Source organism: Mercurialis annua, linkage group LG6 (assembly GCF_937616625.2).
Source record: "Mercurialis annua linkage group LG6, ddMerAnnu1.2, whole genome shotgun sequence".
NCBI classification, from domain to species: Eukaryota; Viridiplantae; Streptophyta; class Magnoliopsida; order Malpighiales; family Euphorbiaceae; genus Mercurialis; species Mercurialis annua.
In genome coordinates, this window is record NC_065575.1 from 40,813,331 (window position 1) to 40,876,768 (window position 63,438).

At 31.6% G+C, this 63,438-nt stretch overlaps 6 protein-coding genes across 7 annotated transcripts; 4 read left to right on the top strand and 2 right to left on the bottom strand.

Moving 5' to 3' along the window:
• Positions 1 to 2,738: 2,738 nt before the first annotated feature.
• Positions 2,739 to 3,449, top strand: LOC126686268 (glutaredoxin-C11). Its single transcript, XM_050380309.2, has one exon. It carries the CDS (start codon positions 2,914 to 2,916, stop codon positions 3,220 to 3,222), a length of 309 nt encoding a protein of 102 aa, XP_050236266.1. The 5' UTR covers positions 2,739 to 2,913; the 3' UTR covers positions 3,223 to 3,449.
• A 2,611-nt stretch (positions 3,450 to 6,060) lies between these two features.
• Positions 6,061 to 6,725, top strand: LOC126685990 (glutaredoxin-C13-like). Its single transcript, XM_050379995.2, has one exon. It carries the CDS (start codon positions 6,206 to 6,208, stop codon positions 6,518 to 6,520), a length of 315 nt encoding a protein of 104 aa, XP_050235952.1. The 5' UTR covers positions 6,061 to 6,205; the 3' UTR covers positions 6,521 to 6,725.
• A 16,661-nt stretch (positions 6,726 to 23,386) lies between these two features.
• LOC126686264 (E3 ubiquitin-protein ligase MIEL1-like) lies at positions 23,387 to 29,101 on the top strand. The gene is made up of 12 exons (XM_050380308.2): positions 23,387 to 23,498; positions 23,574 to 23,661; positions 23,768 to 23,824; positions 23,944 to 23,976; positions 24,473 to 24,550; positions 24,673 to 24,716; positions 24,823 to 24,863; positions 25,745 to 25,827; positions 25,906 to 25,997; positions 26,091 to 26,160; positions 27,446 to 27,484; positions 28,776 to 29,101. Exons 1-12 carry the CDS (start codon positions 23,446 to 23,448, stop codon positions 28,899 to 28,901), a joined length of 804 nt encoding a protein of 267 aa, XP_050236265.1. The 5' UTR covers positions 23,387 to 23,445; the 3' UTR covers positions 28,902 to 29,101.
• A 736-nt stretch (positions 29,102 to 29,837) lies between these two features.
• Positions 29,838 to 33,867, top strand: LOC126686263 (zinc finger protein CONSTANS-LIKE 13). Of its 2 annotated transcripts, none has more exons than XM_050380307.2 (5): positions 29,838 to 30,559; positions 31,010 to 31,219; positions 32,227 to 32,513; positions 33,170 to 33,267; positions 33,475 to 33,867. In XM_050380307.2, the coding sequence occupies exons 1-4, from the start codon at positions 30,008 to 30,010 to the stop codon at positions 33,258 to 33,260; spliced, it is 1,140 nt and encodes a 379-aa protein (XP_050236264.1). In that variant the 5' UTR covers positions 29,838 to 30,007; the 3' UTR covers positions 33,261 to 33,267; positions 33,475 to 33,867. The 2 variants fall into 2 exon arrangements, with proteins under 2 accessions (XP_050236264.1, XP_050236263.1); XM_050380306.2 differs by having other exon boundaries at positions 29,839 to 30,559; positions 33,453 to 33,867.
• A 1,740-nt stretch (positions 33,868 to 35,607) lies between these two features.
• On the bottom strand, positions 35,608 to 39,781 carry LOC126688076 (cytochrome P450 81Q32-like). Its single transcript, XM_050382650.2, has 2 exons — positions 38,738 to 39,781; positions 35,608 to 36,664 (listed from the first exon to the last, which is right to left on the bottom strand). The coding sequence occupies exons 1-2, from the start codon at positions 39,617 to 39,619 to the stop codon at positions 36,044 to 36,046; spliced, it is 1,503 nt and encodes a 500-aa protein (XP_050238607.1). The 5' UTR covers positions 39,620 to 39,781; the 3' UTR covers positions 35,608 to 36,043.
• Positions 39,782 to 46,090: 6,309 nt separating this feature from the next.
• On the bottom strand, positions 46,091 to 47,507 carry LOC126688020 (CASP-like protein 1E1). Its single transcript, XM_050382580.2, has 2 exons — positions 47,194 to 47,507; positions 46,091 to 46,577 (listed from the first exon to the last, which is right to left on the bottom strand). Exons 1-2 carry the CDS (start codon positions 47,385 to 47,387, stop codon positions 46,235 to 46,237), a joined length of 537 nt encoding a protein of 178 aa, XP_050238537.1. The 5' UTR covers positions 47,388 to 47,507; the 3' UTR covers positions 46,091 to 46,234.
• Positions 47,508 to 63,438: the final 15,931 nt, after the last annotated feature.

Here is a 63,438-nt window from a genome sequence, read left to right on the forward strand (position 1 = left end):
AAATTACACAATTTATATATATAATTCGGTTATTTCGGTCTGTTTGGTTAATTCAAAAATTCCATAGAACCGAACCGAATAGAATTAACCAAACTGTTTAAAAATGAAAACCGAAACCGAACCGAATTAACCAAAAACCGAACTAAATTAAAATTTCGGTTTGGTTCGGTCGGTTAATTCGGTTTTAACCAAATACTGCACACCCCTAGTTGGAACTGAGTTGTTGGCCATTATAATCCTAATTCTCCAAGTATGTGGGCTTGCGAGCGCGCCATATTCCGGAGTTTGATAGTCATTATGGACTTGTGTTCAGGGGAGTGAATTCTTGTCAAACAATAACCATCATGACCTAAAAATTCTAATAACTTATATTGCTTCACAAGTATGGGCAAGTGAAACATATTGGAAAATGATTGCATAAGATGAATTGTAGACTCGAGTCTACTACATACAGATACCCATAATAACTACTAACTGCTGTACCCCGAAGCCACATCATGGCATTTTCGAATCTCTTTTATCTTTTTCCTAATTACTAATAGCTAACTAATAGCTAGATCTATTGATACCATGTACATCAATCGCTCATACAAGTTGAAGGAACATGATTTCCATGTACATCAATCGCATTATTAGTAGCTCTAATGGTGAAATATAAAAATTCAATTTCTAATGGACGGTTATATGATATGATTGCATATATTACCATGCATAAAATTAAAGAAAGTAGAATTTGTACGTGTCATCGTTATCTCTATTAAAATTGGCCGACATGTGCATGCAGAACAAAAGAATAACTTCTTTTAAAACTTTGATGCATATACAGAAAGATTCTTCAAACAGTTTTTCTTTTGGATGAGGCAGAACAAAGTAATTAGGGTTTGCATGAGAGCAGAAGATGCAGTAGCCTTCTCTTAGGGGCCATATGCTGCTTTTTTGCTTCTCCAATTCTCTCTATTGTCCTTTGCCATCTTCCTAAGGCCATGAATACTTTTTATTATCTTTACAGAAAAAAGTTAATTAGTAGAAGAAATTAATTGGTGACAAATTAATCGCAGAATATAATCTAAGATTTTCTCTGTTGATGATTTAATGTAACAGAGAAAGCACTTAATAAATTCGATTGCTATATTTTTTTAATCATAGCTTACACATGTCACTAAATTCAAATAATGACAAAATTAACTACTAGAAAACGAATGTTCCTCCTCAGATATATATATTGGTATTAAATCATGCTGAGAATAATTATTTAGTAAACTTTATATATAAAGTTTTGAGCTTTGAGTCTTTTTTAATTTCTTTGGAAAAAATAGGATTAAAACCAATCGTTTAATTTATTATATTTTGATAATTCAACATTTATTTTAGAGATCATCAATTCATGCAAGCTTTTATTTATATGGCAGATAGATTGTCAATATGTCACTTGACAGACAGAGTACCATAAAAGCAAAATGTAGCATGAATTAGTCGAATAAACTTTCGTTGTTTGAAAAATAACAATTAAATTATCAAAATATAGTAAATTGAAAGTCGGTATCCATTTAACTATTCTGTAAAAATAATAAAGTTGAATAACCGTTAAATTTCTTTTCTAATACTCATTCAACTCGACTCTAAGTTATCCCATTGAAAATTTCATCAACTTCCATTGATCATTTACAAAAAATAAAAACCGTAAATTCAGATAAAATATTTGAAGATATTGGTGGTTGTGAAAAAAGATGCAAAGATGTTGTATGGGATGAATACGTGATCAAGAGGGGACCAATAACCAATTTACAGGAAAGTTGGAATGGATTGGATAAACTCTATCCTTCTCCACATCAGCTAACAGATGCTATACAATGACAGTTGACTTATAAACGACATGTAAACCCAGAAATGGAGTTTTCAACTATACGTCATATCTATGTAATATCATAAATATCTAAATTATTAGGCCCTTCATTAATCAACCACGATCATACATTCCATATGTTGTTAATATTATTATCATGTTTTGAAAATTTCTTGCCGTTACTGAACTCAGTTAATTCATACGAATTACTATCATTTATGTGGCTGACGAAAATTACATGTCATTCAATCTGTTCACTGTTGCATACGTAATTATTCGCCGGAATTACAATAGTAACTTCCCTGTTTTGAAAAAAAAAATGAAAGTTAGGTTACTAAAAATTAAGAAATGAAAATAATTACGACAAGTTTCGACACAATTATTTTTTATCTAAATCTTATTCTAAATTATAAGTTTTAGAACCAAGAGAATAGAATAGTGGAGAAGCTAGCCTATTCTCCATGCATTTGACATTCCATTTACGTATAAAGAAAATATATAGCTAGTCTTTATCAGAAAGCACTCCTAAAATTCTTGCTGCTGGAAAGATTAAATTGTTTATTATATTTTGATATCAATAATACAGTGTCAGTTATTCTCGTTCATCATGCATTTAGATATAATCATACTTATTAATCTACTTTAAAATCTGTTATTGATGCCATTAACCGAAAGTTAATGAAAGATTTAAAGTATTAACAGCAAATCTATAGCTATAAATGGTAATACAACTTGTTGATAGCACAAAGAGTCACCGTCAAACAAATCATAAGTGGCAATTTTCTTATCCAAACAAATATCTACACAACTTTTTCAATTTTTATATGAAAAAAATATTAATCCTTATAATTTTATCATCCTTAAACAATGCAATCCTCCACTTATAAATAAGCCCCGATGAATCTCAAAGTCTACTCAGCACCAACACAACAACCTTCCTTATTACTTGCATATCAAGTTTTCTTTTCATTTTCCCTCTGCACAAATCCTTAGAAGCTATTAAATTTGTTTCTAATTTCTTCTTCCTTACAGAAAAACAACTGTTTCATTAATTTGATCGAATTTACGAAATGGAGAGAGTGAGAGACTTAGCATCAACAAGGGCAGCTGTGATCTTTACAAAGAGTTCATGCTGCATGTGCCACAGCATCAAGTCACTATTTTACGAACTCGGTGCGAGTCCTGCGATTCATGAGCTCGATCGAGACGCAAATGGGAGAGAAATGGAGTGGGCTTTAAGAGCATTAGGATGTAATCCGATAGTTCCAGCTGTGTTCATAGGTGGAAAATATGTTGGCTCAGCTAAAGATGTGTTATCTCTGCATTTGGATGGTTCTTTGAAGCAACTACTGATAGAAGCTAGGGCAATTTGGTTTTAGCACAGAAACCATAAATAATTATTATACATTACACTATATGTATGTACTTACTATATATGTTTCTGTTCTGTTTCTGTTTCTGTTGTTGTAGTTATTTGAATATGTACGTTTTCTAGCTCTGATACTGCGTTGAGAACAATGTTGTATCGATAGCTTTGCTTTTGTTAAGGTTAATTTCTTGACTTCATCAATTGTAAGTACAAAAAAGAAATAACTTTGCCCTATCATATCGAGTTTCTCTATATTTTCTGTTTGATATCTAAAAGATATCTAATTAATGATAAGTAATTGTTTGTAAATCTTTTAGTTAATCTTGTTATTGAAGTCTGTTTGATGTAGGGATTAGGCAGAACCCTGCAGAATTGCAGCTTATCAAGAACATAAAGCTGAAATGGTTAGTTGGTTACTAGTTTACTTGTGTGCCAAGTAATCCGAAATATTCCAACAGAAGTTTATCCACAATATTTGATAAAGTGAATGATACCTTATATCCTAAATACTGAAAATTTCAACAGTTAGCTGATAAAGCTTGGTGCCTTTTCTTTTTATTTTTTGCATTTTTCAAATAATTAATCAGTATTTAAATCATTAACTATTTTATTGAACAACACAAATTCTTATGGTTGGTTTTGTATATCTTTCGGCTCAGTTTGGTTTTACAAACCCTAAACCTTTTTAAGCTATTTTTGTGCTAATAAAGTTAAGCCTCCTGCTCATTTCCTCATTTAGAGGAATTAAGGATAAAAAATAAAGGCGATTCTTGAGCTTTATGTGTGTCTTCCACGTATTCTTCCATATCCAAAATTCCAAAAACTTTTCTGATCACATGATGATAGCTTTTTTGTTATTCATATAAGCTAAGAACATGATGCTCATGCATGTGTCACATATATGATATGCCAACATCAACATACCAACAAACCATGTTCACAAGCACAATAATATTCTATCTAGCTTGCTAGGTTACACCAAGTAAAAACTCCGAAATACGAAAATGAAAAACCGCGAAATAATATATTATAAAAATTTATAGGTCATGCAAATTAATTTATAGAAACCCAAGAAAAGGATACATACCGGACCCCTGGTTCAGTTAGGCAATGATCCTGAAACTGTGCGGCCTGGAGTTGCACCTGTTCAAGAAAAGCACAGACTAACTGGGGTCGAGTTGAGTCCACATTTCGATTTAGCACGTGTGCATATATACACATGTGCAAGGGAATTAATTAGCAGTGTGGTTCGATATGTAAAGCTATATAAGAATAAACCTGCCTCAATTTGCTTGTAGCAGAGAATAATCCGAGCAAGTTGGTGGGCGCAACACACTGAGAATATCGAAGCTATAGCCACCGAAAGCCATCTCATCGTTCTCAATTCATCTTTGATCACAAAGATTCAAAGAAATGTGAGTGATTTTGGGAATCTAGTAAAATTTAATTGACCTGCATGTACCCTTTTTCACAAAATATTTTATTTTTCTTGCTTTTAATTTTTTGTTCTATGCCTTTCGTAAAAAAAAATCTGCAGAGATCGAAACCAACGGTCAAGAAGATGTACACGTTAGCGATTATGACTGTTTGCACTAGGACCATGCACCCACCATTCTTGGAATGAAAAAGAAAGAATAGTAGTTATATATAGGGTTAATTCCTAAATAAATCACGAACTTTATACGAAGTTTCATTTTAATCATGACCTTTAAAAGTTGCCATTTAAAGGCACGAACTTTCATTTTGTTTCAAATCTATCATTTCAGTGTATTTGTGTTGACTAAATTCTTCAATAAACTATTAATGAAAGACCCAAATTATAAATCGACATTAAATCTTATTATCTTTTAGTTATAGTATATAGGATTAAGAATTTTTGGTTCGATAAAATACACCGGATTTTACTTTGGCAATAGATTTAAAACAAAATGAAAATTCGTGCCTTTAAATGACAACTTTTAAAGTTCATGATTAAAATGAAACTTCGTGTAAAGTTCGTGATTTTTTTAGAAATTAATCCTTATATATATAAAGGCTTTCATATATATAACTACTATTCTTTAAAATAATGTAAGAGTTTAAAGTAAAAAATGGTATAGAATTAAAAAATTATATTATTTTTACTTTCTAAAAATCGTGTTATGTAAAATAAGAATTCCAATTGATGAAATATTTGCATAAAAAGGGTCCAACACAACCATGTCAACAAAAACACACTCTCCTCACTCAATTTTTATAATTAGAATATAATTAAAAAGAATCTTCAAATCATAAATAAATACACTTAATTTTTGTAATTATTTTTTTTATATATATAACACATACCAATAATACAATAATCTTATATTTATTTAAATATATAAGGGTACTTAATTTCATAAAAATTCACCAACTTTACACGTTTTCTCATTTTAATTACATAGTTTAAATTTTCTCATTTTCATGCACGAACTACCACTTTTTTTCAAATTCATACACGGTGCTGAGTTTTCATTGCTCTATTGGTGTAATTCGCTGAGGTGGAGGCCATTTTACACTAATGAATGGGTGCCACCTCAGCATCATGCGTGAATTTGAGAAAAAGTGATAGTTCGTGCATGAAAATGAGAAATTTTAAACTATGTGATTAAAATGAGAAAACATTTAAAGTTCGTGATTTTTTTTGACACTAACCCATTATATATAATTGTAAGCAACTTGGAAAACATGAGTCTCTATCTTTAAAAGCAAGTTTCATCAACTTGGAGCATATTAAGTAATTATAAAAGTTGCTCCACTTTTGAATGTTCTTTGTTCAAACAAATTAATTGGAGACTCTGTGTCCCTATAAATAGACAACCAAGTCTATACATTCAAACAACCTTCACCTTTAACTTAAATTCCTTCCAATTCTTCATCATAAGGTCGAATTCATCAGAATTCGATCTTATATGGTATTGAACTTCTAAATAATTTCACCGCAAAGAAAATCCAAAGAAGAAATTATTTAGAGAATGGAAAAGGTGATGGGCCTTGCTCTAGAGAAGGGTGTGGTGATTTTCAGCAAGAGTTCATGTTGCATGTGCTACGCAGTTAAAATCCTATTCCAAGGAATTGGGGTGGAGCCTCTGGTGTACGAGCTTGACCACGACCCTGACGGCAGAGAAATGGAACGAGCTCTGATGAGGATGGGCTGTGCTCCACCGGTGCCGGCTGTTTTCATCGGAGGAAAGCTGAGGGGGTCTACTAATGAAATCATGTCACTTCACTTAAGTGGCAGCCTCAATCAAATGATCAAGCCTTATCAGCAGCATCAGAATTTGTCTTAAATTTTCTATATATCACATTAATTGGGTATTGATCTTGTTGATGAACTAATAAAAGGCAAATTTGGGTTCATTTAGTAGTCTAGTATAGTAGTATGGTTTGTGTTAAGTAGTATTGTGTTGTCATATATTTTTCATTAGCTAGCTAATGTGTAATTGGAATAAGTTTCTGTTTTATCAATTAATGAAGTTAATTATGTTTATAATACATCTTTATTGTGTTTTACTCATCAACTGTCAATGCTAATATTCAAGGCAAGAAGCAATAGTGAAAACTAAACCACTATAGATTTCACCGAAACTTGTCGAGGTGCTGAGTTTAGAAATTTCATTTTCGTTTCTGAAAACATTTTCTCTAAGATACGAAACTTTAAATTTATGATTTATTCTTATAAAAAATATCATTGTCGTCATTTTACAATTTAGATACTATATGTAGAGGATGCACAACTTCAATAGTGAAAACTACAGCGCTATGTTGCACCGAAACTTTGATATTTCATTTTTATTTCCGAAAATATTTAGATATTTGGGGTCGGACAATAGAAAAAAAAACATTTTTTTAATGATATTTGGAAAGGCTAGGGAATGAACTTTTTGTGGAAGTTCCCTATTATATACCACCAAATGCTGAAAGTTCTGAAAGCAAGATTCTTGACATTTCTAGTTTGTGGTGCTATGAAATTCGATCGTCAAATTTATCTTAGATAAAGAAAGGTATTATATTCCATTATCTTTTGATCTTTTTATAAATTTGAAGCCAGTTTTATGGCATTTACAGACAACAAAATGACAGAAACTACTTGGCCATAACATCCCTTTCATACATGTTTCTTCCCCCGTAAGTTACCAAATCATATATTATTACACCATCTTTACAAATCCTGTCCAAGAAAATACTCATAAAATGAGTGAATATCATTACTACATAATATGACAATGACTTTATGTCAATACTAGAATGCAGAAAAAATTTGGAGTCCACTTTTTCAAAGAACTTGGAAGATCAAATAAAAGACTTCCCCGGCTTACCACCGGCATGTACAAATATTTTGCCACTCGTTGGAAAAAAACATAGAATTGACAAAAAAGATTAATGGAAGAGAGTCGCCCCCAAGCCTTTCGATAAAAACACAAGGACTCGAATAACGTTCGGGTAAAATTGCTCGAGCGGAATCCCAAAAACAAGACAGACATCTTTAACAAAAGGCTCTAAAAGAAGCCTAAGCCGGTGAATAAAACGTTACGTAAAGAAAACTATCTTACTAGAACTCTTCGGCACCTGATGAGCTCTAAACTAGCAGGGGGGGTTTACTAAGGGCGAAATCCTTTGGAATCCCATTAACGTCAGCAATATCGACGATATCTTCTTGTAGAAGGACATAATCATCCATACGTATCGGCACGGCAGAATCCTAAGAGATTGGCTTGTCTAAGAGCACGCTCAAACGAATTTCGCCCAAAAGACATTGACAAAATTTTTAAGAAGTCGAAAAACTCAAAAAACCTAATTATAAACATATTATCTTGCCAGAGAGATCGAATTCAAAGTCAACTAATACGATAATTACGGAGAGAATATAGAAGATAAGATCTTCTAGATCTATCAAAGATAACCTCTTAAACGGTAGTAAAGACCAAAACGAGAAGACATTCCTATTTAGAACTCCCCTCTAAATAGGAAAAGCACTACTTAAAAACAGTCGATTAGCGACGGATTTTAAATCCGTCGCTAAAATATAATTTACCGATCTAAATCCTAAAAAATCTGAATCCCGCCACTTTTAGCGACAGAATTCCCGTCGCAAAAAGTCCCCGCCAATTTTTTTTCACTTTTAATTGGTCGCTAAAACTAAGACATTTAGAGACAGATATTACATTCGTCGCTAAATGCTTACTTTTAGCAACGGATGTGAAATCCGTCGCTAAATGCTTATTTTTAGCAACGGATGTGAAATCCGTCGCTAAAGTATTTTTTTGTTAAAAAAAATTAATTAAAATTAATTATTAATTAAAATAATAATTATTAATTAAAATAATATTAATTAAAAAATAATTATTTGTTAAAACAATAATTATTTATTAAAAATAATTAGTTATTAAAAAAATAATTATTTATTAAAAATAATTATTTATTAAAAATAATTAGTTATTAAAAAAATAATTATTTATTAAAAATAATTATTTATTAATGAAATAATTATTTACTAAAATATAATTATTTATTAAAGGATTGATGTCAAAAAAAATCACAAACTTTACACGTTTTCTCATTTTAATCACGCAGTTTAAATTTTCTCATTTTCATGCACGAACTACCACTTTTTTCCAAATTGATGCATGGCGCTGAGGTGGCACTCATTCATTGGTGTAAAATTACCTCCACCTCAGCGAATTACACCAATGGAGTTGTGACACCTCAACACCGTGCATGAATTTGAGAAAAAGTGGTTGTTCGTGCATGAAAATGAGAAAGTTTAAACTGCGTGATTAAAATGAGAAAACATGTAAAGTTGGTGAATTTTTATAACATTAATCCTTTATTAAAAAATAAATTTTATTAACAAAAAAATTATATATAAATAATTTAGGCTTAATGGCGTAAAAAATCACAAATTTTAGTATGTTTTGCAAATTTAACATAAACTTTTAATTTTGGCAAATTAATACACAAACTTTTAAATTTTTGCAATTTTAGCACCGATCAATTTTCCTTCAAAAAAATAGAGAAAAATACTGATGTGTACACCGGAATAACCACTGTTCCGGCGTCCACATCAGCATTTTTTCACGGAATATTGATCGGTGTTGAAATTGCAAAAAATTAAAAGTTTGTGTATTAATTTGCCAAAATTGAAAGTTTATGTTAAATTTGCAAAACACGCTAAAGTTTGTGATTTTTTACGCAATTAAGCCAATAATTTATTATATTAGAATGCGGAAGTAACGTGTAAAAGTGATAATTTATTTTTATTTAATTAATTATTAAAACATTATTTATTTAAAAATAATTATTTTATAATACAGGAGTAAATTGCAAGAGTAACTTTTTGTTACTTTGAGTTATATTTAAATATAATATACATAAATATATAACAAGAATCTGGGTTGGTTAAAATGGAACTATGTGCGGGAGAATTACAGGGTTAAAGAGGATTGGGTAGGAGCAATGTGAAGGATGGGTGACCAACTGGGAAGTTGAAAAATTCCCGAAAATTGCAAGTGTTTGACAGTGTTCGGTGTATAGCATGTGGGTGGGTGAAGGTCGGCGACTGATTAAATAATATTTCATTTTACGATTTAAATTAAAAAATTAATTTTTTTAATTTTTTTATTTTTAAAAATTAGTGACGGATTTGAATCCGTTGCAAAATCCGTCGCTAATTTTTTTTAAATTCGTTGCAAATTTTTTTGTTCCGTCGCTGTTTAGTTTTACGAACAGAAATGTTGCGACAGACTTTGTCCGTCTAGCGACAGAATTTAGCCATTTAGCGACGGAAAAAGCCGTCGCTAAATAGTTGTTTTCTAGTAGTGAAGATAGAAGATCATACGATAAAGTAAGAATCTCTTTCTTACTTATATTACTTCCTAAAGTAATCAATTTCCTTTCTATCAAATCAAATCTTACTATTATAAAAGGAGTTGAGATATGCCTATACACACAGATGGAATACACAATTTCTCCTGATTAAAAGTTTATACCGACTTAAGCATTAGAGATCGATCTTATTTTGCAAGTCATGATCGTTGAGTGGAGCTTGCGATCCATCATGTATTGATCGTTGATCTGTTTTCAAATTATATTAGGCCCAAAAGTCGCCTAAGTCGCACAATTCTAATTTGGACATAAATACGAAACTGCTAGTATTTTACTTTTCGATCTATTTTCTCCAGAAAATTTAATTCCACATATACCCCCACATTAAACAAGAAGATCGGAGGCAAAATAATAGTTGAAGAACGATTTGGAGAATTTTGAGAATTAGAGGGCACTGAAATTGGGACAGGATCAGTCCCCTTCCCACTTTATGTGATTCAGAGAAGAGATTTAAATCAAGTTGAATGGCAATATATTTTATTCTTTGGACGATGCTGATTGACGAATTCAAAATGCTGGCAAAGAGATTCTTGTTGGCATAAAGATACGAGAATAAAAGCAACAAAGCTTGATGGCACAAATCATTGAAGTGGAAGTGTTGCATGTCTTACAGAATCGTAAAAATTTATGAATACTTATTAATTAAGACTTTTTGTGAATAGAATTGTACTATTGAGCTTGTTTCGATGTTCCCTTAGTATAAATTATAGTACGTTGCATGGAAATTTTTTAAATTTTAGTTTACTAACTAACCAAAATTTTGAAATTTTATAATTTTAATTATATATCAAAGTTTCTAGTGATTTAACTAATTCGTCGAATCGATTTAATAATTTGTGCTCAATTTTATGTGGCCTCCATAGCTTATACTGTTAAAAAAAATCATATGATGAGGCAAAGGATAAAAAAATTATTTATTGTTTTTCACAATTCTAACTAAAACTTTAAAATGTTTGCAGTTTTAGCAAAATTTGATAGTCCATGAATTCCCTGTTAGCATGGTTCTTTTAGCATAAAAAAAATTAGAATACACATTAAATGGTTTAGAGAAATTTACTAAATTAACTACTGTCTCCGGTTCATAATATATATCGCATTTGAAAAAAAAAAATTGGCTTATAATATATGTTGTTTTAGAGTTTTAAGAAAGCATTTATGGTTATTTTTTCAAATTTATCCTTAGCAATAAATAACTTATTAAGGTTAAAAGGACTAGTCAAACAAAAGAATTATAGTACTCCTTTCTCTCTTGAAATGTACTAGTAATTAATACGGACAATTTAGTAAAATATATATAGATCAAAGCATATTTATTGATCGATGTGAAATGCTTAAATGCGACAAATATTATGATCGGATGGAGTTGCTGTGAACTTTTGAAATTTGACTAAAATTATAAAGTCTTAAAACTTTAATTACAATTGTAAAAAGTTCAAAGCTCTCGATTTTCTAATTCATTAAACCTTAAATTTTATGTTTTACCTCATTTATAGAACATTTAAAGCTTTTGAAATTTATTTTTATAAAAAACATTTTGCTGGTTTTCATTTTTTTTTTTTAGCATTTTTTTTTTCCGTGGAAACGTAGGTGAGAAATATAATTGAGGAATGTAAATCTTTGCGTTTATTCTCATGTTAGCCTGTCTATTACTTTACGAGAATTGAGAAAAGTTTTCTATTCTTGCAAAGGACTTCAATGTTAAGCTCAAAATTCCTCTTTAGCTTAATTCCTTCTTCTTGAATCTATTGAATTTTCATGGTCAAGATGAATATAGTTATAATCAATACACAGTTTCATCAATTTTATTTCTATATCATATAATGGCCAGCCACGTCATGCCTCCGGAGACGATTGATCGCTCTCCTTTCACCGGTCATGTACCCTATATAGTTTAGAAAAAAAGTATTGCACCAAACCATTACGCCATATCAGTCATGCAATAAATCAATAATGCGTTAGCCATTTGAAAAAAATAATAATAATAAATTAAATAATAATTAAAAATATTTCATTATAAATATTTATTAATTTGTTATAAATATAGCGTGACACAATCAATATATGAAGTAAATACTTATAGTGCATGTAGTGGTTAAGCTGCTCCCTATGAAGCAACTTAGTCCCTTCCATTAATAGAGGAGTGTTTATCCCATGCAACTGTTGCGCCACGTCATTTTTACATCAAGCCAATGAGCATTTGTTGTAACAAATTTAGAAATAGGCTTTAATTCAAATTGCTGTAACAAATTTAGAAAGTATTTTACTTTTTCTTTCTTTGAAAATTTTAAGGAGAAAAGATATAGTGAAATTAAGGCTAGATAAAAGTTAAGATGAATTGTCGGAAAATAAAAATAATTAAATGGTCAGATAAAATTTAAGTCGGACTGGAAAAAAGAAATTCTTATTTTGTCACTACCTACAATGATAGAACTTTTTAGGCTTGCCTTATAAAACCCGATCTTTCATCCCCTTTTCAATCCTACACTGACATTGAAAATTTGTTAATTTTGCCCTATTTTGCATTTTTTTCATTTCAATTGTATCCTAAAGCATAAAATGGACCTTTATTTATTTGACAAAAGTTCAAAAGAATTCTTCAAAAATGGTTAATTTAGTATAAAAAGTTAATCTAATGCAAAAATGATCAATTTTAGAGAATTTTTGCTAAATAAAAAAAGGTCAATTTTATACTTTAAGGTACAATTGAAATGAAAAAAATACAAAATAAGGTAAAATTGACTGATTTGCAATGTCATGGTAGGATTGAAAAAGGAATAAAATGTCAGAGTTTTTTAAGACTTTGGACCAACTTTTTATGAAAAAAATGCACTTTTGCTCTTTAATTATTTTTAGAATAAATTGAAGCCTTAAATAAAATTTAGACTATAAAATTCTTGAAATACTAGAGGTCAAATTGAGCAACTGTTAATTTCTTCTAATTAAGCTGGATGATTAGTTTTTTATTTTTTTAAAATTAAATTAAATTATAACGTTTGATCTAAAAAAAGTTATACTCATTTAAAAATAAATAGAAAAATAGTTAAATAAAATATTGGCCTAATGGCAAAAAAAACCCAAACCTTTACGACTTGTTGCAATTATATCCAAACCTTTTAATTTTTGCAATAATATCCAAATTGCATTATTTTGTTGCAATAATATCCAAATTGTATTTTTTGTAGAAATAATAGTTAAATTGATGGCTATACTTGTTGTTTTTAATTAAGATATTAAGCTATTATTATGTTTTGATGTATAATAATATAGTAAAAGTCCCAAAAATGACAAAAAACTCAAAAAAATTCACATAAAAAGTGCAATTTGGATATTATTGCAACAAAATAATGCAATTTGGATATTATTACAAAAATTAAAAGGTTTGGATATAATTGCAACAAGTCGTAAAGGTTTGGGTTTTTTTTGCCATTAATACGGTAAATTAATATTTTATCTCTTCAATAGAATTGGTTTCCGCCATCGCCAGTAGCACTTCCTTTCTCTCTTGAAATGGATTCCAAATTTCTAATCAATCCACTACAAGAGTGGGCACTCAATAAATATGTAAGATTCCTCAGAACTGATATTCTTGCCTTTTCAGAAGGTAAAGAACTTCGTATCTAGTTTCGTGGTTATTAGTTCTAGGCCTAATCACTCCAAATCCTCCACTTTTATCTTCTTTTACAATTACACTTTGATATAAAAAAAATCCTTAATTTTATTCGAATTTGCTCTATTGTATTTCAATTGTATTTTAAATTGAATTATTTGAACAATTTAATTACTTTAAAGATTAAAAAGTTCAAACAACTAAATAGAAGAATAATATTATATTCTTTTTTATTTAAAAAAAAACAAAGGGTCAACGCCCCCTCTGAACTTGTGACACGGAATCATGTAACCCAATTTATACTTTTTTGAGCAACTAACCCATAAATTCTTCATATTTGGATCAAATAACCCAATAATTTATATTTTTATTTCAAAAAATAAATTTAGAATAACTATATCGCAACAATTAGGGAAGTATCTAATTATTGTTTTGCATCTCTCACCTCCAATTTGTATTTTACGCGTTTTAAAACTACAATTATGGGGTTATTTAACCCAAAAATGAAGAGTTTTGGGGTTAATTGCTCAAAAAGTATAAATTGGGCTAGATGAACCTGTGTCACAAGTTTAGGGGGCGCGTTAACCCTTTGTTCTTAAAAAAAGTACAAACAAATCCTTAATCTTTAAAAACGTACGTTCAAATAAATGTTGAATAAATAGTTAATAATTTTTTAAATTTTATTAAAAAAGTAATTAAATAAAAACCGCTTCCGAGCCGTCCCCCACGATACTCCGAATTTTATCCCGATATAGTTTTTTTCAAAATTTTAATTCGCAACGCCGCCTTTTCGCACTCCGACCGTCAATCTGGATTCCACTCCGGCAAAAATTACAGGTATTCGTCTTTTCAAGACGAACAAAGATCTGGGTTTGTCTTCTCCGAGATGGCGGAGGTGTATTTTAAATTAATTTTAAATTTCATTAATTTTATATTAAATTTGGGAAGACGTTCAAAGAGCGGAGGTGGATTTTTTTATAAAATATTAATATTTGTTTGTGTTAAATTAAATATTATTATTATTATTTTTTAAATCAATTTTGATTTGTGTAAAGAATATATTTTTACGGTTTTTAATTTTAAAAAATATTGATAATTAGTATATTTTAAATAAAAAATCATTATTATATGTAGAATTTAGTGAGGAATTTTTTTATATTATTAATAATATTAGTGTCTAATTAGAATATAAGTTAAAAATTAAAAAAATAGTTTAGAATTTTTTTCAAGTAAAAAAGATCAATTTAATATTTTAGGGTACAATTGAAAAAGAATAAATTAGGATAAAATTAAAAATTTTCCTATATTACAGTGTAATTACAAAAAGTGATAAAGATGGGGTTTTGAGTGATTAGGCCTAGTTCCAAACTAGGTTGTATATACAATGAAAATATTGAACCTATATTTAGTAAGTCCATGATGAAATTTAAAATAAATAAATATATTGTAAAAAAATTAAATTTTTGACAAGCTCAAACATTCTCGATGTGATATTATATTTATATTAAATTTAGAAAAAATAAAATGATAAATTTAATATATATTTTCAATCCAAATTATTAAAAAAAGTACTATAATTATTCATTGATTATCTATTAATTCTATTATTTTTTGATTTGATAACGATCGAGATCATAAAATATAAGAGGGCAAAAAATTTAAATAAAAAAACACAATGTTTTAAAATAATATATACAAAAAATAGAATAAGTTATTCTAAGACCCCTCACATATGTCATAATTCGCAATTTGCTACCTCTTATTTGAAAAGCAAAGATTTGGTATCTCTCTTTCAATTCTGTTAACAATCAGGGGCTTATGTTAGTTCCGTTAATAATTTGATATTCACTTTTAAATGATTGGGTACCTCACTTTCAAGTATGTTAATACTTTGGTACCTCATTTTTAATTATGTTAACGATTTGATACCTCAGTTTCAAACAATTTGGTACTTCCTTTTAATTATGTTAACGATCTGATGCCTAAATTTTAGAGAAGATTGTAATTGTTTGGAAAATTAAAAATGAGGTACCAAATTGTATGATTTTCAAACAAGAGATAACGAACTGTGAATTATAACATATGGGGGGATGGGTTTAGAGTAATTTTCAAAAAATAAACAGTAATAAATTATAATTAATAATAAATTGTTGTTGGATATTATAATTTAACGTATGTTGTAATTGATATTAAATTTGATACAGGATATAGCATAGCACTAATCACTACTAAAACAAACGGTGGTTCAAAACAATTTGTCACTAATTTGTGACATATTAGTGAGGAATCGATGTTTTTGTGGACGTAATTGGTTACTAGAAAAACAAATTGATCGCTAGTTTTTTTGGATGATATTAGTTTTAGTAACGGATTTATTATTTGTCACAAATTCTTATTTTTGTGACGGCATAGTGACGATTTGGTCTGTCACAAATATTTGTGATAGACACGGTTGTCACAAAATATAGAATCGTGATTGTCTGCCACAATTTTGTCACAAATTTGTGATGAAATCTGTGACAGATGTGTCATATTGAAGTCAGATCTTAAAACTCGATGATTATGTCATTAACATCACATTTTAGCATTGCATTTGAAAATTTCGTAATTTAAAAAAATACTAGCAGTTATATGATCGTTAATATAGATTTGGTTATGATATATTAATTTTCTTATTTATTTCTCGACAAAATGAATTAAAAAAAACAGTAGAATCAAAAGCTACGCATGTTTAGTCTCGTAATTTTATATTTTATATTGTATTCAAATAGAAAATAGAAAAATACAACTGACAAAGAATAAAATATATGATAGTCTGGAACTTATTTTAGTTATAAATTAATCCATAATCAAATAAAACTTATAATTAATTTAAGAAATTATCTATCTAGCTTCATCAAAATTATTATGTTATTATAATATATATTTTTTATACTATATTATTATATTAAACAATCAATTTCTTTAATATTAAATATATTTATTTATTTATTTCTATTTGTTTGGTACACAGTTGTACTAAGGATGTAACCGAATCGCAGAAACTCGAGAATTACTTACAATGACTTAAAAAAATTAAAAATTGACTCGATTAATATCAAGTTCAAAATGTTCAAGATAATTACCGGTCAAATTTGAGCATCAACATGTTCAGCTCGATAAACTCGCGAGCATAATCGAGTTTTAGTTAATTTATTATTGTACCTATTACAATTATAGATATTTATTTATAATAATACATTTATTTTTATATTAAAAATAATTTAAATTATTTTTAAAAATAAGTCGAGTCAAGTCGAACCGAATTGAATAGTCTCAAATATATATATTCGAGCTTCTAAAATGATATTTGAACGAGTACGAATTAAATTTTAAATTTTAGAATTGAATAAAAATTGAATTTGATGATGTTTCAAACCGATTCGACTTGTTTACGCCCTAGTTGTACATAAGCATTTTCGAATTAATTTAGTAATTTACCAAAGAAAAGAAATAGTATAATGGAAGGATTTGATTGGGAGACAGAATCTACGACATGGGCAAAGATTAGACTTCACAACATGGATGTTGCCATTTCTTGGGGTGCATTGTCTCTTTCTTTGCTTTATAAGTATACAAGACCACTTCACATGATGGAAGAATCAACACCCTTTTTGAAAAGTCAATGAATTTTGTTCTTCAATATGAGTTCTCCAATAATTATTTGATATGAGAAAGACAAATAAAACACTTCCTCCGTCTCACAAACATAAATCAAAATTAGATTTGCACAAAATTAAAAAATAAAAATCAAATTAAGCAACTTCTAATATCATATGTTTTTAGTTGGTTGTCATCTAATCTTATCATGTGCTTGTAGTCTTAAAATTAGCGATCACTTCATTGCGAATAATGTTTTTCGCTTTCATATTTCTTTTAGCGCATATCATGTATGATCGTCTGATCTGGGAGGCATAAAAAATTTGTACACTGCTTCACAATTATGAAATTTATATACTTGGGATACTCATATTATGATTCAGGTCTTATGTTGTAATTAAATCTTTTACAAGCAGATATAAGACTATATACTTAGAAAATTCATTTTACTATAGATAGAACTTCATATAACAATTTGAGATTTTTAATAAATTGATTCTTTGACATGGTATCATAATCTCTACAACTAAAATATCAAGAGTTTGATCCTTTACAACCCTATTCAATCAATTAAATGTATAGAGTAATGTGACTATATATTTGTTCCAAGTTCAACGAATGTTCGCATGCTAGTTGTAGCCTCACCTAGCACGTTGAACTTTTGGGAGAATTGATTATTTAACCGTAGCAACTGAGGGTGTTCACAGTTCAAGAGCCAACGAGTTTTGGTTTTAACTTGGCAGTAAACGTAGTGATGTGATGCCAAAATAACATAGAGAAAATTACAAATACTCTAAATATTTTCAAAAATATCAACTTCCTCAAATCTTTTCCCTCAATACTCTTAATGAAGTTGAACGTAGAATTGCCTTCAGTCCCCAAACTGGCTTAGTCGTGGCAACCTTCCGGCTGCCCAACAACCTATAACGTTAGTCACTACTCCTACCGGGCTAGGACCCCACAGAAATAAAAAAGAATGTGCTAAGCTATCAGTAGAAGTAGACACTAAGACGCCTCCTTTTACATTTACAATGGGATTCAATTCAGACGAGGAAGGTTATGAAGCATGCAGTCTGAGTAGAGCTTATGCCTAGAAAAAGCATACTCTTTGTTTTTTGTAGATATTTTATCAAAAAAAATTGAGGAAGTTGAATTTTTTTAGAAAAAATTGTAATTTTCTCTAGATTTATTTTTTGATTTAGAGTTTAACATATAGGGTTTAAAGTTTAGCATTTAAAGTTTTAGGGTTTAGTTTTTAGGCAGTGGTCGGCGTTTTTTGCCGGCAACCATTGGTGGGGGTGGTGTCCCGCAATCGGGGAGTGTGGTCGACTTTGGCCAATGGTCGCTGCCGGTTTCCACCAGGGATCGTTAATAGGGGTGGTGGTTGGAGGGGAGGTGGTTGGTGGCCAGAGGCTAGAGACGGTGGTCCGCAGTGGCCGACAATATCTCCTGATGGGGATGGTGGCCAATTGTGAGGGTGGCCGGCGATGGGGGAGCATCGATCGACGGTGGCCAGAGATGATGGCTAGTTACAGGTGGTGGCTGGAGGCGGCCGCTGACAAAGGCGGTGGTGGTGGCTGGAAGTGATCGATGGTCGTTTAGATTGGTTTAGGGTATGTTGGTATTTCATGTAAACTTTTTATAGTTAATATATATAATTAATGGTGTTAACAAACATATTTGTCATCAAAAAATTGCTCAATATTTTAATAATTCGTGTATGATATTGTCAAAATTTAAAATTTATATTATAATCATAAAAATAATAAAATTCACAATTTAATTTCAATTTAATCCTTTTGAATATTGTCTTTTATGCTTGTAATAAAAAAAATGAACTTCTCATATAAGTTTACAATTTAATAAAAAAATATTTATCTCTGTGAAAAATTCTAACGGCCTATATTTTTATTTTTATTGTTTCTTCGGTTGTCGGCAATAATTTACTTTTTTGATGTTAGCCCTCCATTTTTTTTATGTTTTCTAAGTTCATAGAGTATAAAAAAATAGCTAACTCCTTTTAATACTTTTTGTTGATGGAGTAAATACTATCAACGAAGCGCATATTCAATTCAATTATCTAGAAATGAAGCTAGATCGACAATTTTACAACAATAAAGGTGAAGCCATTTGCAGGCTACATTATATTTATTTATCTTTTAATATTATTTTTTATTGTTTGTCATTTTTGAAACTTTTATATTGTTTTTTCTTGTGAACGGTTTGTTGTTCTTTCATTGTGAAAAGTCTGTTATCCCTATTTTATGAAGGGCTTGTCAGGTGGTGGTTGAATTGAATGCCATAACTGTAGTTTTTAATATCACAAATCAATTTACTGACGATTGAAGAATTTTGATCGGATACTTATCGAAAAATAGACTTTATTAACGAAACAATTGATAATTTTTATTTTTATAAGCAGATCTGCGAATCCGATAACGCGTTATCTGTTCCATGTCAGATTACCGACTTTAGTTTTTGAATATTTTTAAATTTTTTTATAAATGTAACCGTTTCATATCGATTTAATGAGATATTGTAAACTAAAAAAAACGGAATGGATAATGCCTTCAATAAAGAGGAAATTACACCATATGTCTCAATATCTATAAAAGTATACGTTAGCGACTCAAAAAAAAATTATATGCAGAAATCTCTCATTTTATTTTTCATCTTTTCATTTATACCTCAAAACATTTACAAGCCAATTTTACCCCTCATCAAGAGTTAATGAATAAGGGAATAGGTGGCGGTTGGACCAAAAATGGTCTGACCAGTTGGGGAATGGTCTAACCGGTCAGGGGATGGCGGTCGGACCGGCGGCGGTCGGCGGTCAACAGTGGTCAATGGTCGGCGGTCAACAGTGGTCAATCGGTCAACTGTTGTGGTCAAATATTAAAAGAATTAAATAAAATGGCAAATTGCTCTTAGTGTGGTTTGAACCCATGACCTTCCTCCCTTTGGCTAAGAGCCTAACCACTAAGGCAAACCTTATTTGTTGTATCTGTTTACTCTTTATTATATATACAAATACTCCACAATAATTATGAAAGTGCATGTAAACTAAATCTAAACCTCTTGTAAACTTGTTGTCAACCTGAAATAAATTATATATAATTTTAAAATAACTTTTTTTCCGTAATATACTTATTATAAATTATTATTTTTAACGCTAAATATACAAATGCAGATTATATTATAATATATATTTTAAAAGATTTATAAATTTTTATCAATTTTTTTTATTTTCTTTCAATTTTTTTAAATTTAATAAAACTTTTCTTTTATAATTTGACTAGTTTTAAAGATAAATTAAATGTCAATCGAAAATCAACTACAAATAAACTGACAATCAACCACATATCAACTAATTGTCAACCAAATATCAATAATATTTCCTTTTCCTTTTCCTTCCCCGGTACATTTCAAAACAATTATTACTATTTTTTTCTTTTTAATATCGACTAACGTCGGTTTCTACTGTTTTTACGGTTTTGCTTGAATATGTTGAAACTCTTATTTTATAATTTTTTAAATTTTAAATATTAAACAAATGTCAACAACAGATCAACCAAAAATCAACTGCATATCAACTATAAATCAACCGAATGTCAACCAAATATTTTTATTATCTTTGACAACATTTATTTATTTAAATATTAGTTATTGTAATTTATTATCAATTACATATAAATTTGATCTTTACATGTAAAATGTCAACCGCGGTTGTGGGTTTATAAAAGTGGTCAAATTTTAAAAAAATTAAATAAAAATCATTTTGCTCTCAATGGAATTCGAACCCATTTCAAAACAATTATTACTATTTTTCTCTTCTTAATGTTGGGAAACATTTACTTCTAATGTTTTGACGGTTTTACTTTAATCAGTTGAATCACTTATTTAAAAAAAAAAAAAATTAAAAGTCAAATAAATGTCAACAATAGATAAATCAAATGTCAACTTAAAATCAACTAAATGTCAACTTAAATCAACTAAATGTCAACCATAAATCAACCGAATGTCAACTAAATATTTATATTATCTTCGACGAAATTTATCTATTTAGATATTATATATTTATATATGTTATCAATTACATATAAATTTGAAATCAAATTAAATTTATCTTTACATGTATAAAGTTAACCATGGAGTCGCTCGACATTTGGTAAAACATTTAAAAAGTAGAATAAAATATCATTTTGCTTTGGTGGAATTGGAATTCAAAAATTCTTCCGTGACACAATTCAAAACTATTATTACTATTTTTAATATTGATAAGTTACGATTTATACTGTTTTGAAGAGTTCCCGTAAATTTGTTGAAGCCATTATTTTATAATTTTATCAAATTTTAAACATCAACTAAATGTCAACTAAAATCAACTAAATGTCAACCGTAAATCAAATATATGTCAACCGCAAATCAACTAAATGTCAGCCGTAAATCAATCTAATGTCAACCGAAGATTAACCAAATATTTCCATTATCTTTAATAAAATTTATTTATTTTAAATATTAACTAGTGAATTTTGTTATCAATTTCATATAAATTTGAAATCAAATTAAATTTAACATCTAGATGTAACATATCAAATCAAATTTATAATTATTTTTTTATTTCTTAATGCTGACAAGTGACAATTTTTACTGTTTTGAAGAGTTCGCTTAAATTTGTTAAAGTCATTATTTTATAATTTTACCAAATTTTAAAGATAAATTAAATGTCAACTAAAATCAACTAAACGTCAACCGTAAATTAACTAAATGTCAACTGCAAACCAACTAAATGTCAACCGCAAATCAACCAAATATTTTCATTATCTTTATTGAAATTTATTTATTTAAATATTAATTACTGAAATTTGTTATCAATTCCATATAAATTTGAAATCAAATTAAATTTAACATCTACATGTAATATATCAAATCAAATTTAATATCTACATGTAAATGATGAACCAAATTTCAATAAAAATTAGTTGAATGTCAACCAAAATTCAATTTAATGTCATCTGAAGATCAACCAAATGTATTTTATAAGGGTGTGTATATATTTTATATATAGTGAAAGCTAAAGACATCCGGAGGTGGCCATCGGTTGCCTAGAGGGGTCGCCGGAAGTTACCCGGAGGTGGCTATGGCCGGAGGGTCGACGGAAGGTTGCCGGAGGGTGGATGGTGGCTGCCTGGAGTAATCCAAATGTATCTGAAGGGTCGCCGAAAAACTGCCCGGAAAGTTGCCGGAAAACTGACCGGAAAGGTCGCCAGAAAACTGTCCGGAAGGGTCGCCGGAAAACTGTCCGGAAAGCTGCCCAGAAAGTTGATGGAAAGTCGCCGGAAAACTTCCCGGAAAACTGCTCGGAAAGTTACCGGAAAACTGCCCGGAAAGTCGCCGGAAAACTGCCCGGAAAGTTGCCGGAAAACTGCCCGGAAAGTTGCTGGAAAGTCGCCGGAAAACTGCCCGGGAAGCCGCCAGAAAAATGCCCGGAAAGTCGCCGGAAAACTTCCCGGAAAGTCGCCGGAAAACTGCCCGGAAAGTTGATGGAAATTCGCCGGAAAACTGCCCGGAAAGTTGATGGAAAGTCGCCGGAAAACTGCCCGGAAAGTCGCCGGAAAACTGCCCGGAAAAGTCGCCGGAAATTGGTCGGAAATTGGTCGGCCGGCGGTGGTCGGCTAGAGATGGTTGGTCGGCGGTGGTCGGTTAGTGGGTTGGTCAAATCAAAAGGTATATTGTATATGAGGGTAATATTGTCTCTTTCTTAATAAAAATATGTCTATTTTAAAGTTTGAGGTAGTTTTGAAAACTTTTTTTTTTTTTTGAGAGATATTTGCATAAAAATAAATGGTGAGGTATAAATGAATGGAAAGGCATGTTTTAGGGGATTTGTGTACTTAACCCTTCAATAAAACAAGATGGGCCTGAAATAAGGCTTCTATTTGTGTTTTCTAGCCCATTATAGGCCAGTCCCAATCCTATGAGAATTACAAGAAGTACCGAATCGGCGAGCTGCTATATATATATACTTTCAATTGGAATACTATTTCGTTGACTATCTTAACAAAAATTAACCGATTAATCAAAATGGAAGCAGGTACAGAGAGAACCAATGGCGACACAGTAACTCCTAAATACGGGTAATCACTTACATTTCTTTACATAACTGTGTTTAGAGCTTAATTTTGACTGATTTTGCGTTCTTTGTTACAAAGATGCGAGCATTACCGTAGAAAATGCAAAATCCGAGCTCCATGCTGCCTCCGATTATTTTCATGCCGCCATTGTCATAACGAAGCTACTGTAACACTCTCTCTACATTTTTATATTAGTGCTGTTTTTTTAATCGTAAATATGAATATAATGAGTTTAATTTTGTAAATTTTGTGAATTTTTTTTAACGTAATAGAGCGCATTGAGCAATCCTAAAGATCGTCATGAGATTGTCAGGCATGATATCAAACAAGTATGTTTGTTTACGTTCTGTTATGTTCTGTTTTAGTATTCGTTATGTATATGTTATATGTGTTTTGTTTAATTTTTTTGTTTTACTCTAATTAGGGTTTGTATAAATTAATTTTGCAGGTTATTTGTTCCCTTTGCGATACTGAGCAGGAGGTGTGGATCTTTTATTTTTTTACAATTCTATTGTTGATTAGTTTTAATAATTTAGTTGTATTTTTTGTTAAAGTTGCAGATGGTGTGAATTTTCGGAGTCCATAATGTGTTTGACGGAATGAATTCCCCTTCTGGAACAGCATAACTTGTTTTATTGATTTTGTCTCAATCGGTTCAATATTATATTAAACTTGTCTACTTCATTAACTCTTTTCATTGGAGCTGCAAATGTTTTTATGAAATATCATAGACCTTGAAATTGAAATAAACTCTTCCTAAAAGGAAACATACTGTGGAGACGAATCTCTCTGCTTGAAATAACTGATGTTGCTGACCTTTAAGCAAGTCCTTACAATTCTTGAAAACATAATTAAAAGTCAATGCCTGCATATCATAGACAACGTCAAAATATATTAGCAAAAGATTGGCAGTTTATGGTTCATTATTTGCTTTGAGAGACATTTTTCTTTCTAATTTTTGTGTCTTGTATCTTCAGGTTGCTCAGGTGTGCACTAAATGTGGAGTCACAATGGGTGAATATTTCTGTGGTATATGCAAATTTTATGATGATGATGTAAGAACATTTTGGCTTTCTAATCGTTTAGATTATGTTATGGATTTAAAGTTTTTGTAGTATTGGGAATATGGTGATTCAGTTTTCAGATAGCTAATGTGAATCTTTGCATTTTTTTTAAGACAACAAAAGGACAATTTCATTGTGAAGGATGTGGTATATGTAGGTTAGTGACTAGATCATTTTGGTTGTAGTCTGCTTTCACTCAATAGGGCTGATATCTTTTTTTCTCTTGAATTATAAATTTGATCTGTATTTTTATGTTCATTCAGGATTGGGGGTCGAGAAAACTTTTTCCACTGTGATAAGTGTGGTATGTAGTCTGCCTTGCTGGCTCTCTATCCAATGATCAGTCACATTGCTGATCTGCTATGAGATTATTCCTTTTCTTCTATCATATGATCAAAGAATTTAAAGTTGCAAAATAATGTTAATTTCCTCTCTCTTGCAATAGATATGAATTGCCAGTTTCTTTTTTTCATTTTCTTTAATGTTTCTAAGCTAGTTACTCTTCAACTCTAAAATCACAATATGGTAATGTTCATCTTGCGATGGTTTCTAATGCGCATTGGTGATGTTGTAAATCAGGAGGATGAGTCATTGTATTGGGCATCCACTGATTCAATGAATCAAAATTTTCAGAAGTTGGCACTTAGAGTAGACATCACTCCTTTGGAATTGGGACCATATATAAAATTATTGCCCATTTTCAATTATAATTATTATAATGGTTAGTTAGCTTAGAGTTTCTAAGAACTTGCCTCCGGATACTAGGTTTTCAGTGTGAGTGCGTGGAACAAAATGTTCTTTATCAGCGTGTATAATATCTTCTCCCTTCCTCCTATTTTAGAAGTCTCACTTTCCATTTTGGAATGTCCCATTTTAGAAGTTTCATTTCCATTTTTAGAGTGTTTCACATTAAATTTCCTTTTTTATCTTTCTTTTCTAAACTTAAAATAAATTCTATAGAGAACTCCACTTCCATTAATAAGGGTTAAAGTAGAAAAAAAAAACATCATAGTAAATGCTTTCTTAATCTTTGTGAAGAATCAAATGGGACTTCTAAAACGGGATAGAGGGAGTATTTAAGGATTGAGATCTCATACATGTCTTCTTATGGGCTTGCTTGTATACATTTGATTTTGTTGACTTTTGTACATTACTGTGTCTTCTTCAATGATTTAATTGTTGTAGGTTCTTGCTATCAAGTGGAGTTGCAAAACAATCACTCATGCATTGAGAATTCCATGAAGAATTACTGCCCCGTCTGTTATGAGGTCTGTAATTTGGTCATTGTCTCTGTAGTAGCATGGAGCTGAATTCTATAACATAACAAACTTGTGTTGTATCAACAGTATCTTTTCGATTCAACTAAAGGCGCAACTGTTATGAAGTGTGGACACACCATGCACACAGATTGCTTTAATGAGATGATAGAACAACATCAGTAAACTTCTATGATGTGTTATCGGTTATATTTTTGTTTAGTGTTTACAACCCAATGTGATGTTGAATAAGATGTGTCAAATTCATGATCCAGGTATCGTTGTCCACTTTGCTCCAAGACTGTAGTGAAAGCGGAAGAATATTGGAGATTGATTGACCAGGAGGTATGAAAAACTGTTCTCTGTTAATTGTAAGAGTTTAGTGCAGATTGGAGGTTAAACTGTAAATCTTCATCTAATCCTTAAAAACTATTAGATTGGGTATAGTTTAAATTTGTATGCATTTGTAAAATAAGATATTTAGTGTCAACCTATTACATCTATGTAGCAGATATATTTCCCTGTTTCCCTTGGGTAATGCATGTCAAAAGTCTATGAGCTTTACTTCACTTGGAGATTTGAGTTCTTTTATAGATGCTCCTAATTTATAGCGCCATTTGTGGACGAGTCAATTTACTGGAAAGCCAGAGACTATTAGCTCCATATGCCTTTTAAAAAAGAAATGAATTGTACATGGCTATTATTCTTAGGCAATGCCAAAGGTCACCTAAAATAGAGAAATGGGGTTAATGACTCTTCCAATTTGCTCCTAGTTGAAATCATCGTCTTGGAATACAACTTGGCATTAAATTGGAGTCAAACAAGGCAACCTGTAAAGCATTTTATGGCAGCTTAGAAGATCCATGTCGTACATTTTCTTAAAATTAGATGCATACTTGGAGACTGAAAAAACTCAATCCCGGTTTGAGGACCTAGATCTTTCATATGAAGATGCTTGGCAAGTCGTTGTGTCGGAATAGAAACAGAATCATTGCTGGTAGACATCAAAAGGGAATATACTTGAAAGCGCTTGACAAATAAATGTGGTGTGGTGCAGTTGTACTACTTTCTAATGCTAGTAGCCTAGTAGTGTTGTGCTGATTTTTTCAAAGCCTGTTTGAGTCGAGTCCATAGAGAGCCTTTGTCAGTTCTGCCATGTTCCTGTTTGCACTTGCCCCCTTTGCCAAGCCCAGCTAAAAATAAACAAAGAGTTTATGTATCTATTGATTTCTTCTAGATGGAGCTGTCACTGGAATTATAAGGCTTATTGCCTATGTTTTGGTGTTATATTTCTTTTTTTCTATTTTGATGGAGATTTCAACTTGAGTTGCTAGGCAGACTAAAATTAACTCATTTTTGGTCCCCTTTTATCACTTCTAAGCTAAACAGTGCAGACTCGAGCATTTAGTAAACTCCTTTTCCCCAATTTCAAATAGAGCCACTCTTTGGACGCTAGATAAATTTTTGGTGGTGATAGTGGATGCGTTGGAGTATGATCGACTGTTGCAATTCGGCGTTACTAATATTTCTGCTACTTATTAGTGATGTAGATAATTGAGCACTTGCTTCAACTTTTTGTTGTTTTCTATATTTATTTCTGCGTTAACTGTGCGAGTTTTTTCTTTTATAGGTTGAAGCTGTTCAAATGCCTGAAGAATATCGTTACGAGGTAGAATGTTCTGAACTTAATATTTATTTTCCCCCATAATTAGCAACTGCGTATATGTTTATTAATTTTTACTGGTCTTTCGAAAAAAAAAGTAATTAAACTAATTTTAATTTTCTGTTGGCATAAAAATGAAAAGAAAGAAAAGTATGATGCATTATTCACCTTGACTCACTCTTCATAACATACTAACATCTAGAGCAAAACCTTCTCAATTTATTAACCTCAATGAATTTGTATGAATGCATCTGTGATTATGAACAAATTCTAAAAAAAGTGACATAGGCCAGGGTTACCAGTAAACATTAATTTCCCATTGGCCATTTGCAATATGTTTCTCACCTACCAAAACATGGACCAGTAACAAGTTTGAATGTTAATTTCAATGTTCCAATACCTACTCCTTTCATTTGAGATAACGCAAACAAACTTATTTTTCTGTTTATATACATTTAGGAAATACCGAAACAGTAAGAAAAAAACTTTGGGTAAAACCTAGTTTCTTTTTTGTTTTATTTATGCCTAGTTTCTTCTTTTAATTGGTAAACTAGAGAAAATATTTTAGGACAAAATATGACTATTCTTTAAAGTAGGACAGATACATTCTGTTGTAAGTATTACAAAGAAGTCTAGTCTATGATACCGCTTATAAGTCAAGTGATGCATTATGTTCCGATTTGTGTTTGTCTTACTGAAGCAATTCACAAATTAAAATACACTGATTTAGGCTGACTTGTTTGCAGAAAATAGGAATGCACATTACAAACCCTTGTGGTAAAAAAATTGCATAATTAGTTATGGAGGATAAGTTTTCTTGCGTGATGTTCCTGATAAATTTTCTAAAGGTCCTAGAAGTTTTCTTAGAATGGTGGTATGATGCTCTGCTACTAGTTGATTTGATTGGGAAAGTACTTTGGTAATGTGTCATCCCCAACATTGTTTTTTAATGATCCTTCAACCACTCTTTGATAACTCCTGATTTCAGATGTTCCAAAATACTTTTTCTCTCCGTTTCCTCATTATTTGACGTTAAAACTATACACAGAGATTAAGAAGAGTAATCTATATGTTAATAAATACTAACTATCCTCATAATAACTCTCTTATTGATGGAGAAAAATGTTATTTAAATGCATAGGTATTTGAAAACGTCAATTAAATTGTATTTTTTTACCTAAAACGTTAAATAATGTGGAATGCAGGGAGTAGAAACGCTTTCTTAAAGTTTTTACGGCTTTATGCTAAAATGAAACTGCTTGGAAGCAGCAATATAAGTTGCATTTTGTTTTTGCAGGTTCCAATCCTATGCAACGACTGCAATAAAACCAGTAATGTTGCATTTCATATAGTTGGGCTGAAGTGCAGTCACTGCACATCATATAATACACGAAGGATTTCTACACCGGATGATCAGCAATAGAGTTGATTAAGCAATCGGAAATACACATTTGAGTTGGAAATACACATTTAACCAATCAAATAGAGTTGTTTAATTACTATACATATTTCTCGTTTTTTACAATTTTGTTACAAAATTATTCCATTTGGTTTATGCTTCTTGTTAATATTGCAAAATTATTCACATGTAATTCTTCTTCATATTTACTCTCCTTTGTCTAATTAATCAACCACACTCATCACGTATCTAGCTTTTATTAGTTTGTGATTTCATGATGGAAAATAAATATCACATGAAACTGTTTAAAGTGAAGAGATAATCGATCTCTCTCATCACTAGTGTCATGTGATCATATTGGTTGAGCCTTTTGGATTGATTCATGAGAGTAACATTTAATTCTCTTTTTTTTCTTTCCTTTTTTATTAAAAGAGTTTTCTCCTAAGTAGACTCGTGAGTTGTTAGCAATTCCATTCTAATTAGGAAAATATCTACAAGGTGCACAAAATAATGATATGCTTATTACACGTAACAGTTGTGATACGTCATTTATACAACTAGCGAATGAGATGTTTGCGATGATAGAATATCTAATGTTTGTTTAATTTTTATTATTAAATATTTTAACAACAAAAACATATTATTGGTTTACTATACGAACGACGTTGCGCAATTGTTGCATTGAACAATTATTTCAAACAATGTTATTTGTTAGAAAAGTTATTAATTAGAAAATCTTACATAAATCTCTCAACTTCTAGGTCTTTTTCATTGAATAGCCACTTGTTTCTGTCTTTACTATCTGAACTCGCTACAATGTTCTTTCTAATAGTTGTCTACTTGGTCCCAATTAATTAATAACTGATGTGAACCCTTAATCACATATTTATAATTTTTTTTATAAAAAGCTCAAACTATACGACAAAATAACCAATAAAAATCAAAGGAGTTGTACTTCAATTTTGAAGATATTCTTGCACACCAAGGAATGGTAGTAAGATTTTTATGTCACCTAATCTAAAATAGTCCTTATCCACCATCATTAGCACCATTTTAAGGCTAATATAATATGCCTTAACTTCCCAAGATTTATACAGCTGCTGTCTGATTCTACTGAGCAACACCAAACCATGAAACCCCAACAAGAAAATAGGCTCTGTGATTACTGTAATGAATCTACAGCTCTTCTTTATTGCAGAGCTGATTCTGCTAAGCTTTGTATATCATGTGACCGTGAGGTTCACTCAACCAATCAGCTTTTTTCTAAGCATACTCGATCATTGTTGTGTGATGTGTGTGATGCTTCCCCTGCTTCGATTTTTTGTGAAACGGAGAGGTCTGTTTTCTGCCAGAATTGTGACTGGGAAAGCCACAGTCTTTCCTCATCTTGTGTGCATAATCGGAGGCCCATTGAAGGGTTTAATGGGTTCCCTTCTGTGAGTGATTTTGTTGGTATTTTGGGGTTTGAAGATCTGGGTGGTAAGAAAGATAAGAAAGATTTGTTTTTTGGTGATGAGAGTAATGAGTTGGTGAGTTCTGGATTTGATGGGTCGGGTTTAGAAGATGGGTATTTGGATTTATCTTTCTGGGAAACTCCTGCTGTTGGTAGCATTGATGATTTGATAGTTTCTGGGGACTCTGGCTCTAATCTTCAGGCTTTAGGTGTCCCTCCTCTGCCTAAGGTGAGTTCGTTTTTCGTTCATTTTGTGTTTTTTGGACTTTGGATTTGTGCTTTATCCATCTTTGTGCATAATTAGTTGAGTTTAGTTTGGCTTCAGCTTAGTTGTAGAATTTTATGTTGTGCAATATGTGTTATACCGGTTTCTTTGGCGTGAGGCCTTGTTTCGAATCTTTATGTGTGAAACAAATTGTTTCTATTAATTCTCTGAAATGATAATTTTCGTGGATGTTTTCATTTTATTCAAAATCCCTTGTTTTTCAAAGTTGAAAGAGTAGAATTCTAGTGATTTTATCTTTCCAAACAGTGTTTAGAAGAATTTGTTTACTGTCATGCATTAGACATTGGTAGATTTAGAGATATTTGCAGCTAGGTGTGCTTCTATGTGAATTGTCAAATTGTTCGATGGACTCTTTTGATTCTGATTTGACTCTGGAAATTATTATTGAATCAGAATCGTAATGCGGTTTGTGGGAAACATAAGGAAGAAGTACTCCGTCAGCTTCGTGAGTTAGCTGGGTTGGAACCTGATACTAACTGTGAAAATGTAGACAAGGAGCTTATTAATGTGTCGCGGTCATCTGCTGGAGAAAATGTGCAAACAAGGGATTTATGTACAGGCTGTGAACCTGATGCACGACAAGTCCCATTGGATTCTTTTGAGGTAATGCTTATTATGTTTTGTGTTTTATATAACTATAGATGGTAAGGATTCTTCATGTAGATGCAGCTTTCAATTTCTAACTGGTTAAGGCATGAGTTCAGGCTGTTCAGTTATATACAGTTGACGTGAGTGAATAGGGTTAACACAATTTTGTTCGGCATTCTTCTTTTTTTTTTTTTAGAACGATTAATCAAGTCCGACAGCGAGTTTTCCAACAAGCCTGCATAACTTCGATTCAAGCAGTTTATGTACCTGCGGACGATTTGGAAAGGAATTCCAGATCATTCAGATTTTAGGCGGAATGGAATATGGATGGAATCGAGTGATTGGTTCTGAATCTAATCGATTAATGTGCGGGAAAGACAAGCTTGTGTTAGGGTTAGCGTGGCTAATTAAATGATACAAACTTAGTACTCCCTCCATCCCATAGAAATAGATAAAGTTACACTTTTATAAGGATTAAAAAATTAGTTAATTATAAATAAGTTATAGTAATGTTCTTAAAATACCCTTTTAATCTTTTAAAGTGAATCATTATGAATTGCATATGATAAGACTATAAGGATATTTTGATAATTTTATCTTTAACTAACACTAAAACTAGTATTGTTTTATCGAAGTAGAACATAACAGTTTCGCTGCATTGGGGCTTTTGGAGTTTAGCATACATGTGAAGTTTAGTGCTGTAAGTTCTGTTGGCAGGTCATATATCACACTACATCCTTGTGTACTAAATTCCTTGGTGGTCTGCTGGACTATGAATGTGTATTTTCTCGTCCTTCCATGAGCTTTGCTTATGCTATTAAATCACGTCGTCATTTAATTATCTGATATGCAAAATTCTGATTTTTTTCTGTCCCTTAAAAGATTCAAATGGTCAGAGTTGACATGTTAATAAGATCTGCTCGAGTACAAAGCTACCCCTGTAACCTGTTCTATCAGTTTAGCAACGATAATTTAGAATCACACATTGTGTAACTGATATTCAAAATGATGTAATCGTGCAGGAAAATATATTTAGTTGGTTGAGTGATACTGCTGAGGCTGGGGATCAAAAGTATCTTCCTTCGACATTAAGGAGAAGCAACTTGGAAGAAGGTCCTGTTGTTCCTGACAAGCAGTCCAACATTGATGGTAGTGTAAGTTATGCCAATGGCAGTCATGAAGGTGAAACACAGTATCCTGTCCCTACTGGAATGCTAACAGCTGGCCCAAAAGTTAAATTGCATGAGATAAACAGCCAGGAAAGGGACTCTGCACTCTCACGGTACAAAGAGAAAAAGAAAACACGAAGGTAGCGCTTACATCTTTCTATCTAACATGATTTCTGAAAGTTTATTTACCGCGATGACTAGTTGAATCAATTGATGATCATAATAGTAATAGGTCCCGAATAATTGGTGGAGACTTAAAGCATTCTGTTATGAAAATTGATTTGTGACCTTGTTATTGAGTGCTATATAAGATGAACGAGTATAGAGCTTTAATTATGCTGCATTAATGTAGCATGTGAAGCTGACAGCTAGGTCATATAAAGGCTAAATTACAAAAGTAGCCTAAAACTGTCAAAATTTAAAAAATACATTTTTAAAACGTTTTCATTTTGTATCCAAATAGTTCACTTGTATCTAAAAGTTTTCACTTAGTATGTTAGATGTATCACAGATTTATCGAAGATGTATCTTTGAGGTATCTGACACATATCTACAATGTATTTATATTAGGAATAAATAAAAGCGTAAAAAGTGATAAATTTAATCGTCTTTTTTTAGATAAAGATGCAATTTTTAGACTTAAAGCGTATTTTTAAGAACTAAGTGAATTTTTTTGGGTAGTTTTATGGTTTTCCCTTGAATTTATTATTGAACCCGGCTACTATACATGGATGGATAATTTGAGCAACCCGAGACATGATCTGAACTAACTTTCTTTTTTCTCAAAAATCAATAGGTACGATAAGCACGTTAGATATGAAACAAGGAAGGCCCGTGCGGAAAGCAGAACAAGAATTAAGGGACGCTTTGCAAAGATAGAACGCTGAAGTAACGGTAAGCAACACAGTTCATTTGCTGCTAAGCCACATGATGAACACACCATACTGTTGTCAGTTCATCTGTGTTCTTAGCATTCTGCTCACATATGCAGCAACTTGATGATAGCATAATTAATTGGACTTGGTGATATTTTCATAATTACGTGTGATTTTCATGCCTAACACATACTGTCTTCTCAGCTGTAGAAACTTGAATCTGCAGATATCTCAATTTTGGGGGGTTTAAAACAGTAAAAAGAAACAGCGCAGAAGCTGCTGGACAAAATGCTAGGATGGATAGCTGAGATTATGTTAGGCAGCTATGAAACTATAAGATTATTAGCTTATTACTTATTGTACAAAAATGTTGATTATGTTGAACATTGCGAGTCAACGTGTGTGTAGAGCATATAATTGCAAATGTGAGAGATTGGGGTTCCGATGCTGAGCCTACTCGAGACTATTGGGTAGTAACCGTAGCATGATCCGCCGTGTAATTTTCAGGAAGTTGGAAAATGTGATGTAGTTCTTCCCTTGCATCAGAAAATTATGACTCGATGTGTGAAAAGAATATAGACTATAATTGCATTTAATGAGAAACATAAAAATTGTTCAATCCTTTGAGTTTTACTCTGTTATAAGTTAATGCAAATATTCCACTAGAAGAGTTTATTTTAAGGAAAAGTAGCCGTATTTCCAGCAGAAACTTGAAAAATACAAAAAGAAAAGAGGCAATTTGACATTAGAATTGAAGTGAAAAAGTATACAAGCATTTACTAAGAGGTACTCTTAGTTATGATAAAATTCGCAATTTTCACCAAACTTTTTGTCCTACTTAATCATAATTAACATCATATTAACATATCCATAACAAAAAAAGCATCATATGAACATATTTTTAATCCACCTGATTGACATTTTATATAGGCTGAAAACAGCAATCACCACAAGCCAAAGAAGCACAAAAGTTGTAGAAAAAACATAATACAAGAGCAGCTAACAGTATTGCAGACTCTCTGCCAATTTGTGTGTGTCTCCGTTCCAACATTGTTGGCAGCCCCAATCGCAGAGAAGAGCAATGCTAATATTATAAAATCTAAATTCATAAGCACAAGTTTTCCGTTGCTGCTTTGCTATCAACTGCCTTAGCCTTAGAATATATTACAGATCCTAGCCCTACTTTCATTCTGCACTAACAGCGATGGGGACGATATTTTACGTGATTCCAAAAGCTCTGTGCCATTATTACCTTACTATTGCTCGGTGCTGCTTCTTCTTCAGTCATGCTGTTGGGCTTCCAAGTGGTTGTTAGATAGACGACGAGTGAAGAGAATAAAAAAATTGAAACTAAATAGTGTTAAGTTTCTAAAAAAAAAAGTGTTAAGTTGATATTAATTTAAGTAGATTGGGGGAAGTTGAAGGCAATGAAGACAGAATGTGATACTGTCTTAATTTCGTAAAAGAAAGCTATTTCTCCAGTCGTAGTCGGCAAATGAAGGGTATTGCTAGTTAAGGGCCTATTTGGATCAATTCTAGTATATAATTCATTTCATTTCGTTTCATTTCTAAATGAATTCTACTTGAAAATGAATTTTTGTGTTTAGTTTTCCAAATTTTGAATATGAATTTAATTTTAAATAAAGTAAAATAAATTAAATATCGTATTTCGAGTGTAAATGTAAATTTAAATTGTGAAAGTTCATTTGAACCACACATATTTTGTAAAAATTCAATTGAATTTCATAAAAATTGTGAAATTCATTTGAACCAAACATACCCTAAGTGAACACCGATGCTATTTACTATTCATTAACATATAAGAATGCATTGACATTTCAAGTAATTGCTCAAGAGATAATAGAGTTGTCCTGTTTAATTTTTTACATACACCAACTTTAAGAAAAATTATTTCTGTTTTAATTCACAAAATTGATGAGGTATATTCTACGTGAAATAGTCATTTCTTAGTTTGGTTCAATTTTAGATAAATAAAAAAATATCCCTTTCATCTTAATATAATTGTCCACTTTCTTTCTTATTTCCAAAAAATAGAAATTTAAAACACGCAGAAATAAATTAATAATGGGAGTCTAGATAGGGTTTGTGAAGCCATATACTAATCTCATTTCTCTGCCAATTGAGGAAACATGCTTTATGGAATTGTCTATTTCTTCTCAACTCAGAGCTTTTTGATCTAAAGAAGGCCATAAATTAATATTATTATTACACATTCAATCTCTTTAAAATTTCTTTGGCAACTTTGCTAGAACTGAAAATCAGCAACTGCTTGTGTAATTGACCTGTTCTAAAATTTGATTATGCCAAAATGAAAATGACATAACAGGAACTGAGTATATAAGGCAAACTCGTGTTCTTCTCTATACCAACACCAATTAAAATCTTAAAGAGGTCCGCATAAATCCTTTATAGACTATAATACACTAACAAAAAGACTTACCTAGTCCAAATCTGTGTTTTATTCATAAATCCAACTAATTAAAAGTTGAAAGAATGCATATAATTTCCATAACTTTTAATTGATTGGATTCATAAATAAAGTATGAACCCGAACTGGATATATATACATGCAAAACAATTCAAACCAGTGATAGCACCACTCACGGACGGGCCGCGCGTTCACCTTCGTCGGAGCTGATTAGAGACATAAATTTCTTTAGGAAAAAAATACGGACTCAAAGCTCCGTCCTGGTTTATATGAAGAAACCGACGATTAAAACTTTTTTTCCTAACAGTTCGCCCTGCCTGACAATATTTCTGGCTACGCCACTTATTCAAACCTTAGAGAGCAGGTTGACCATGGATGAACGTGGGTTACATTTGACCACCAAAGGATGAGCCCTAGGCATGGTGAGTCCAACACCTTCAGTCATGTCTACCAAATCTGCGCCAACTCTGTCCCAATCAAAGCACTGAAGGAGTGAACCTATGCCTAAAGCAATCATGCGCAAAGCCAAGCCTTCTCCAGGGCAGCTCCTCCTTCCTGATCCAAAAGGCATCAATCTAAACCCGTCTCTTACTCCTTCGCACCCTACAAATCTCTCCGGCTTAAATTTTTCGGGCTCCTCCCAGTATTTAGGGTCATTTTGAATACTCCACATGTTTACAAACAACATTGTCCCAGCGGGGATGCGATAGCCTCCTATATAACACTCCTCTGAGGACTCATGAGGAACCAATAATGGTCCTGCTGGATACATTCGCATTACTTCATTAACGATGCAATGAAGATAAGGAAGATTTGGTATATCAGATTCGTCCATTAGACGATCATCTCCAATGACACTGTCAAGTTCTTTCTGTGCTTTTTTTATTACTTCAGGATTGTTCACTAGAGCTGACATTGCCCATTCCATAGTTACTGATGAAGTATCAGTTCCTGCTGATAGCATCACCTGTTTTAACACAAAATAACTAACAAATTAGTACATTAGTACTAGAAAAAAGTTATATTCCATTATATTATTAGTAAAATTTTCCCTAAACAAGTTATAATCTTTAGTATTTAATTTGTGGCTAGATTTTTATTCAACCCTTAGTATTCCTTCCCAAAAGTTCATACTTACTCTTTCATTTTTGTTTGTCTCAAAATATAATTCTATTTTTTTCAAAAAAGCAATTAAACTATATACAATTTGAACAGTTAGTATTATTTAATGTGCAGTGTTATGAACATGGGCGAAACCAAACCTTCAGAGTAATCAATTCTTCTGAAGTAAAAGAGTTAAAAGTTTAAAGACTAAAGATAAAAACTGCGCGAACTATTTGTATAAAAGATCAAAGCTCTCTAGAATTAAATGAAATTAAAAAAGTTATTCTGGTGTTTAAATTACTATTTATTTAAAAAAAAATATCAAACAAGTGCTTTTAACCATTTTTTCAATCACCGAACTATTTACAAGGCCACATATATTTATTTTTATTAAGCTATTTAACTGGTGATTAAACTGGTTGAATTGTTAAATGGCGGCGCCATACTGATTTGATCATCAATTTGGTTTTCTAAAGATTTATTTTAACTATCGATTCATCAATTTAAAAATTAATTAGCATTTTGTTTTTGAAAGTATAACTAGAGTTTAGTATTTATCTTTATTATAGTACATAAAAGCTTGTGCTAAATGTGAAAGACACTTAAACATCATGATTAATTTAGGTTCAAAAGTCATGTCATTGTTTGAACTTAGAAGACATTTTCACACTCACTTGCGTGGGAACACAACTTGGAAATCATCCAACAAAACAGAGGTTAGAAGTTTCCTTTTTTGTTTTCTTCTTCAAGTTATTATCTTCTGCGTTTTTGGAATTTTTAATTTTTAGGCTAGCAAATAACTAACGCTAATTCATCAGTTAATTAAGGCCAAATGTTTAAAAAAGCCAAACCTTTCATAAAAGTTTTATAAAAGTCCCGACCTTTTAATTTTGTCGATTTTGGCCAAAAACAAATTATTTGGTTTCAATTGTGGCCAACTCTCAATTTGATTTCAATTTGCCTATGTGGAGCCTATGTGACACCTATGTGGCCTGCTAAATATTGAAAGGTCGAGACTTTTGTGAAACCAAATAATCCATTTTTGGCCAAAATCGACAAGATTGAAAGGTCAGGACTTTTGTGAAACCAAATGATCAGTTTTTGGCCAAATCAACAAAATTGAAAGGTCAGGACTTTTGTGAAACTTTTGTGAAAGGTTGGCCTTTTTACAACATTTGACCGTTAATTAATTAAAAAGTAAATTACCATAAGACTTCTTATAGTTGTCATAATTCACATTTTAATCCATCTTACTCCCTCCGTCCCGTTTAAGAAGTCCCATATTCTATTTTGGGATGCCCCATTTAAAAAGTCCCATTACTATTTTTAGAATAATTTTCCATTGAATACCCCATTTCACCCTTATTTTAGTTATCTTAAAAGAGTTCTATGGAAAATTCCACTATCATTAATAGGGGCAAAACATGAAAAAACATGAAAAGACAAGAATAATTAATGTTTTCTTAATCTGTGTGTAAAGTCAAATGGGACTTCTAAAGTGGGACGGAGGGAGTATTTAAAAATCAAACAATATAATCTTTTACATTTATTTCCATCAAAAATTTAGTTCTCTATCCATTTTTGATATTAGTCAATAAAGTCAAAAGTCTTATAGGTAAATTAATTTTAAACATAAAAAATGAAATCATTGATAGAAATAAAAATGAGGGATAAAATTACCAACAAAAATAAAAGTAAGGAACTATATAATTTGGTTGACTCGGTTGACTAACACAATAAAAAGATTAAATTGTTGACAGAAATATATCATTTGATTTTCAAATAAGAAAGGCTAAACTAAAATCTAAATTATGATAAAGGTGAGGGGAATCATAATAATTTGTTCTTAATTAAATGAGATGATCGACACTAATTAATTAATTAAATCAGATGATTAGCGCTAATTAATAAATGAGAAGCGATAAATCAATCTTACCAGCATAAGCCCTTTGATAGTCTGATCAGAATAATTCTCCGGTTCCGATTCCTGAAGCGCCAGCAACACCTCAATCAAACTTTTACTCCTCTCCTCCGGCAAACAAGAACTCGCAATCCGTTGCCTATGTTCATCAATCAAATCCTGAATAAAACAATCTCTCCTCACCGCCAATTTCTTCAGCTTCTCCTCACCGCCACCAATCGCCGCCACCAACGGCAAAAAATCCCCCATATTAGTCCCCGCCGCAATAAACGTCTCCCTCACAATCGCCTGAAAAATCTTTGCCTTCTCCACTTCCTCAACGTTATCTCCGTAATACCTCTTCCCGCCGATCATCCTCATCATCACATTTAACATCAGCTCAAAAAATATAGTTTTCAAATTAACCTGTTCTTCATTTTTCTTATTCCTAAACAAAGATTTAATCATCAATTTCACCTCATCGGTACGGATTCCAGACAGTAACTGCACGCGATGAGCCGATAGAACCTCGACGGCGGACAATTTCCGAAGCTCTCGTAGTTTGTCACCGTACGGCGCCCACGTCAGCGTTGTGAAGTTATAACCTAAGTGTTTTCCGGCGAGGAGACGCGGACGGTTGGCGAACGCGATGTCGCATTTGGTGAAGCAATCTTCGGCGGCGGAGGGGGAGGAGACGATGAGGACACGGCGGTAGCCAAACTGGAGGAGGAGGATGGGGCCATAGCGGTTGGATAAGGCGGAGAGTGATCGGTGGAGCGGTTTCTTGATGAGGTGGAGGTGGCCGATTATTGGGAGGGATGGGAAGGGGGTTGGCGGGAGATTTCGGATCTTGTTGAAGAGATGTTTGGTGATGGTGTAGAGGATAAAGAAAAGAAATAGATTGATTAAGATCGCCATTTTTGGAGAAATGAATTGGATACTACAGATCCATCTATATAGACTGGTTGAATGAAGAAGAAGAAGAAGGGGTTGACAAAGTAAACGACGCCTCTCTGTGTCCACTAATGACGTGGGTGATTCAAAAAATCAAAGAAGAAAGTCAAGAGTTTTTGGAAGAATGACTTTTGTTTCTAGAAAGAAATACTTATGGATGTCCTAGATATGTTTTTGAGTTGTGTTATGTCATATCTACAATAAAATAATAAATATTTATAATTTTTTAATTATTATTTATTATTTATTTTTAAATTATTAAATTTTTACATGGCAAAAGTACAAGCAGTGAGTTTGTCTGTTTTTCTCATAAACACTCCTAAAAACATTGTTTCTACTTTGCTTTGTTATATAAAACCTTAGACCGATTAGATATATAACTGTATTTCAACAATTTTTGGAGAAAAAGTTTTAGTTACAACTTAGCTTATTGGATTTCGAGACTGGAATCAGAGGACATTTACATGTTCTTCATCTCAAAACTCATTGTCGAATATTCACTTTTCCGAATACCCATTTTAGAGAAATGGTGAGTGATCCACCATTTTCATTGTTTTCCCAACTGAATCAATAACATATTAAAAGTAGATAAGAGTCTCTCGATGAAAGTACTAAGTGATAAATCATGATCGAGCAGTTTTCCAATTCACTTGTGCACAGAGAACAAATAAGGGTCAAAAGGAACGCCGGATGGAGGGTCTCTAAGTGTTTATTCTGATGCTCAAGTCAGCTCATATGGTAGGGGAAATAAAAGAAAAGAGAAAGAAGAAATATCAAGTGGGATAGAAAAAGAAACACTTTTAGGGTTCTTCATAATGTGACTTATATAGGCCATATTTGGCGGTCCCCTATTCCCGTGTCAAGTAGGCAATGTGTGCTATTTTTCATCCCTCGGCATAAAAGGTAATTCTTTTCGTGGCAGAGATATAAAATATGGATAGATTGTACCTCGACATTTGTATCTCAAAATCTGGATGTCAACACCGGAGAACAAGTCATGTTGTCATAGCAGTGATACTAGATACAGGTGATTCATAACTTGGTATTTGTATATCATCCGATTGTATCTCGGTCATCATGGATGTGAGGGATTATGTCCTTCGTGGACCTATGTGTTTATATCTCGACTGTTGATCTGGCATAGCTAGGAGTTGTGTTTTGTTCGACTTAGCAACCTCTTATCTTGTCAAGCTTGCTTCGCCAATAGATACGCTAAGACGTTGAAATTATTTTTTCTATCTTTTACCTCTGTTTAAAAAACTTGATAGATTGATTCTGCATTACAATAACTTAGGGGTGTATATTGTCAAATCTGGATATCGATTATCATTGAGACATAAAACTTATGGTTCTCCAAGAAACTCTATGGATCTTACTGCTAAACATTGGCAGTTTTTATGGGATTTAAATATTCTTACTAAACTGAAGATTTTCATATGGAGACCTTTATCTAATAGACTACCTTCCGATGTTGCTTTAGAACAAAAAATAGCTCAATCTCCTCGTATTCATTGTTTAAATGCATAATCTAATGAGTATATGTTGTTTTACTGTCCTGTGGTAGTTCAAGTTTGATTTATCAGCCCTTTAGCAATAAGAGTGAGCCAATATCCTTTACTTCCCTTTTCTGAACTTTGGATATTATATTTTCCTCAATAACTTTTCCAGATTTTTTTTTGTCAAAGATAGAATTACACTAGATTAAGTGTTAGTTGTCAGTGTTAAATTTTTAAGAAATATAATTTTTCAGCCCACTGGCTGGCAGAGGGGTGGGTCGAACCCACGCCCTCATGCAAATGCACAGTGAACTGTGGCCAACCGGGCCAACAGTCACTTGCTCAATAACTTTTCCAGATGGACTCATTTAAATATAGCAATATTTTATTCTGTTTCCTAGCTATTTTGGAATATTTAGAAAGCTGAAATTGAAGCTATTTTGGGCATCCTATTACCTTTTAATATTTCAAATTTGGCTATCCAAGCTTCTTCAGAATTTGTAAATTGTTGTAAATTGCAGTATCTAGAGGAGCCTATTCATGTGAATTCATCTGTTCACCAACATCATTAATTGCCTCCTTTTGAAGCTACTTTAAATATTAATTAGGCTAAATGACTAAAAAATGTCGAACCTTTCATGAAATTAACAAAAGTCCAAAATTTTCAATTTTCACCAATTTATCCAGAAACACATGATTTTATTTTAATAATGTTCAATTATGTAATTTTACTCATGTGGCGTCTACGTGGCGCTGATGTGGCAATGTCACACAGTAGTGCCACATAAGTAAAACTGTGTAGTTGGACATAGTTGAAACAAAATCATGTGTTTCAGGACAAATTGGATAAAATTAAAAAGTTTGGACTTTTGTGAAATTTTCATATAGGGGCGGAACCACGTTCAGACTCGGGTAGGCTCGAGCCCGAGCTGCCGTCAAAATTTCAGAGATTCGAGGTGTGACTGATAACAGTCGGCCTGGAGTTTTAGCACTTCAGCCATGGCTGACAACTGAACTGAGCCTTTCTTTAAAGAAGACGAAAAAGGAAGACGAAAAGAATTTGAGTTTTTAGTTTAAAAGGGCAAATTTGGCCCTTGTCTTTTTACTTGAAGTTTTTTGGTTCCTAACTATTAGTACGGTTAGGAGCAAATCAAATGGTCGCAATGAAAAGTCACAAAAATAAATTTGTACATTGTCAGACCTCTCTATTGAATCCTCATCTAAACTCTAAAATAATTGAAATGGACTAATATAGGGGCGGAACCACGTTCAGACTCGGGTAGGCTCGAGCCCGAGCTGCCGTCGAAATTTCAGAGATTCGAGGTGTGACTGATAACAGTCGGCCTGGAGTTTTAGCACTTCAGCCATGGCTGCCAACTGAACTGAGCCTTTCTTTAAAGAAGACGAAAAAGAAAGACGAAAAAAATTTGAGTTTTTAGTTTAAAAGGGCAAATTTGGCCCTTGTCTTTTTACTTGAAGTTTTTTGGTTCCTAACTATTAGTACGGTTAGGAGCAAATCAAATGGTCGCAATGAAAAGTCACAAAAATAAATTTGTACATTGTCATACCTCTCTATTGAATCCTCATCTACACTCTAAAATAATTGAAATGGACTAATATACCCTTAGTATTTGTTGACTACGCATTTTGTCTATTTCTTCAAAAATATATCTGTTTAAATGACAAACTATAACAATTGTACATGTAGTTTTATTTTAAACTTATTTTATGTTTATACAATTTTTTATTAGCATTGTTTATAATTTATAATTTAAATTTTTTAAATCAATTTAAAAAAATTATTTAAAGTGTTAATTTAGTTATTCTGTTTTGAAATAATAAAATAGAAATTTTTATAAAATCTATATAAAATACTCTCCTATTTTTATTTAGTTGTCACTTTTAACTAAACTGCAAATATAAAAAAAATTATCTTAAATTATAAAGATAAAGACTAATATAACTCTATTTATTAACTCTATTAATAAACTAGTTTCGCATTACGTGCTATGCACGTGGCTCGTAACGTAACTCGTCAATGAACATATTAGTAAATTTATTATAATTATATCAATTTTTTAATTATAATTAATATTAAATTAGTTAAGAATTTTTGTAAAAGTAAATATAATATATTCGGTTATTAAATTTTTTTCCATACTGAATTTATTCTTCTTTTGATTTTATAATAACCATAATTAAATAATTAACTTAATTTTATTAATAATATCTTTAAAAATAATAAGATAGAAATTTAAATAATAATATATTGACCAAATATAATATTTTAATTTTATAGTTCAATCAAACTAAAAGATAGGTATTCCTACTAATTTGGAGACAATTTAGTTTTTTTTTATATACTAAAAATTAAATTGGAGATGATTTAGATACTTATTCTAATTAGGACTTTAATTACAATAGTAATTAATTAAAAAACTAATTAGTTAATGACTATAAAACATTTATTTAATAGTAAACTGAAAAGAATTATTCAGTAAATTTGCATGTCCCCATCCCCCCCCCCCCTCAATCCGTGCTTTTATATATAGTATAGAAGTATAGATATAGATAATTTAATTTAAAAATAAAATTATTAATTTCACAAGTGAGAAATTTAATTTTAAAAGTTGAATTATTATTTAATGAAGTAATTTAATAAAAAAGTTAAATTTATAATTTTATTATTATTATCTTAATTCTACTACAAAATTTCATAAGACTTCTATTATTATACTTTGAATTTTAAAATTAAAATATACCTGAATATAACTAATTATATATAAATAATTTCCAGTTTAATACTTTATATAAATAAGCTATCTTATATTCCTAAAATTTTAGCAGTCTTTTCTATGGGTTCAAATTCTTAAACTCCATACCAAAATAACCGGCAAATTCCCAAATTTCATTATTGTTTCTCTATCAAATCTTTATGAATTTTCCGTTTATTTTTATTACTTTTTTTAATTTTTTTAGATTATGAATAAATTTAGATTGTGAATAAATTTATTAGTATTATAATACTAAAAAATGCCAACTCTAATAAGATAATTCAAGCAAATTTAGAAGCAATCAAATTAATTTGGTGTTTTTTAGCCCGGGCTGGAAAAAATTTCTGGTTCCGCCACTGTATATATGTGTGTATTTTGGAAAATAAGTTTCTCTAAAGAAAATTAGTTTGTTGTTTTGACAAATAGTTCGCTTTTTTTGGAGATATTTGTATTTTTGTGTGTTTTGTGATATGTTGTGATATGAGAATATTTTTCAGGTTCGATCAAAATTTTATCGTTATAAGTGATAATCTATTCCGATTCTTGACGAATTCTGTTTTCTTGAAGTTTTCTTGATTTATTTAAGTTTCTTGTGATGGTCTCAGTTTGTTTGTTGTAGATTTCTATTGATTGAAGCAAAGTTTGCAATAGTTCAAGTATCTATACGCAGATTTCTTAAAAAATCAGCTTGTATTCAACTCTTTCACAACTATTTGATTTACCTTTGTAAGACAGATCTGCGACTAAATCACTTATGATTGTAACATAGATTATTTTTTCTTTACTATATCTACATGTTTACCCTACTTCTTACACTATAATTGATTTTAGGGTTAATTCTTAAAAAAATCACGAACTTTACACGAAGTTTCATTTTAATCATGACCTTTAAAAGTTGTCATTTAAAGGTACGAACTTTCATTTTGTTTCAAATCAATCATTTCAGTGTATTTTTGTTGACTAAATTCTTTAATAAACCATTAATAAAAGATCCAAATTATAAATCGACATTAAATCTTATTATCTTTTAGTTAGAGTATATAGGATTAGGAATTTTTGGTTCGATAAAATACACCGGATTTTACTTTGGCGATAGATTTGAAACAAAATGAAAGTTCGTGCGTTTAAATGACAACTTTTAAAGTTCATGATTAAAATGAAACTTCGTGTAAAGTTCGTGATTTTTTTAGGAATTAACCCTTGATTTTATTCTAGAGTTAATATAATAGTCTCTATGTTAATCTCAAAAAAGAAAAGAAAAACTTATTATTTTGATCCAATCTACCCATATAACATATAATAAGTAAGCTTAATATTCTAAGGATTGCAAAATCTTTTTGGGAGAGGTCAATTCTAATCAAATTTTTTAAAAACACTAATTTTAACCTATTTTGTATTTTTAAGTTTCAATTATAGCCATTTATCTAATTTAATTAATGGCCTATAATCTAGCATTTTTTAAAATTTTAAAGTTACTTATCAAAATTAGAATATAATTGTTTTCTTTTGAATCTCTTTATCTTTTTTATTTATTTTTGCCTATTAATCGTTGATTGTTATAGACGATTTTATTAATTTTTTTTTAAATAGTTTGACAAGTTCATCATTCTTTCATAATAATTCGTTTAATATATTATTTTGAATGTTTCTAGTAAACGTTTTTGAAAATATTGACACTATTTAAAATCATTTTTTAAAAACCGTTTGAAATTATTTGAAACCGTTTGAAACAATTTTTAGCAACTGTATTTATAAACTATTAAAAAATATTGTTTGAAAGTGCTTTTTGGATTTATTATTTATAAATGTTAAAATGTATTTTTGAAATTCTTTTTAGAAAAATGTTGCAAACTGTTTTTTAAAAACTGTTTGAAATCCTTTTATAAACAATTATAAAATTGTGTTTTCAAAACCGTTTGAGATCATTTGAAACCGCGCTAGGGTAGAATTTTCAAGCTATAATATGGAGTTATATTTGAAATTGTTTTTGTCGTTTTAAGTATATTTGTAAACATCCCTTGTTTTTTTTTTTCGAAAGCCACATCACTTGATTCTAAGTGTGTTAAGGAAAAATAGACGATATGAATTTAGTGCGAAACTAAAATATAAAAAGTTTATAAGCTGTAATTGAAATTTAAGTACTCTGGTGTTAAAGAGCCAACATATCAAGGAAATGTAAATAAGTCTTAATTTGACATTATAAATGAGGTAAACAGAACAAGCATTTTCTGATATAGGTGTCCCTATTTGTGACAAAATACATAATACACACCAAACTTTTTCCTTTTTGAGCAGAATTAATCACAAACCTACCTGATTGACCCTTTATATAAGTGAAAAACAGCAATAACCACAAGCCAAAGAAGCACAAAAGTTCCAGAAATAGACAATATAAGAGCAGCTAACATCTGTTCACAGAAAGCAGAGAACACATAGCAGACTTTATGCCAATTTGTGTGCGAGTTTCCATATTGGCCGAGCACTCCGACAGCGGTGGCCGCTCCAATCGCGGAGAATTGCAATCCTAATATCATCAAATCCAGTAGCATCACCACAAGTTTTCCTTTGCTGTTTTTGCTACCAGCGGCCTTGGCATATATTACAGATCCTGCTGCATATAACCAAGCTATGTTGTTCGATATCAGAAAAAACCTGATCAACAAAGAAAATTCAATAATTGATTAAAAAAAAGATTAAATACAAATTAAACTATGAATTTTAAGTGTGCTACAATTACAACATGAATTTTAAAATTTGTTAGAATCATTCACCAAATCTTATAATTTGATAAATTGGAACACTTTTATATTGAAAAATGTTTATGTAGATATCATAATATATACCGCTGTGTGGAACCACATCAGCAGCTTTTCAACGGAAAACAACTGGATATTCCGATTTGTCAAAAAATAAAAATCAACTAATGATTAATAAAATTTAAAATTTGTGTTGTAATTGTAAGTAGCTAAAGTTTATGATTCTTTTTCAATTAACCCTAAAAAATTAAGACCTAATCATCTAATAAAGTTTGATTTTATCAATCTTTATCAATTAACTCATTATGAGATTTAAATAATCGCATTTCCTTTCCCTTTTCTGATCGAAAGGTATATGAGATGTCTAGGACGACACTTTGAAACTTTCTACATTTAAACTAATTCTCACTCGAGCCAGATAAATTTCTTACGGAAGCAAAATTCTAACCTCAAATTTTAAAAACGGCCGCTAATTGCATTGTAATTATAATCAAATGGTTAAGAAGGCTTACACTAAGGCTGAGAGATTTTGCCACTTAGCAGTAAAAGGAACCCCGTAAATACGCTTAGTCTGTTTATCAACACAGACCAATACAGCAGCAACGAACGTAAACAGAAACACCAGAATCCGCAGCATTATCTCGTAAGACCGAAAGCTCGCCGTTGCTACCTTATCATTGCTCGCCATTGCTGCTTCTTCAGTCATGCTGCTAGGTTTAGAGTTGTTTCCAAAGTTAGATAGACAAGGGAAAACAAGCAAAAAAACAAGACTTAAATAGAGTGTTATTATTGACTATTATGTGATGTTGGTATTAATGTAAGTACATTCGGGAAGTTGAGGGCATTGAAGACAGAATCTAGTTCTCCATAATTTCATAAGGAAGAAATCTATTTTTGTCCACTGTGATTATAACCGGTCGGAGTAGTCTGAAAAGGAAGGATCGGCTAGTTTAGTGAACAGCAATGCAGTTTACTGTTCATTGACATTGAATAATATTAATGCGCATCGACATTGATAGTGAATTAATAAAGACAAAAAATAAGTTATGCCATTTTAAGTAATTGCCGAAGAAATGATTAATGGGGTAAATTATTGGCATTTTTTGTTCAGTAAATGTTTGAATTAAAATTTTAATGTAATTAGCTACACGTGTTTTTTTTTTGATACAGTACAATGGTCTAGGTAAGAATTTCCCACAAATACAATATGTTTTCGACATGGTCATATAAATTGCCAGCTCCAGATAAGATATTACTAGATTTAATATCACTCAAAAACACGTAATTGTTTTAAAAAAAAATTGGCTTAATATTTTAAAAAAAATGTCTTTTTAATTTTTTTTTTAATTTCATTCAGACGTTGTAAAATCGTCAATTGTATCCAAATTTACATATTTAAATTTTAATTATATCCGCTTTTAGAAATTCCACTCTTTTTTATTCGAAAAAATTCAAAAAAACTTTTATAAATGACTTATTTGAACTTTTTTTCATTTGAAAGATTCAAAACAAACGATTAATTTGAACATTTTTTTTAATGAAAAAAAAAAGCTAACCAGGTACAATTAAAAGTGAAGGTGTGAATTAGAATATAACTGACGATTTTATAACATCGGAGTAAAATTAAAAAGGAATAAAAGATCAAGTTTTTTTGAATTATTGGATCTGTTTTAGTCCAACTCACTGTTCTAAAAAATGAATCAGTGTTCAAATATGCGAGGCCTTGATTCAATCTATTCAACTAGTAGAGTAGATGACATATGAAGTAAACAATTTTTTATTTTTTTTTGATTTAGCATCTCCTCTCTTCTCTTTCTCTCCCTCTTCCTCTCTCAATAAACCCTATCCCCAATTTTTAACTTTTTATGTTAGAATGTGGTTTTGAGCTTTTTTTCCCTAAAAATCACCACCTTTGAATCCTTCAATTAATTTTTAATTTATCTACGCAATGAATTTTGTTTTTCTCTGAATAAAATTTTTTTGCGAGATATGTGGAGTTGTAGATCGTTTGATGGTGCCCGCAACAAGTGGATCATTCAAGCTGGATGTATGTTTGCATTTTTATGTAGAATTATTTACTAATTTAGAATATTTACAACATAATTTATGTTGTAGATTTGTGATTGATTTTTTTTTAAGATTTATACGGTTAATACCCATTTTGCTAGATTAGAATATAGATTTAGATCTTTTTGGATTGATGTAGTAAATTGTTTTTGCGTGGCATTTTATGTAGTCTGAATGTCCTTGACTGTAATTATCTAGTCTACTATTGTTGGTGGATTTGAGACTTTTAGTAATTTATTTTATATTAATGAGATAATTATTTTTTGGCAAAAAAAAAGTAAATAACTTTTGGATATGGTTTATTGGCTTAACGGTTCAACCATCGCTTCAGTCAAGATCAACCGTAACCTTGCACCATTGTTACCTTTACTATTGCTCGACACTGCTCCTTCGGTCATGTTGTTGGACTTGGAGTTGCTCTCCATTTAAGAAAGACAAGACAAAATAAGAATATTTAAATGGCCTCTTTACTTAAAAGATTTCCGCCTTATAGCATTTTTTTATTTTTACCTTAATTTAGAAAAAAGTTTATTTATACTGTTTTTTGATATGCATATAAATTGATAAAGTACAATATGTTTATGACATTGTCATATAAATTGCCAGCTCCTGATAAGATATTACTAACTTTAATATCACTCAAAAACACGTCATTGTTTTAATTTTTTTTGGCTTAATATTTTAAAAAAATTGACTTTTTAATTTTTTTTATTTCATCCAGACGTTGTAAAATCGTCAATTGTATTCAAATTTACATCTTTAGATTTTAATTGTATCCAATTTTATAAATTTCACTTTTTTTTATTCGAAAAAATTCAAATTTTTTTTATAAATGACTTATTTGAACTCTTTTTCATTTGAAAGATTCAAAACAAATGACTAATTTGAACATTTTTCAATGATAAAAAAGCTAACCAGGTACAATTGAAAGTAAAGGTGTGGATTTGAATATAACTGACGATTTTATAACATTGGAGTAAAATTAAAAAGAGGTAAAAGATCAAGTTTTTTTGAATTATTAGATCTGTTTTTTAGTCCAACTCACTGTTATAAAAACTGAATCAGTGTTCAAATATGCGAGGCCACTGGTTTTTGATTCAATCTATTCAACCAGTAGAATAGATGACATATGAAGTAGACAATTTTTTTTTTATTTAGCATCTCCTCTCTTCTCTTTCTCTCCCTCTTCCTCTCTCAACAAATCCTATCCCCTATTTTTAACTCTTTTATGTTAGAATGTGGTTCTGGGCTTATTTTTTTTCTAAAAATCACCACCCCACCATTGAATCCTTCTATCGAACACCAAATAAACAGTTTATACCTTATACTTTCAGTCTTAGTGTGATATTTCAATTAATTTTTAATTAATCTATGCAATGAGTTTTTTTTTTCTCTAAATAAAAAAATTTTGCGAGATATGTGGAGTTGTAGATCGTTTGATGGTACCTGCAACAAGTGGATCATTCAAGCTGGATATATGTTTGCATTTTTGTGTAGAATTATTTACTAATTTAGAATTTTTACAACTTGATTTGTGTTGTAGATTTGTGATTGATTTATAATTTTTTTAAAATTTATACGGTTAATACTCATTTTGCTAGATTAAAATATTGTAATAACCCGGAAATTTAAGGATTTAAAATATAGCCACGTGTCTAATATTTTATTAGACGGGAGTAGGTAAATTAAATTTTAAGATAAATTTAATTTACAAGTGTCCCTAAATTTTTAATATGGCTATAGGATTACAAATTTAAATTTTTAGAATTTAAATTTGGTTAGTTATATAGTTAACGGAGAGAATACAGATTTATGAATTGGGTGCAGAATAATTCATAAGTCCCTAGCGAATATTATTGGTGCTAATATTCGCGAAATATTTTTAAAAGGTTATCGTGAAAATTTGATAAAATTTGGAAGCAGAAATTTTATCAAGCGCAGTCAATGCGGGCTTAATAAATCAAAAATGATTTATTAAGAATAAAATATAAGTCGGATGGGAATAAAAATTATATTTTTATTCTTGTTATATTTTATTAGATTTTTGGTAAAATTTTCACGAAATTTGGAAGTCGTTTTCGTTTTGGCTACAAACGACTAGTTTAGAAGTTGGTTTAAAGTGCATGATTGAGCTAGTACTAAAATGTACTTTTGCCAATCATATATAAACAACATTAGGTTATCATTTAAGGCTCAGAAGCCTTATATCATTTCCTTTTCAAAAGGAAAAAGAGCAGAAGCTCTGTGGTTGACGGCGAAAGTTAGGGTTTCGAACCACTTCGTCCATTTCTCGATTCTAACTCCATTTCTTCAACGATTACTCAAGTAATCGAGGTAGTATACCCGTATTAAATGTTTATTTTGATATATATCGATATATTTCGAATATATATTCGTTTATAAACGGTTACCGTATCGAATCGAACGTAAACGTATTAGTTTTACGTTTCGAACGTGAATATGGATAGATTGGAATGTGTATACGTGTTAGGGGCGGAAAAATGGAGTTAAAGCACGTCGGAAAGCCCGGGAAATCAACTTTCCCGGGGCTGTGCACTCGGGTGCACGAACGTGCACCATTTGGTGCACGAACGTGCACCATGAGAGGGTGCACGAACGTGCACCCAAGGTGCACGAACGTGCACCATCTGGGGTGCACGAACGTGCACCATCTGGGGTGCACGAACGTGCACCAATTGTGCACGATCGTGCACTGCCCTGGGGTGCACGATCATGCACCCAAGGTGCACGATCGTGCACCGTGCCGAGACGCTGACGGATAGGGATTTGTTTTGGGCTTTTTGCCCTAAGAACTTGACGTAGTTTCGTTGATTCGAAAACGTTTTAAAACAATAACTTGTGTTAGAAGAAATTGAAAAGGTTTTATATACTAAACCTAAAGACTTTTAAAAGGAGATTTTAAAAGTAAAGTTAAACGTTTATAATGGACTTTAAAAGAGTTAAAGTCAACGTTTAAACGGTTTTAAAGATTTAGCAATCGGTTTTGCTAAATACTTAGTATATGACCGAGAATTGTTTTGACAATTAGGTCTATACTATAAATGGTTTTCTTAGGGTATTGTGATACCTAAAATAACTTCTAGAGAGAAGTTAGAACGTTTTCTCAAAACGAGAATTTATAATATGGTTTTAAAAGAAAACAGACCATAAGTGCTATATGTTTAAATGATTATATGTTTGACCTAGATCTGGGTTTAAGGACCTAGAAGTTTTATAGGAAACATATATTGATGTGTTTTATCCTGTTTGCTTTGTGTGTTTAGTCCGACCAGCTAGCCAGCAGTCTGACCACAACCACAGGATTAAGTTCCAGACCTAGCGGTGTTTGTGAGTTCATTTGTTTACTTTTGAATATTAGTATTCAATTGTTTTAAACTCCATAAATCGCACTAAGTATGAAACTTAGCCAAGGAAGATCCACTGAAACGAGCTATCTATTGGGCAACAATAGGACTGTGTGATCACCGGTGTTAATGAACTAGATGAGAGGTAAATATTATAAGCATACATATTGAGATTAGGTTTTAAGCCAGATGCTTATAAAGCGGCTTAAACCTAATGGGTAGTCCTGAGGTGGCAGTGATTTAAGTTCCGGCCCAGCAACCCTATACAGAGTCAAGATGGCTGTGATACATATGTATACAGCTCATCCTGTATTAAACAAGAGTTGTGCATATGCATTATATATATGATAGCACTATAACGTAATCAGGATTAGGGTTTCATTTGGATCGAGGACTGGTAATATTTTTATATACCGATATTTTGTATATACGCGATTTTGGTATTTAATTGTAAACCTATCTACTCACTCAGAAATATTTATATTTCTGACCCCGTTGTTGTTTATCATTTTCAGGTACCTAGCTACCGGGTCTGGTCGAGCTTCCACCCTTTTCCATCAGGGAAGCTTATCTTGTTGTTATGTAAATAACACTTTAAACTCTTAGCTGCTGCAATAGTGTATATAGGTTTGATATGCCTGTGGCCACGTCATGGTTCCTCTGTCTATATACTTTGATAGGAACCTGACTTTGTCTAGCTCTAATAAGTGGCTACTTAATAGGCATATGGTGTTTTATGGTGTCCCCTACGGGTGGGCCAAGCTTCGTGTCTTTGGTCTGCAAAGACACTGTATGTAGTTTTAGCTGGCCTTGCGTTTGTGTGCCTGCTGTGCATATTTTTAAATATGTTTGATATAACGCTTTGAAAAGGAAAGTGTTCGATATATTTTATTAAACATATTGTTCGGGTGCGCGGTTTGAGACAGGGCTGCCTGCGAGGCAAGGCACATGAGCCAAGTCCCTGTACCATCGCACCGGTTTTCAGAAATGCGCGTGGGTTAGAATAACTGGGGTTATTCAACCAGCATTTCTGAAAGCGCGATATCGCCTATATGAATATTTTCAGAATGTGTTTTCCACGTTAAACGAAAAAAATGTTTTAACGGTGTTTTCTGAAAACGGGTCGTACGCGAGGTACGATCTAGATTTATATATATTTATATTTAGGAGGCGAAAAATTTATAGAGGTTTTAGGCTTGCTACGGGTTTCGGAACAACCATTCCCATTCCCTAGCGCCGGTCTCGGCTCGGGTTTCGAGGCGGAAATCGGGTCGTGACAAAGGTGGTATCAGAGCAATGTTTTAGGACTTGAATGTCTGAAGTATTGTTGCTGATATTTGTTAAGTAGAGGTACTAGAAGTCATAAGAGTTCCTAGTGAACTATTGCAGCAACATAGGATTCGAGTCATGTCTTGATTAGTTGTCAGTTATTGAATACATTCAGCTATAGATAGCAATTATACATGTGTGTAGTGTGTATTGATGTTTTGATCAGGAACACATGAGTTGTTCTTGTGTTCGAGATACGTTACAACTGATGGAACATGTGAGATGTTCCTAAGTTGGAAACACGTTACAAACATGGAGCGGAATGGTCAGAACAAATGACCAGTATTTGAGGAGAATGGTTCTGTTTGAACACAGGACAAAGCGAAGATTTCCTCTGAATTTTTGTTCGAGAAAATAGTTAGATTTTCTCTGAATTGTGTGTGATTGTTATATGTTTTGCTTATATAGGTTTAATAGTTGATACCTGTTATATGAAAATGTGATTTTTTTTCTATAACTATTACATACGGTACTTATGCTGAAATTTCATGTGTTTCAGTATGTCTGGGCCTAGTAGAGCTCATACGCATGTGGGGTCTGATCCACATAATGTACCAGGTTTGCCTGTTATACCTGATACATCTGTTCCCATAGAGGCTGTTGACTCAACATCAGCATGTGACATGGACATATGGGAGGATGCTATTGGAGTAGAGGAATTAGAGAGAATGTTGAATGAAGATATAAACAGTACTGGAAATAGTCATAGCTCTGTGTCTGAATCGACTGCTACATCGGCTTATTTGGGATTTAAGGTAAAAGAGTTCTTAGCTGAGGTGGACCATCTAAGGAGGGTTCAACAGCAAATAAGACACTCGCCGAATCAGTCATGGGAATACGTAAGCGAATGGGAGGTGCAAGAAAACCAAAGTTTGGATAGGCTAAGGGATTATATGGATAAGTACACTAGGGAAGACTTGAATGTGGAGGCATATACTGTTGAGTTTATGCGTTTATGCGAAGAAGTACCTGAGTTAGTTCGTGATGGTGAGGAAGTTGCAAGTAGGTACGTCAAAGGTTTAGGGCCTGAGTTCGAGGAACTCATGGCGGTAAAGTCTGATTCTGTAGCATATCTGGCTGGGCGTGCGAAGCAGATAGAAAGTAAGTTGAGGAGGAATGACATACCCCTCCAGCCGTACTATTACACCAAACCTGAAGAACCTACTGCTACATTTCCTAGGGTAGGAAACTCTGGACCCGCGAGGCACTACAACCCCTACTTTGTTCCGCGAGGGGGAAAGGATAAGGGAAAACTGAAATTCCGCGGAGGGCGAGGTAAAGGCCCGATGATTCGTGAGGCGTTTCCGTCTTCGCGATCATCGTCAGGTAATGTTTAGTTATGTGTTTGATGTTTAAGTTAGTCTGTTTATGTGTTTTCAATATTCGCGTTAGAATTGAAAAACATAAACTACAGATATAAATTATATCCTTAAACAACAAGAAATACACATACAAATAAACATTAAAAGATAAATGATAAATGAGAATTGATAAGTTAGGGATGTTAGAAACGTAAAAATCAATAACTATTGATAATCAATCAAATGATGTGAAGCAATAATAATCCTAATGTGAGGATAAATTATTAGGATTAAGAAACTTGAAATGTTACGGAGAAGTAGTTTGAAAGAAGCTTACAGAATGAGTATAGCAGTTTTGTTTTAAAAGAATGTATTATTGTGCTCAGATGCATCATGAATGCATATTGCAACAATCACTATAGAAAAAGGAATACTTGAATTCCATATACTTATACAAAAGGATTTTGTTAGGACATGCATCATGTATATTAGTATATCAAAGAGAAAGAGGATTGTATAGCAACTCTTTGGGGATGAGAGATGTCATCACCCTGAGCCACAATTGTACAAAAGTTTTAAAAAAATGTGAATTGTTAGATTCACAGTTTTGAAGAGGTGAATTTAAAGAAAAATCCAGCTGGTACACACATATACTTATATATGTGGGTGAATATGTGTATATGCACATATGTTGAAACGATTGTTTTGAGAAACCATTTGTTTATAAAATAAAATTTTGTGAAAATAAATTGTTGAGAAACAATTTGTTTACAAAACAAACTGTATTTGTTTTAAAATGTAAGCATACTCAAACGAAAACTCTGTAATAATGTCAAGATAGGATACAAGATAGTGAAAATAAGATGTTGTGATTTTTATTGTTCATAATAAACAATAAAGATCTGGATTCTAATGTTTCATTCCGAAACATCAGAAATTACTAAGGATTGAGAAGAATAGGAAGTGAGAATTTACATTCTTACTCTGAGATAGACTAAGAGGTAAGTCTAGTGATGGACTTTTATAATAAATAGAAGTTCAAGAATAGATAATAGAAGATAATTGCGATTAAGATAAGAGAGAGTAGGATCTAATTAAACACAACTCGGTTAGTTTGACTTCAAGTAACTGTCGGTGAACAAAGTCATACATATGTGTTTAATTAAAATGGATCTGAGATTGGTCTTACAGACAGAGCATATGTCAGTAATGGACATATCTCTTGAATCCAAACGAGTGGTTAGATAAACCAAAACTCATAAGTCTGAGAGGAGTAAACCTCGGCACTTAACTAATAAATAATAACGAATAGTTAAAAGAAAGATGATGAAGAGGAAAATAATTCTCAGAACCAAGTAGTTACACTACTAGTTCTGATCTGAATAAAAAGAGTCGTTGATTATGTTAACGACAGACAGACTTTGTGAAGTCGTGTCAAAGAAAGTATTCATTAATAAATAATTATTAATTGTCTAATGAATACACAATATACTTAAACAGTATAATAAACCTTGGATTAACATAAATGGAAATGTTATCAAGGTAAGAAAGAGATAAAAATAGTGAACTAAAGGAATAAGTTTCAGATGTTATCTGGAAACTAACAAAGTGTAGTAAAACCCCATTAACTAGTAATCGAACCGTTAGATCGGTTTGATTTTGGGATAGGATAATCCCAGGACGGTTATCCAAGTTTTAACTGTTGCGATCGACGAACAGAGAGGAATATGATGCTTGAAGATGGAGGTGATGCTGTGAAACTTGCGTGAATTTTGGCAGTGAGCCAAAGGCGCAAGTGATCACGATAGTAAGTATAAACTTTAGTTAGCTTGGAATTGTCAACATAAGCTCCATATATGTATACAAAATGAATTTGAAAACTGTGTTGAGACAGTAATTTCAGAAGATAAATTTCGAGAACTGGGCCATATGACTGTGAAGTCTAGGCTGACTGGTAACGGAATATACATGTAACGTACATGTATTTTGAATGTCGGGCCAGAAATGCATAATGCATGGCCGACTAAAATTGAAAAATATTTAATAAACATTTTGTTTAAATGTAAAATGGTTTGAAAGTGGAGCTAAAGTTGATAGTCAGTTAATTAAACATGATAGTAACAGCTATAGCACAGTTATGAAAACTGTTAGCTGTGAACAAGGAAGATATGTATATGGAGAAGAAGTTAAGAAGTCTAATTAACATTGGAAATCCCGAAAACTATGAATGAAAGTATAGTTTTGCGGTGATTATAAAGGAAGTTACAAGGTGCTCTATAGTGAGATAGTTAGATTATAACCACACCTACACCTACACAACCACATTCTGGAAAGAGAGGAGATCAGTTACCCAATCTGTAACAGGAAGTTACTATAAATTGAGAAGTAAATAAAGGACATTCTATACAAGGTATAGAAATGTAAGGAAACTAAAAGATGAGTAGTTAGTTTATGAAATAGTAATCATAAAAACATACTAAAAGTCATCTCAATAATAAGATGAGCCATAAACAAACAATTAAGATTGAAAAGAAAAGTTAAAGAAAGAAAAATGAAGTAAATAAATATGTATGACAAAGGTGGTATATTAAAAGAGGAGTTATCAGAAGCTAGCAAAGGTAACCTAGTTTTATGATAACCCTGGAGTAAGTTAAATGGTATTAACTTATACCAACCTATTTGGATCGCTTAGCAAGAAAGAGACTAGAGATTAGTTCTTGGAATGCGTTGAAGGACGCTAAGCTAAGGAGTAAAAGATATTCCATACAAGTAATAGGATCAAGAGAAGTATACAAAGTGGATAATCTGTTTGTAGAACGGAAGTTCAAACAGATGATATGAACCATAACAAGGAATAGGGATATGATTGAGAACGCCAGACAAGATGGTACTATGCTCTCTAAAGCATAAATTGAGATTAAATATAAGTGAAATTTGGATTATAAGTGAAAAGTAAGTATATGTAAATTCGAGGACGAATTTATATAAGGGGGAGAGAATGTAATAACCCGGAAATTTAAGGATTTAAAATATAGCCACGTGTCTAATATTTTATTAGACGGGAGTAGGTAAATTAAATTTTAAGATAAATTTAATTTACAAGTGTCCCTAAATTTTTAATATGGCTATAGGATTACAAATTTAAATTTTTAGAATTTAAATTTGGTTAGTTATATAGTTAACGGAGAGAATATGGATTTATGAATTGGGTGCAGAATAATTCATAAGTCCCTAGCGAATATTATTGGTGCTAATATTCGCGAAATATTTTAAAAAGGTTATCGTGAAAATTTGATAAAATTTGGAAGCAGAAATTTTATCAAGCGCAGTCAATGCGGGCTTAATAAATCAAAAATGATTTATTAATAATAAAATATAAGTCGGATGGGAATAAAAATTATATTTTTATTCTTGTTATATTTTATTAGATTTTTGGTAAAATTTTCACGAAATTTGGAAGTCGTTTTCATTTTGGCTACAAACGACTAGTTTAGAAGTTGGTTTAAAGTGCATGATTGAGCTAGTACTAAAATGTACTTTTGCCAATCATATATAAACAACATTAGCTTATCATTTAAGGCTCAGAAGCCTTATATCATTTCCTTTTCAAAAGGAAAAAGAGCAGAAGCTCTGTGGTTGACGGCGAAAGTTAGGGTTTCGAACCACTTCGTCCATTTCTCGATTCTAACTCCATTTCTTCAACGATTACACAAGTAATCGAGGTAGTATACCCGTATTAAATGTTTATTTTGATATATATCGATATATTTCGAATATATATTCGTTTATAAACGGTTACCGTATCGAATCGAACGTAAACGTATAAGTTTTACGTTTCGAACGTGAATATGGATAGATTGGAATGTGTATACGTGTTAGGGGCGGAAAAATGGAGTTAAAGCACGTCGGAAAGCCCGGGAAATCAACTTTCCCGGGGCTGTGCACTCGGGTGCACGAACGTGCACCATGAGAGGGTGCACGAACGTGCACCCAAGGTGCACGAACGTGCACCATCTGGGGTGCACGAACGTGCACCAATTGTGCACGATCGTGCACTGCCCTGGGGTGCACGATCATGCACCCAAGGTGCACGATCGTGCACCGTGCCGAGACGCTGACGGATAGGGATTTGTTTTGGGCTTTTTGCCCTAAGAACTTGACGTAGTTTCGTTGATTCGAAAACGTTTTAAAACAATAACTTGTGTTAGAAGAAATTGAAAAGGTTTTATATACTAAACCTAAAGACTTTTAAAAGGAGATTTTAAAAGTAAAGTTAAACGTTTATAATGGACTTTAAAAGAGTTAAAGTCAACGTTTAAACGGTTTTAAAGATTTAGTAATCGGTTTTGCTAAATACTTAGTATATGACCGAGAATTGTTTTGACAATTAGGTCTATACTATAAATGGTTTTCTTAGGGTATTGTGATACCTAAAATAACTTCTAGAGAGAAGTTAGAACGTTTTCTCAAAACGAGAATTTATAATATGGTTTTAAAAGAAAACAGACCATAAGTGCTATATGTTTAAATGATTATATGTTTGACCTAGATCTGGGTTTAAGGACCTAGAAGTTTTATAGGAAACATATATTGATGTGTTTTATCCTGTTTGCTTTGTGTGTTTAGTCCGACCAGCTAGCCAGCAGTCTGACCACAACCACAGGATTAAGTTCCAGACCTAGCGGTGTTTGTGAGTTCATTTGTTTACTTTTGAATATTAGTATTCAATTGTTTTAAACTCCATAAATCACACTAAGTATGAAACTTAGCCAAGGAAGATCCACTGAAACGAGCTATCTATTGGGCAACAATAGGACTGTGTGATCACCGGTGTTAATGAACTAGATGAGAGGTAAATATTATAAGCATACATATTGAGATTAGGTTTTAAGTCAGATGCTTATAAAGCGGCTTAAACCTAATGGGTAGTCCTGAGGTGGCAGTGATTTAAGTTCCGGCCCAGCAACCCTATACAGAGTCAAGATGGCTGTGATACATATGTATACAGCTCATCCTGTATTAAACAAGAGTTGTGCATATGCATTATATATATGATAGCACTATAACGTAATCAGGATTAGGGTTTCATTTGGATCGAGGACTGGTAATATTTTTATATACCGATATTTTGTATATACGCGATTTTGGTATTTAATTGTAAACCTATCTACTCACTCAGAAATATTTATATTTCTGACCCCGTTGTTGTTTATCATTTTCAGGTACCTAGCTACCGGGTCTGGTCGAGCTTCCACCCTTTTCCATCAGGAAAGCTTATCTTGTTGTTATGTAAATAACACTTTAAACTCTTAGCTGCTGCAATAGTGTATATAGGTTTGATATGCCTGTGGCCACGTCATGGTTCCTCTGTCTATATACTCTGATAGGAACCTGACTTTGTCTAGCTCTAATAAGTGGCTACTTAATAGGCATATGGTGTTTTATGGTGTCCCCTACGGGTGGGCCAAGCTTCGTGTCTTTGGTCTGCAAAGACACTGTATGTAGTTTTAGCTGGCCTTGCGTTTGTGTGCCTGCTGTGCATATTTTTAAATATGTTTGATATAACGCTTTGAAAAGGAAAGTGTTCGATATATTTTATTAAACATATTGTTCGGGTGCGCGGTTTGAGACAGGGCTGCCTGCGAGGCAAGGCACATGAGCCAAGTCCCTGTACCATCGCACCGGTTTTCAGAAATGCGCGTGGGTTAGAATAACTGGGGTTATTCAACCAGCATTTCTGAAAGCGCGATATCGCCTATATGAATATTTTCAGAATGTGTTTTCCACGTTAAACGAAAAAAATGTTTTAACGGTGTTTTCTGAAAACGGGTCGTACGCGAGGTACGATCTAGATTTATATATATTTATATTTAGGAGGCGAAAAATTTATAGAGGTTTTAGGCTTGCTACGGGTTTCGGAACAACCATTCCCATTCCCTAGCGCCGGTCTCGGCTCGGGTTTCGAGGCGGAAATCGGGTCGTGACAAATATAGATTTAGTTCTTCTCGGATTGATGTAGTAAATTGTTTTTGTGTGGCACTTTATGTAGCCAGAATGTCCAGTGGCGGAATCAGAAATTTTTTATAGGGGTCGAAATTTCACATAAAAATTAACAAAAAAATTTATCAATTCACCAAATGAAAAAACTAAGTTAAAATTGAAAAAAATTAAAATAACTTTGATAATTGAGTAGAAATATTAATGGGTTTAAAAATTAAGTGGTGGAAAGTGATTAATTGAGTGAATGTGATTCAATTTTAAAGTTAGGGTTTTGAAAAATATATATAAGAATAGAGAAAGAAAAGAAGGGGTAAAACCTAATATTTACCCCTTCATAAAATTGCATCTACTGAAACCAAACAACAAGTTGTTTGGCTTTAAAAAAATTAAATAAAAGTCGTTCGGCTCTGTTATCAATTAAAAAAATCACGAGTTGCAACGCCGCTGCAAATCGTGAATCCAGTGGCGAAACCAGAATTTTTTTCCAGCCCGGGCTAATCAATATATAACAATTTTAACGTGAATATACACATGCTTATAATTTTAAAATAATTTTAATAAAAAAATAATATGCTTTTTCAATTTAAAATAAAAGAATTAAAAAACTTAAATTTATAGTTTTGAATAAAAAATAGTCCTAACTTTTTTATTTTAGATTGGTTTATACTCTAATAAATGTTTTACAAATAAATAAAATTAATTTTTCTAGTTGTCTTAAATTAAGGAGCTAAAATAAAGAAAAAAGATTATAGTAGGAGCTAAAATAAAGAAAAAAAATTATAGTTAAGAAAGATAAACATAAGAATCGAACCTAGGATAATTTGGCAAAGCGTTAAGTCTCATCCACTGAGCCATGTGCAGATAGTTATTTATTTTTACATAAATAAAAATATATATTAATTAAGCCCGGACTAAAGCCTGCTGCATCAATCATTCTCGGCCGGCAGTCTGCATCAGCTGCCAAGCCAGTTACACGGGAGGGTCGAGAACAGCAGGGGACCGGTCGGGAGTAGCACCGGTCCCTCAGTCTTTCGCCGGCGAGGAGGGTCGGCCGACCCTCCTGACCCTCCCGTGGTTCCGCCAATGAGAATGTCCTTGACTGTAATTATCTACTCTAATATTGTTGGTAGATTTGAGAATTTTAGTAATCGATTCTATATTAATGAGATAATTATTTTTTGGCCAAATGTCGAAAAAAGGCCAAACCTTTCATAAAAGTTTCACAGAAGTCCTGAGCTTTTAATTTTGTCGATTTTGGCTAAAAACAAATTATTTGGTTTCAATTGTGGCCAACTCTCAATTTGATTTCAATTTGCCTATGTGGCGCTTACGTGGCATGCACATATATTAAAAGGTCAGGATTTTTGTGAAACCAAATAATCCATTTTTGGCCAAAATTAAGAAAATTGAAAGGTCAGGACTTTTGTGAAACTTTTATAAAAGGTTTGGCTTTTTTACGACATTTGATCTTATCTTTTGGCAAAAAAGAGGCTTAATTCCTTAAAAAACCTCCACCTTACATTTTTTTTTCGTTTATACCCTGACCTTGTAAAAACACCATTTGTACCCAATTTTGAGTTTTTATGTTTCATCTCTACCCAAAAGCATTAAATTGTACTCTTTTCAGTTGAAAAAAAGTTTAAAACAATCCTTTATTTTTAACTTATATACGAATTAGATATTAATGTTATTAATAGTACAAAAATACCATCTTTTTCAAAAAATTAAAAATAATAATAATTTTTTTAAATTTTTCTAAAAAATATTTCGAATTTTTTTTTTAATTTTTTAAAAATATTTCCGACAAAAAAATTAAAAATAATAATAATTTTTTTTAATTTTTTATTATTTTATCAAATTAAAAAAATTAATTAATTATTTGGATGTATTTGATTATTTTTTAAGTTTAAGGATCTATTTGTATATTTTAAAATAGAAAAAAGTATGTTTTAAACTCTTTTCCAAATGAAAAAAGTACAATTTAATGCTTTTGGGTAGAGATGAAACATAAAAACCCAAAATTGGGTACAAATGGTGTTTTTACAAGGTCAGGGTATAAACGAAGAAAAAATACAAGGTGGGGTTTTTTTAAGGAATTAAGCCCAAAAAAGAAGTAAACAACTTTGGCTTAATTACTTAAAAACCACTCATCTTGAACTTTTTTTTCGTTTATACCATGATCTAGGAAAAAATTCATTTATACCCTGACGTATGTATTTATGTTTCACCTCTACCCCGAGGCACTAAATTAACCTCTTTTTATTAAGAAAAAAGTTTAAAAATATGATTCTTCATTTTTAAACTAAGCTAATTAGAGTTTAATTAGAAATGAATTTTACTCTAAATGAAGGACTATTTTAAACTTTTTTTTTAGATGAAAAGAGGTTAATTTAGTGTCTCGTGGTAGAGGTGAAACATAAACACATACGTCAGGGTATAAATGAATTTTTTTCTAAATCAGGGTATAAACGAAAAAAAAGTTTAAGGTGGGTAGTTTTTAAGTAATTAAGCCAACAATTTTTGGATATGGTTTATTGGCTTAGCGGTTCAACCATCGCTTCAGTCAAGATCAATCGTAACCTTGCACCATTGTTATTTTATTATTGCTCGGCACTGCTCGGTCATGTTGTTGGACTTGGAGTTGCTCTCAATTTAAGATAGACAAGACAAAACACAAGAATATTTAAATGCCTAA

What these genes read in the sequence shown, in the direction of transcription:
- LOC126686268 (XM_050380309.2), top strand. Translation starts at nt 2,914, where the DNA reads ATGGAGAGAGTGAGAGACTTAGCATCAACAAGGGCAGCTGTGATCTTT.
- LOC126685990 (XM_050379995.2), top strand. Translation starts at nt 6,206, where the DNA reads ATGGAAAAGGTGATGGGCCTTGCTCTAGAGAAGGGTGTGGTGATTTTC.
- LOC126686264 (XM_050380308.2), top strand. Translation starts at nt 23,446, where the DNA reads ATGGAAGCAGGTACAGAGAGAACCAATGGCGACACAGTAACTCCTAAA. An exon ending in TCAGGCATGATATCAAACAA is followed by an intron (nt 23,825 to 23,943) that starts GTATGTTTGTTT and finishes TTAATTTTGCAG; the next exon opens with GTTATTTGTTCCCTTTGCGA. An exon ending in ACTGCCCCGTCTGTTATGAG is followed by an intron (nt 25,828 to 25,905) that starts GTCTGTAATTTG and finishes TTGTATCAACAG; the next exon opens with TATCTTTTCGATTCAACTAA.
- LOC126686263 (XM_050380307.2), top strand. Translation starts at nt 30,008, where the DNA reads ATGAAACCCCAACAAGAAAATAGGCTCTGTGATTACTGTAATGAATCT. An exon ending in TCCCATTGGATTCTTTTGAG is followed by an intron (nt 31,220 to 32,226) that starts GTAATGCTTATT and finishes GTAATCGTGCAG; the next exon opens with GAAAATATATTTAGTTGGTT. An exon ending in GAGAAAAAGAAAACACGAAG is followed by an intron (nt 32,514 to 33,169) that starts GTAGCGCTTACA and finishes AAAAATCAATAG; the next exon opens with GTACGATAAGCACGTTAGAT.
- LOC126688076 (XM_050382650.2), bottom strand. Translation starts at nt 39,619, where the DNA reads ATGGCGATCTTAATCAATCTATTTCTTTTCTTTATCCTCTACACCATC. An exon ending in CTATCAAAGGGCTTATGCTG is followed by an intron (nt 36,665 to 38,737) that starts GTAAGATTGATT and finishes GTGTTAAAACAG; the next exon opens with GTGATGCTATCAGCAGGAAC.
- LOC126688020 (XM_050382580.2), bottom strand. Translation starts at nt 47,387, where the DNA reads ATGACTGAAGAAGCAGCAATGGCGAGCAATGATAAGGTAGCAACGGCG. An exon ending in CAAAATCTCTCAGCCTTAGT is followed by an intron (nt 46,578 to 47,193) that starts GTAAGCCTTCTT and finishes TTTGTTGATCAG; the next exon opens with GTTTTTTCTGATATCGAACA.